This window comes from Lissotriton vulgaris, chromosome 7, assembly GCF_964263255.1.
Source record: "Lissotriton vulgaris chromosome 7, aLisVul1.2, whole genome shotgun sequence".
Classification (NCBI taxonomy): domain Eukaryota; kingdom Metazoa; phylum Chordata; class Amphibia; order Caudata; family Salamandridae; genus Lissotriton; species Lissotriton vulgaris.
Genome location: NC_141695.1, coordinates 364872698 through 364943925, shown reverse-complemented (window position 1 = coordinate 364943925; position 71228 = coordinate 364872698). Strand labels below are relative to the sequence as shown.

Sequence of the window (71228 nt, the reverse complement as noted above, 5' to 3'; positions counted from 1 at the left end):
TGATGGGAATATCTCAGCCAGCTGTAACTCTTTCACTATTTACATGAGTCCTGTTTTCTCAGTTACTAGTACAGCAACACATATAAGACCGGTCATTTTTATATTTTGTATAATATTCTCTAACGGCTCCAAAACCACAGGCCTATCCAGTTCAAAATTCGGTAATGGTGACTTGTTTGAATAAGTGTCTGGCATTTCCATAATTTCATTATTACGTACAGCACGCAAATTATTTGAAGTGTTCTTATTACTAAGGAGAAATCGCACACTAATAAAGATAAAATTGCCTTTCTCTGGGCTTATTGCAGAGCACCCAGCCATCCTTCACGCCAAGAGTGGTGCTGATGTCCAGCAGGTGGGGGCTGGGGTAGATGAGGGGAGCAGGAGTTTGATTTATCGTAGTGCTTCTTTCTGATCGCACTTTACTGGTACTCTTAGGTTGTATTTATCTGATCATGTTGATAGGCACCTACGGCTGAAATAGCAAACCAGTTATCATTCTTTTTCAAAACATGTTTTTCTAATCAGTGTGATGCTGCAATGGCAAGATTTCAACTTCATACAAAAACAATGGAGAGAGCAAGGGTTATGTTCACCAGAGTGAACAGGGAGTACTCCTGTACCCCTGGATACAATAGTAGAAAAAACAAAATGGAGGAGTACCACCAGTGAGAATTCACAAGTCGCTGTATCGGTGGACGGTTTTCACAAAGTAGAGGAAAACTCTTTTTCTTAAAAACCCCTCACTCATCACCTAGTGATGACATGCTTCATCATCGGGGTCCACCCTAATGACCTAGCGTCATCAGGGTGTGCTTCAACACCTGATTACAGTGGAGCAGGTTGTGAGTGGTGGTGCGTGAAAAATGAAAAAAATGAAAAAAATCAGTGTGTTAAAAATTGTCCTGGTTTGAACTTGTAAAATAAAGATTTTTTATTGGCAAGCAACTGGACAATATTAAAATCGTGGCGAGATAAAATAGGGCAACGATGAGCCCGTGTATCTCTGTAAATAATAGGGTCTATGTGTCAGGTCTACATGTTTCAACCTTAGCGGTTATGGTTAACCAGGTTTTCGTCAGGACCTCAAAACCAAGTAGGTGGACGGTCTGCGTCCCCTAAAAGACGCACCCAATCCTACCACATGGGACCACTGGAAGGCGAAAATGTGCCCGTGGTATTAGCTCGCTCCACACTGGGTGAGCTAAAAAATCAAAACACCTGTAAAAGAAAATACGGACATTTGTCACAATATTGAGCATATTTACAAGCCTGTAACGTAGTGCAGTGCTTCAACGTTGTGTCAGCATGCTGTCACACCCAGTTACATGGTGAATTCAGTGGTAGCATCATACGTCTAGCGTTACCGGTGTTGGGCTCTACTCCAGCATACTTCTAGAGGAGGGAAGTGTAGGTGCGCAATGTGGGACGGTGAAGATTACCCACAACTTGCACGCAGAGGGAATATCGTGATTTTCTCTATTCACAACTCTCACGCAGTTCATAAAATAGTCACCGCGAGTTATTTGCTCGCATACCAACTAGTTAGTGCGAGACTATATCCAATTGGATAGTGCATGCATTGTCAATGAAAAAACTGTACAACACAGAATAAGACAAACACAACACAGACACAAGACAGACAAAGAGTATATATAACCAAGGCTCACTCTCAGTGGAGTGTTCAAGGACTTCATGGGACAGGGGAGGTTACCCTCGTGAAAAACGTATTCTGAAAAAGAGTGATATTTTTACAAGAGGCTGTTAATGCGGGTAAGAGTGAGCATCCAAATCGTGTCCTGGGTGCGTTCGTTTTGGCGCTTGTTGAAAAAGACACGCCCGCAGGAAAAAGGCTTCTCTACTCACAGTTTGTTGCCGAGGAATTCAGGTTGTAACCTACTGCCTGCACCGCCCCGCTAGTACTGGGCTGGGTGAAGGCGCGAGTAAAATAGAGTGTAAGCGCTTCCGTGATGGGCGTGGTTAAGCCGCGATCATGTGCGCGAAAGCCCGGCAGGGATACTAGGACGGTGGCCGCATAGCCTCAATTAGTTACAGCTTTAGCGAGGGATCGAATCTCGGGCAGGGTAGTTAGAGTAAATCCCAGGCTAGGAGTTACAACATTACAAAATTATTTTATATGGAAAAGATGGACAGTAAAACCACCAGGTGTATTCCAGTGATTATAGCCACTGACTTGAATGACTGGTAAATTATTAGTAATTACATCGTAGACAGCCATATTTAAGGAGAGTTCTCAGATAGAACTGGGGTGTCTATTACCGGAAAACCCCAATAAAAAACCAATGTTATGATTTAAGCACAGCCAAAATAAGTGGTCATGCTATCCGGAACAAACCATGACTATTTATCAATACAAGAGTGCCTGGCCATGGTGCTTCGGTATTTCTATACTTTGCCAAAGATGCACAAAGGAAAAAAAACCCCGCCAGGAAGACCGATCGTGTCAGGGATTGGTTCACTCTTGGAACCGCTCTCTAGGTTCTGCGACTTCTTTCTGAAACCTATCGTACAAACTACACCAACGTACCTCAGAGATACAAAAAACCTGCTAACACTCCTGAACAATGTACAAGTAGACGATGAAACCATCCTACTCAGTTTTGACATTGAGAGCCTCTATACGAGCATTCCTCAAGATGCCACCCTGGATGTTCTTAAAAGCGTTCTGGAAAACAACAGTTGGGAACACCAGACACCAAAAGCATTTATCTTACAGTGTGCCATGCTCGCACTCAAAAGGAACTATTTTGAATACGAGGGCTCCCTGTACCTCCAAATCGGTGGTACATCTATGGGCAGTGTCTTTGCTCCTAGTATAGCCGGGCTATATGTCCATAACTTTGAAGAGAGGCACATCCTTACACAAGAGAACCCCTACAGAGATCATATCAAGTTTTGGCGTCGTTATATCGACGACGTCTTGGTAATCTGGCAAGGACCTGAAAAAACACTCAGAGACTTTACTATCTGGATCAATACTCGAGATCCACACCTCAAGTTTACTCACACGTTTGACAAACGACAGATGATCTTTCTGGACATAGAAATCAAGAAAGAGGGGCAGGAATTAACAACCAAAACACATTTTAAGCCCACTGCGAAGAACAATCTACTGAGGTACGAGAGTTTTCATCCCCGTCCGCTCAGAGAAAACCTGCCATATGGCCAATATCTGAGACTGCGGCGGAATTGCAGCAAACTATCAGATTACAAACTTCAAGCTAAAGACCTCACCTGCAAACTGAAACAACGAGGGTATCCAAACAGAGTAATTGAGAAGTGCCAAAAAAGAGCAAGGAATCAACCTCGTGATGCTCTACTTGAAGAAAACATGGCCCGGAATGATTCTATTCCCCTCACATGTGTTACAACGTACAATTCCATTTCAAACAATGTGAGTAAGAGCATCAACAAACATTGGAAAATCCTCAACACAGGCGCACTGAAATGGGACAAACCACTTTTTTCTTACAAGAAAGCACCAAGTTTAAAAGACAGCCTTGTCAACACAAGGCCAAAGAATGCAACGAATAACTCTAACCCTAGCATTACCGAAATGTGGAACTTGCCACCAATCATTGGGCACTTCAAATGTGGAGATTGCAGCGTATGCCATCTGACAGAGAACACAAAAACACTGAATCTCGAAGAAGGTAGAGTGTGGGAACAGCGCAAACACACGAATTGCAACAGCACCAACGTTGTGTACATGATCACATGCATCTGCGGAAAGAACTACATTGGTATGACGACCAGAAAGGTCAAACAACGTATTTGTGAGCATCGCAGCACAATACGCTGCAGAAAAAACGCCACCAAGTTGACAGACCATTTCCTGGGTGCGAACCACACTCCGAATGACATGAGATGGACTGTCATCGAGCAGATTCCAAACGGACCCAACTCCCAAAAGATCCTACACGAGAAAGAACAACGTTGGGTGTACCGACTTTCTACTCATATCACGGGCCTTAATGATAATATCCCTTGGGCCTCAGTACTTTAATCCTACCCACTATTCTTTAGGCAATATTCTGCCTACTTATAACCACCTAATGAGTTGTCTATTTTTTCAACAAACATGACCGAAGCACCATGGCCAGGCACTCTTGTATTGATAAATAGTCATGGTTTGTTCCGGATAGCATGACCACTTATTTTGGCTGTGCTTAAATCATAACATTGGTTTTTTATTGGGGTTTTCCGGTAATAGACACCCCAGTTCTATCTGAGAACTCTCCTTAAATATGGCTGTCTACGATGTAATTACTAATAATTTACCAGTCATTCAAGTCAGTGGCTATAATCACTGGAATACACCTGGTGGTTTTACTGTCCATCTTTTCCATATAAAATAATTTTGTAATGTTGTAACTCCTAGCCTGGGATTTACTCTAACTACCCTGCCGAGATTCGATCCCTCGCTAAAGCTGTAACTAATTGAGGCTATGCGGCCACCGTCCTAGTATCCCTGCCGGGCTTTCGCGCACGTGATCGCGGCTTAACCACGCCCATCACGGAAGCGCTTACACTCTATTTTACTCGCGCCTTCACCCAGCCCAGTACTAGCGGGGCGGTGCAGGCAGTAGGTTACAACCTGAATTCCTCGGCAACAAACTGTGAGTAGAGAAGCCTTTTTCCTGCGGGCGTGTCTTTTTCAACAAGCGCCAAAACGAACGCACCCAGGACACGATTTGGATGCTCACTCTTACCCGCATTAACAGCCTCTTGTAAAAATATCACTCTTTTTCAGAATACGTTTTTCACGAGGGTAACCTCCCCTGTCCCATGAAGTCCTTGAACACTCAACTGAGAGTGAGCCTTGGTTATATATACTCTTTGTCTGTCTTGTGTCTGTGTTGTGTTTGTCTTATTCTGTGTTGTACAGTTTTTTCATTGACAATGCATGCACTATCCAATTGGATATAGTCTCGCACTAACTAGTTGGTATGCGAGCAAATAACACGCGGTGACTATTTTATGAACTGCGTGAGAGTTGTGAATAGAGAAAATCACGATATTCCCTCTGCGTGCAAGTTGTGGGTAATCTTCACCGTCCCACATTGCGCACCTACACTTCCCTCCTCTAGAAGTATGCTGGAGTAGAGCCCAACACCGGTAACGCTAGACGTATGATGCTACCACTGAATTCACCATGTAACTGGGTGTGACAGCATGCTGACACAACGTTGAAGCACTGCACTACGTTACAGGCTTGTAAATATGCTCAATATTGTGACAAATGTCCGTATTTTCTTTTACAGGTGTTTTGATTTTTTAGCTCACCCAGTGTGGAGCGAGCTAATACCACGGGCACATTTTCGCCTTCCAGTGGTCCCATGTGGTAGGATTGGGTGTGTCTTTTAGGGGACGCAGACCGTCCACCTACTTGGTTTTGAGGTCCTGACGAAAACCTGGTTAACCATAACCGCTAAGGTTGAAACATGTAGACCTGACACATAGACCCTATTATTTACAGAGATACACGGGCTCATCGTTGCCCTATTTTATCTCGCCACGATTTTAATATTGTCCAGTTGCTTGCCAATAAAAAATCTTTATTTTACAAGTTCAAACCAGGACAATTTTTAACACACTGATTTTTTTCATTTTTTTCATTTTTCACGCACCACCACTCACAACCTGCTCCACTGTAATCAGGTGTTGAAGCACACCCTGATGACGCTAGGTCATTAGGGTGGACCCCGATGATGAAGCATGTCATCACTAGGTGATGAGTGAGGGGTTTTTAAGAAAAAGAGTTTTCCTCTACTTTGTGAAAACCGTCCACCGATACAGCGACTTGTGAATTCTCACTGGTGGTACTCCTCCATTTTGTTTTTTCTAAGATTTCAACTTCACAAACTCAAACACAAACTTAAACACTCAAAGCATAGACTCTTCCATAAACCTTGAAAATAACAGCAGCAGAGGATGTAGTCTAATGGTTAGGGCGGTGGACCTAAAATCTGGTGAACGGGGTTCGAGTCTCGGCAATGATGCTCAATATCCTGTGATTCTGGGCAAATCACGTAATCTACCCGTCCCTAACAAAAATGAATGTGCCCTTGTGTAACGCAACAGGTGCTCATGTGAAGTGCTTCAAAACCTTCAGGTCGAGTTAGCACTATATAAATCTGAGGGGGAAAAAAATGGCAGTGAAAACCAGCCTAGCTTTACTCATAGCCATGCCATCATGCTACGTGATTCGTGAGGAGTGCCCAAAACCATGAACATGTCACCCAGCTCTCACTTTCTTCAAATGACAACACATTGATTCTAAATGAACTATGAGAACTGCCTGCATTGCCTACAATGCCCAACCCCCCCAGAAATCTCTAATTTCCAAAAAGTTCTCTCTGTACCCAGTTCAAGAGGTGTGCCTTGCACAGAGCCTCCCTTTTCAGGCAAATTTCTGAAAGTGCTGACTTAACCTTCGACTTGTAAAAATGTATGTGGACCTCATATACACTGTACATAGACTGTCTATATACTATGCATCAATGAAGAAAGCAAGCAATAATAAAAGCAAAGCGTTCCATAAACACCGGTAAAACCCCGTTTCAGTTGTTTTTTATGGTGCAAAAATGAATAACCACTGAAAAGCACAGTTTTTTGAGGTATTGAAATCACTGGAAAACACTGAAAAAACACCACCAGAATTTACCAAAAATAGAAACTGAAAACAGGAAAGCCTAATGATGGGCCATTTGCTATAATTTGTATAGTGATGGTTTCTCTTAAATTTTCCGGGATGATTATAGCATCTGGGTCATCTTCATTAAAGCATGTAACGTCTAAGTCTGGTTGGGCTGCAGCTGCTGGAGCTCCATCAGTTGCGTTGTTGTCGCCGTCCAGAATTATTTAATGAAAGTTTGCAGAGCAAGTTTCAAGGAAACAAAGATAAGGTGCACAAAATTTGGGAACACTGTATCCTTCAACGTTGAACAAAACCAAAAACTAATACATAGGATTCTCGTCCTACTCAGTTAGGGCGGATATTTTATCCTTTTACCCACTCCAGACGTCTAATGGAGTATTTTACGGGAAAAAGGGATCTCTGAGAAAAGCATGACTGAGTTACTTTAGTATCTAGCGTTAAATTAGTGCCTTACCAAACGTTGGGCGCCATGTAGTGTAGTTCCTATATTCCCAATAGGTTATGCGCATTGGAATAATATATCCTATAGATTAGACGTAGAACTGAGGTCGACTAGGTCTCTATTGAATATACTAAACTTAATAGTGAGTGCCAGCTAGCTCAGAGGTCACTAGAAACTTTCTCAAATTCACAAGAAGGGATCAATTTTTGACAACCGCATAAACATGACAACTTTGTTTCCCAAAAATAAGAAATGTATCTCTAGAGTCGCGGCAACAATAGATAAGTATTTCACTCAGTCAATCGTGTATGCTTCGTTTCAACAGAGGTGCAGAGAAATAAAGAGACGGGCGTTTTCAATAAAAGGATTTATTGAACAGTCTTCTTTCTCATGCAAGTAAAGTGCACTGCTACCATCGTAATGCAGACTGTATATATAATGCGTACAGCGAGAACAATATTATAAAATAATACTGTAAGAGCATTTTATGGTTTCTAAACCATATATAAATACATACATAAATACCAATGGCTACAAGTACTTAACTGGTGCTTCTAAAATACGCCTACCCCAAGGTACCTAACCTAAGTCTAGTACGCAGGAGGAAGTAAGTGTGGTGTAGCAAAGGCTTAGTTTTCTTTGCCAAGAATCTATTCAAGATTTCTCTTAGGTTCTAATCAGCTCCATACCTTTAGTTTAGAATGAAGAAGGTCTGGTATCTTTGTCCCGGGACTCGTTTTTCCCAACACCCCGCAAGGGGAGCTTGGAAACACTGGAGCTGGATTCTCGCCGAGAGAAATGCAGCCTCTCGATCAGTGCGTCAGCTGGAGGGTCGGCTTCCTTCGGTACTTGCTGTAGCGAGCTGCGTCAGGCAAGTAGCTAGTCGAACTGCTCCGAACCGCCGTGTCTTGCTAGAGCAAGTGAGGGCATATTTATACCTTGAAGGTGCCTAGTTTGACGTAAAGTCGGGCATAATACCGTCAGTAAAGAACCCCAAGGGAATAGTAGTTCTTTGTAAAGTACATGAGTTCCTGGACAAATCAATATTCAAGCAAGGGGAGGTGCCTGACTGCTTAAGCCGATTTTCCAAGAAATCGTTGTGACGTTTTGGTATGGGTTGAAGTAGCCATGCCTGTATTTGGACTGCATGGGCTATGCCTAAATAAGGGAATGATTTCTATGCCTATATTAGTGCAAAGTGAATTGTACCCATATAAGGGCATGAATCGGGAAAATTCACTCGGATCCTAAAACACCATACAACAAAAGGAGGACACCAACGGTACCAGCAGTCCACCAATCTATAACTCCTACCTGCAACTATAGCTTGCACGTCTGTATAAGAGAAAATTAAATAAAGGAAGGGACAACCATATTTATGCACAGAAATGTGACTTGTTCAACATTTACTGACGACCCACACCTCTTGAGTAGTGGCTGTCTTATGACTCATGGGCCCTGCCACCACAACCTTAAAAAAGTTGAAATCATGTATCACATATGTATACAGTCCATGTGCTTGACAGGGTGCCCTTTGTTTGCTGTACAGCAACCGTAAAGAGGCCAGACCTGCTCCAACTCTCACATCAGAAATGTACGTCTGTTCACTCCATTAATACCGCGTATGTAAAGGAATGGAGGAGACAAACTCATTCTTTTGCTTGACTAAAAAATTAAATGAATTGTTATCAGTTCAGTGATTTTATACAAAAAACCTTGGAAAGAACATGCTATCCAAGCTAAGCTCATTTCTTAGAGGCAGTCAGGAGTTGTACCAATACACCCCCCTCACCCATATACATCTGTTTTTAATAGATCTGATGTCATTCCTCATTAATTTTAGAGTGCCTGTTTCCGAGATACACACATAATAAATATTTAACTGTCGCTATTGGATGAGGGGCTGCTTTTTATTAGAAAGTGATGCTACTGCAGTTGGCAGTGTGCCTGCGGTGGCAGCCATCCACCACAGGATTCCCAGCAGGTGTAGATGCATTTACTCCTGTGTAATCTTACGCCATTCCTGTATACAGTGACACATGAGTAAAACCAAATTTAAGTCGTAGGGATTAGATTAAACTGGAAATGGACAGGAAATGGTGTGTGTTTTGCTCCTTAAGAGAGCTGGGGGAAGGGGAAGAGGAGAACAGAACACTCCAAACACTACAAAGGCACATAGGCACTCTGGGCATATTTATGAAAGGCTTGCATCACGTTTGCACCACGCAACATGGTACATGCGTGATGCAAACCTCTAAATCAGAAGGAGAATTCATCTATCCAGGATTGTTTTGTGCAGGAAGGCATTCCTTCCTGTACAAAAGCAATCCAGGATGCAACAAAGGCACCTGGCACCAAAGTGCCTTCATTGGCAGTAGGCTGCCAAAAGGGTGCCATCGCAGGGGAAAGGACTGGAATTTGCCGTATTGCCTTAACCTCATCCGTGCGGTGCAGATTTACCCCCGGTGCTGGGCCCCAATGTAAATGGGTGTGGTCATGACGGAACGGTTCCGTCATGAGCACAGCTCGACCGATGCTCATGATGGAACCGTTCCGTCATTAGCATAGAAAGGGTTAAATACAGCACATTCCTGTCCTTTCCATGTCATGCAGTGCAGCACAGTAAGGTGACTTGTGGCGCTGCGTCACTGACTCATAAATGAGCCCCTTGGTTCCCCCAGAATGGACTTCTGTGTGTATAGTTATCCATTGTGTAAAACTCTCACGTGACCTTGCCAGTAACATTCGAGGAGCCTGTGACGCACTTTCCAGATGCACTAACATGAAATTCTGTGGATTGTGAGAAGTAGTAAATCTGCACCCATTTTTAGGAGCTTTTCTATGAGTGTAGACTTTGATCTCTATCAGGCCGTTAGAGCACTGAATAATTCCACTTTTCAGTATATCAGTTAGGACAAAAAATAGGGCATGAGAATGTTCAGGGCAGCAGACAGTGAGATCATTAAACTAGATGGGACAGTCACGCCTTAACTAACTTAACCTTACATTTTTGAGGAAGTTCACATTTTTGAGTTAGCTAACTACTTTTTGGAATTCACAAACTGTACTTTTGTAGTAACGTACACTTTTGTAGTACGTCCAGCATTACATAAGGCCAACCACTGGTACTGTGCCATCCTCCCATAGAAACAAATGAAAGCAGGGACTTACAATAAAACCCCATAGGAAACGTTTAACTAAATTATCTAAATGGTTTACATATAAATAAATATTAAGTAATATTAAAAAAGAGTACATATTTATTATTTGATCATTGAATATGTAATAACCAATTTGCACGTAAAAACAAGGGGACAATAAATGTTATGTTAACATTTATTGTTGCATTATTTTTTACATAATAAATAGGTTAGTAAATATGTTATCATTAATTCTTGACAACAGTAAATGTTACATAAAATAGTTAAAATGAATTTTTCAAACATTTCTGATGATAATGCTGGAGACTAGCAATAGTCTATTTTCTAATAATATATATTATTATTTAGGTTTATAAATCTTAAACACTTCGACACAGTTACAAATCAACATTCAGGAGCAGATTCTCCTTTTAATAACTTTCATGGAAGGTGTTAGCAGTTACAAAGTTTTAACCCCTTTATCAAAAACATAATTGATAGAGGAAGAAATAGGCCAAATTACATAAACGTTTTAAATAATTTTCTGACATTCTGCTCCGACACCTTCCTCGTCACCTGTGCTATCGCCTTTTTTTGTGCTGTTCGTCAGCTTTCAGGCTTGTCTAGGATTGAATATCGCTTTGTTGAGGGACTGATGCAAGGTCCCTTGCCACCTCTGTCTGTGACAGGAAGCAGGAAAGGGTGTTGTATCGGACTCTGATACTGGAGGAGGCATGAACACCCTATGCCACCATCCTTATCAATGACTCCCCCTGTTATGGCATAATTGGCACTGCTCCCCTTAAGTAATTACTTAGGATAGGCCATTTAGTTGGCACCAAATCCCCATCTATACAATTTTCTTTGGAAGGTTGCTTGTATATAGGACTCTTAATTTATTTTGATGGGTACGCACTATCTAAGCTGTCTACCCAACCACCAACATATGATCTATCAACAACTGAGTATATGTGTAATGGGAATTCACGTTTAATGCACTAATTCTTTGCCAACCATTACAGTTTTAAGACAGTGCTGCCTATCACATCCGATGATGTCACTTCATGTGATGTCGTTTCCAATTGGGGTCAAAGGTTACACCTTATGGCTAGGTTCTACCACCATCCCCTCCACCAAGGACATTTGAAAGTTGTCGTCTCTGCACATAAACATAGGGCCACTTATGCAGTAGATTAATTGCTGATAGCACTTTCTTCCGGAATCAAAGTGAACATATTGATATACCCACTGCACTCTATGCAGAAATAGCAGCCCACTTCCCAAAGAGAATCTAGGCCATCAAAACTCCCCTGCCAGACTCATCCTGGAACTCCCTCGACATACCCACATCACTCCCTACCTTAGGCAGCTTCACGGGCTCCCGGTCCAGTCCAGAAATGTTGCCAGTTCAAACTCCTCACACACACATTCAAGGCTCTGCACAACATCGGACCCTCCTACCTTAACCACCACCTCCACTTCCATCAACCTACCAGATACCTTTGCTCTGTCTCCTCTCTCTCTTGCCCAAGAACCCGGCACACGCAGAAGCAAAGTCGGAGGCCTATCCTTTTCCCACCTTGCGGCAAAGTCCGGGAATGGCCTTCCTTTCCACATCACAAAGTGCACATCATTGCTGGAATTTTGAAAGAAGCTGAAAGCCTGGCTAATTGACTAGCACTCTAGTCCCTCCACCGACCACTGCAAGACTCAGTTTTACCCTACCTAGTACCTGGATACCCTTGTGAATAGTAAGCCGTGCTCTACAAATCCACCAACATAACAAAACATAACATGTCAATTATGTTTAAACTGTATAGTGTCATAAAAGGAGATGGTCAGCATCAAATATGTGGTTGCCAAGAAGCTTAATCTGTGTAAATTGACTGCTTCTAAATCCCTTGTGCTTGTCCATGTGACAGGTGGCAGCCTCAGTCATGTATATGTAGGTTACTAAGTACTCATTTTTAGGTCTCGCCTGTCGATGCGCATGCGCATCGAGCAAGCGAGACTATTGCGACTTATCCACTCTTTATCTACACTGCAAGGAATCGTGGCGATTCCTTGCAGTGCCCGTGACTTTTAAGGTCAATGCGCATGCGCATTGAGCTTATGCGCATGCGCATTGACCTTAAAAGCGCGTGCACGTCCGTCTTTGTTTACCCGCTCCGCCCCCTCCCGCCGTGTCGCATTTCTCCTCCCCCTCCCCTCTCTTCCTTCCGTCTAACGCCGTCTAACTTCCTTCCGCATAACACCGCCGCAACGGTCACATCCTGCCGTGTCGCACCTCTCCCCTCTCCGCCCCCTCCCCTGCCCGCCCCCTCCCCTGCCCGCCGTGTTACGGTGAAAGGCTTGTTTTTAACCCCGTGGTTCTGTTGACCTCTTTCCTTTTACATGTGTCTGACCCTTTAACTTCTTCTCTTTATGCCTTAATCGGACTCTGTCACGCAGTCTGTCTCTTTCCTTCTGTCTTGATTTTGCGGCCTCCCTCCCTACGACTGTCTCTGTCTCCCAGTTTACTCTTGTTTCTTTCCCCGTCTTGATTTCCGTCCCACGTTTGTCCCGCTTATGCCTCTTTTATGTCTATCCTCCGGCCTGTCTCTGTTCCCCTGGCATATCTGTGTGTCCCTCTGTATGCACCCACTCTATATACCCTAACACGTTTTTGCCCCCCCCCCCCACCACCATCACCAGCCTACCTTGAAGGAACTACAGATCCCAGAATTCTCACCCCTTGAAGCAGCAGTGCACCCTGGAGCACCTTTTCACTCTGGAGTATGAGCTACATCGAAGCAGCCCCAGCAGCCGGCGAAACTGGAGCTCCCTCGGCCTCTGGTGCACTTACCACCCTGGAGCTCCCACAGCATCTGGTGCACTTACCACCCTGGAGCTCCCACGGCCTCGTAAGTACACTTTATTAATATTTACCAGCATACTTTCAGCCAGCGAGAGTTCAGGCTGTTTGTAGAATCACAGATCAGAGCAAACTGCACTCCCTTCGAGAGCCAGGATTCCGGAGCAGGCCACGTCAGAACAGACGAAGGCTTTCGTACTGTGGCCAGGCTGTGCCACTAGCACTTTATGGGGAAAATAGATGGGTGAAGTGCTCGAGTTCATCTGAGCGTTGTTCTTCGAGTGCATTCTAGTCCATCTTTTGTGTTTTTGCCCACCCACAGGCCGGTCGCAGCTCCCTCGGTGCCGCCCGTCCTCCAGCTGCAGAGCACAGCGTCACAGGCGCTGACCGGCTCCACAGAGTGCCCGCCTGCACAGGAGCAGCTCACAGCCAGCAGCCTCCCACATCCTCTGCAGGGCGGTCCTTGCCGCTTCCATCTAGGCCGCGGGACAACACCTGCTTCACATGTACGGTGGCAAGCCTATTTTGTGTGCTCAATCCCCTACGAAGCACAGGTCAGCTTCTCTAAATTCTAATTATTTTGTTTACCGCAGCATATTGCTGTTCATTAGGTGGCAGCCAAAGGAGCTTGCCTAGAGCGCAGCCATCTTCGCGCAAGGCTAGCTCCATCCCTCTGTGTCCGCATATTTACAATAAAATACAAAATAGCCCTTCCCTGCCCTCCGTTTTGTTTCAGCCCTTCCCTGCCCTCAGTGTTGCTTCAGCGCTTCCCTGCCCTCCCTGTTGCTTCCGCCCTTCCCTGCCCTCCCTGTTTCCGCTCTTCCCTGCCCTCCCTGTTGCTTCCGCCCTTCCCTGCCCTCCCTGTTGCTTCTGCCCTTCCCTACCCTCCCTGTTGCTTCCGCCCTTCCCTGCCCTCCCTGTTGCTTCCGCCCTTCCCTGCCCTCTGTGCTGCTTCCGCCCCTCCGTGCTGCTTCCGCCCTTCCCTGCCCTCCGTGCTGCTTCCGCACTCCCCCTCACCCTCACTCACCCTCAACCCCTCACCCTCACTCACCCTCAACCCCTCACCCTCACTCACCCTCACTCACCCTCAACCCCTCACCCTCAACCCCTCACTCACCCTCACCCTCACTCACCCTCAACCCCTCACCCTCACTCACCCTCACTCTCACTCATCCTCACTCACCCTCAACCCCTCATCCTCACTCACCCTCAACCCCTCACCCTCACTCACCCTCAACCCCTCACCCTAACTCACCCTCACCCTCACTCACCCTCAACCCCTCAACCCCTCACTCACCCTCACTCACCCTCAACCCCTCAACATCAACCCCTCACTCACCCTCACTCACCCTCACCCACCCTCACCCTCCCTCACTCACCCTCACTCACTCACCCTCACTCACTCTCACTCACCCTCACTCACCCTCACTCACCCTCACTCACCCTCACTCACCCTCACTCACCCTCACTCACCCTCACTCTCACTCACCCTCACTCTCACTCACCCTCACTCTCACTCACCCTCACTCACCCTCACCCACCCTCACCCTCCCTCACTCACCCTCACCCTCACTCACTCTCACTCACCCTCACTCACCCTCACTCTCACTCACCCTCACTCTCACTCACCCTCACTCTCACTCACTCTCACTCACCCTCACTCACACTCACCCACCCTCACTCACCCTCACCCTCACTCACCTTCACCCTCACTCACCCTCAACCCCTCACCCTCACTCACCCCCACTCACCCTCAACCCCTCACCCTCAACCCCTCACCCTCACTCACCCTCAACCCCTCACCCTCACTCACCCTCAACCCCTCACCCTCAATCCCTCACCCACAATCCCTCACCCACACTCACCCTCACTCACCCCCACTCACCCTCACTCACACACCCTCACTCACCCTCACCCTCACTCACCCTCACTCACCCTCACCCTCACTCACCCTCACCCTCACTCACCCTCACTCACCCTCACCCTCACTCACCCTCAACCCCTCACCCTCACTCACCCTCAACCCCTCACCCACCCTCAACCCCTCACCCTCACTCACCCTCAACCCCTCACCCTCAACCCCTCACTCACCCTCACTCACCCTCACCCTCAACCCCTCAGCCTCACCCTCACTCACCCTCAACCCCTCACCCTCACTCACCCTCACTCACCCTCAACCTCATGCTAAAGATTTACAAAAAAACCCATAAACAATTCTAAAAGCACTAACTCTAATGCTGCGAGACCTATTGCATTTCTAATGCTTGTTTTCATAGAGGAAGATTCCTATTCACCACTATGATGATCTAATTCATTAATAAATTGGACTCTGTCAACCTTCTAGGGTACATTTAGCATATCCGTCAGTGCTTACGGATCGCTTTAACTAACAGTAAACCAAAGGCCTGTATTCTGTACTCCAGAAGGGTAGTTTAAGTTGACAAACATCATTCTCAAGAACACGTCTTCCTAACTCGGGATGATACTACCATGTCCAGTGCGATATGGGAGGAATATTTTCAGTATTTTTATACTCTGCATTAGCTCCCACAATATAAGGCCAAGACTAGTTGTCTCTAGCGGAAGGCCTAACACAATGAAAAGCCTTTCCTGCATTACTGATTTTTATAAAAGCTTAATCTAGGTCATGTCACAATTATTAATTGTTACATAAACATTGGAAATGCTTATAGGCATTGCTTTAATCTTGTAATCCTAGATAAAAATGGCAATAAAAAGGCAACTGTTATGAAAAAATAGAAATAATGATCTCTTTTTGTATACATTGTAGGATAATTAACTACCTAATTAACAAGTTTGAGTTTAGATGTAAAATGCTCCCTCGTGTATTGCATGTCAAATAACATGAGGTGCTAGAGTAATATTGTAGTGGGGATGTGCCAAAGCCCACCAAATGTATATATTTTGCGAAGAATAGGTCAAACAGACAGTTGTAATATCAAGCCAGATCTAACAAGCATTGGAAATGCAATAGGTCTCGCAGCATTAGAGTTAGTGCTTTTAGAATTGTTTATGGGTTTTTCGTTGTAAATCTTTTGCATTTTTATTTTTTGTAGCCAATGCTAAAGAATTACAAATCAAAAAAGCAATAAACAATTGTAAAAGCTTTAACTAAAAATCCTCTGAGACCTATTGCACTGTGTGAGGGTGAGGTGTTGAGGGTGAGTGAGGGTGAGGGTGAGTGAGGGGGAGGGGGAGGCGTTGAGGATGAGTGAGGTGTTTAGGGTGAAGTGTTGAGGGTGTGGGTGAGGAATTGAGGGTGAGGGAGGGTGAGTGTGGGTGAATGGTTGAGGGTGAGGGGTTGAGGGTGAGGTGTTGAGGGTGAGGTGTTGAGGGTGAGGTGTTGAGGGTGAGGTGTTGAGGGTGAGGTGTTGAGGGTGATTGAGTGTGAGTGAGTGAGGGTGAGGTGTTGAGGGTGAGTGAGTGAGGGTGAGGTGTTGAGAGTGAGTGAGGTTGAGGTGTTGAGGGTGAGGAGTTGAGGGTGAGGGTGTGAGGTGTTGAGGGTGAGGGTTTGAGGGTGAGGGCGAGTGAGGGTGAGGGGGTGAGGTGTTGAGGGGGTGAGGGTGAGGTGTTGAGGGTGAGTGAGTGAGCGTGAGGTTGAGGTGTAGAGTGTGAGTGAGAGTAAGAGTGAGGGTGATTGAGTGTTTCAGTGTTAGTGAGGGTGAGGTATTGAGGGTGAGTGAGGGGAAGGGTGATTGAGGGATTGAGAGTTAGTGAGGGTGAGGTGTTGAGTGTTAGTGATGGTGAGGTGTTGAGGGTGAGTGAGGGTGAGGGTGAGTGAGGGGGAGGGGGAGGCGTTGAGGATGAGTGAGGTGTTTAGGGTGAAGTGTTGAGGGTGTGGGTGAGGAATTGAGGGTGAGGGAGGGTGAGTGTGGGTGAATGGTTGAGGGTGAGTGATTGAGGGTGAGGTGTTGAGGCTGATTTTTTGTGGGTGAGTGAGGGTGAGATGTTGATGGTGAGTGAAGGTGAGGTGTTGGGTGAGGCGTTGAGGGTGAGTGAAGTTGAGGGTCGTTGAGTGAGGATGAGTGAGAGTGAGGGTGAGTGAGGAGTTGAGGGTGAGGTGTTGAGGGTGAGTGAGTGAGGGTGAGGTGTTGAGGGTGAGTGAGGGTGAGTGAGTGTGTGGTGTTGAGGGTGAGTGAGGATGAGTGAGAGTGAGGGTGAGTGAGGATTTGAGGGTGAGGCGTTGAGGGTGAGGCGTTGCGGGTGAGTGAGGGTGAGAGTGATTGAGTGTGAGTGAGTGTCAGTGAGGGTGAGGTGTTGAGTGTGAGTGAGGATGAGTGTGAGTGATGGTGAGTCAGGTGTTGAGGGTGAGTGAGGTGTTGAGGGTGAGTGAGAAGTTGAGGGTGAGTGATGTTCAGGGTGACTGAGGGTGAGGGTGGGTGAGGTGTTGAGGGTGAGGTGTTGAGTGTGAGTGAGGGGTTGAAGGTGAGTGAGGGTGAGTGAGGGTGTGCAGTTGAAGGGGAGGCGTTGAAGGTGAGTGAGGGTGAGGTGTTGAGGGTGAGTGAGTGATGGTGAGGCGTTGAGGGTGGGTGAGTGAGGTTGAGTGTTTGAGTGTGAGGCATTGAGCGTGAGTGAGTGAGGGTGAGGTGTTGAGGGTGAGCTGTTGAGGGTGAGCTGTTGAGGGTGAGTGTTGTTGATAGTTGTTGAGTGAGGATGATTGAGAGTGAGTGTGAGTGAGGTGTTGAGGGTGAGGTGTTGAAGGTGAGGGGTTGAGGGCGAGGCGTTGAGGGTGAGTGAGGGTGAGGGTGAGTGAGGGTGATGTGTCGAGGGTGAGTGAGGGTGAGGGTGAGTGAGGGTGAGTAAGTGTGAGGATGAGTGAGGGTGAGGGTGAGAGTTTGAGGGTGAGTGAGGGTGAGTGAGGGTGAGTGTTTGAGTCTGAGTGAGGGTGAGATGTTGAGGGTGGGTGAGGGGGGTGAGGGAGAGTGTGTGGGTGAGTGGTGTGAGTGTTAAGGGTGTTGTGTATGAGGGGTGTTAGTATGAGGGATTTGAGGGTGAGGGGGTGAGGGTGAGTGTGATGGGAGGGGAGGCATAGTGAGTGATGTTGAGGGGGTAAGGGAGTGTAAGGGAGAGTGAGGGTGAGACTGAGCGGGTGTGAGCGGGTGAGTGAGGGAGTGTGTGAGAGTGTGAGTGAGGGAGTGTGTGAGGTGTTGTGTGAGTGCGTGAGTGATGGGGTGTGTGAGGGGTGTGTGAGAGGGTGTGTGAGAGTGTGAGGGTGTGTTAGGGTGAATGAGGGTGAATGAGGGGGTGTGAGGGGGCTGAGGGTGGGGTGTTGAGGGAGTGAGTGTGAGTGTGTGAGGGGTGATGTTGAGTGGATGAGTGTGAGGGGGTGAGTGTTAGGGGGTGTGAGGGGGTGAGGATGAGTGAAGTTGTTTGCGTCAGAGAGTGTGTGAAGTGTCGTGAGTGTGAGAGTGTTGTGATGATTTTTAGGGGAGCGTGTTTGTGTGAGGGTACGTTGTTTGAGGCTGAGGGTGTGTGTGTGTGTGAGGGTGATTGAGGGTGTGTGAGGAGTTGTTTTTTAGAGTGTGTCTCAAGGTGTTTGACGGTGTGTGAGGGTGAGGTTGTGTGAGTGTGAATTTGAGTCATTGGGAGTGAGTGGGGGTGTGAGGGTGATGGGGTGTGAGGGTGAGGGGGTGGCAGTGTGTGAGTGTGTGAGTGTGAGGGTGAGTAAGTGTGTGTGAGGCTGAAGGTGTGTGATGGTGTATGAGGGAGATGTTGTGTTAGCGTTATTGAGCGGGTGTGAAAGAGTGTGATAGTTTTGTTGTGTGAGGGTGATGTTATGAGTGTGTATGTTAATATTAATTAAGTAATGTGTTGTTTTTAACAAAAGGTGTCACATGTCCCCTTTGTATTACTTATTTTTTATGTGTATATTAGTATGTAATTTACGTGTGTATGTTTTGTACTAACTGTGTTAATTTTTTTTAACGTGTTTGTGGAGTCCCTTTTTAATTTTTTTTTCAAAATGGCCGACGTATTGCGTCACGTCGACGTCGGCTATGTTTAGCGTTCTAGTTTATTTTTGAGTTGTGTGTGTTTTTTGTTTACGTTTTTTTTAAGCCAATCTGAGCGCGACGTTTTTGACCTAGCGTTCCGATTTGCATACGTCAACGGTGGAATTCCCCATAGATCGAGAATGTTGGTGCGCGGAAGGCGTGTTCTTGTTCCTGTGGTGTTGCTGCGTCATTTGACAGGTAAGAATGTAATCCTAAGTTTCTTTTAATGTAATGTAAAGTAGTATATATACTATGTTAAAGTTAAATACTTGCGAAATGTATTTATTTCGCTCGTAATATTTGTAAATGTTTGTAATGTAACGTAATGTTTTGTTTTTTATTGGCGATATGTAATGCATATGTTTTGTTAAACTGTAATGTAATGTATTATTTTGTTTTTTTTGGTAATTCGACGTACAAAAGGTGTTTGTTTAATTTTGAAGTGCTAAATGTGTTTTAATATATTGATGTAAGTTGTGTTTGCATTATCTTTTTGTGTGATGCTGAAGTAGTCGGATAATTTGTTATTGACGTACTTGAAGTATGAAATGAAACTTTGTGTCTTTGCTGACTGTAGTATTCTTAGCAATGTATGAACGACATGTACAGTGAAGTAATGTATTTTTCGTTTGCTTTTTGTGACTGAATAGTTCTATGTTCGTAATATGTTTCTTATATTCGAACTAATTCCGTCTGAATAACTGCTATTGTGTTATGCGTATCTCTTTTTGTGTAACTGTCGACTATTGTATTCAATGCGTCCCATTTTCCGGATGAATCGTTCATGTTTATTGCCCTCCGAAAAATTAGACTGTTTCCGAATAGTTGTTTTTTCGTCATATTTTCTTTATATTAGATGGAATTCCGTGTGAAGAAGTGCTATTGTTGTATGCGTCGGGTTTTTTGTGTAACTGTTGACTATTGTCTTTAATCCGTCCCATTCTCCGGATGAATAGTGCTTGTTTATTGCCCCACGAAAAAGTTGCCTGTTTCACTTGTGTCTTTGTACATCCTCGTCCTCGCTTCCTGCCACATATTTGTATTTGTTTCCTTTGTGTAATATTGTTGTAATATCGTACGAATTAGATTTACTTTTTGGTCCGAAGCCTGATTAACATCCTTGCATCCTTTTAGGTCAATTATGTTAAGTTTTTTTTGTGTCTAACGTATCTGATGCAGTACTCCGTCGACCCCCTTGTTTTCCGTTCAGAAATTTCTTTATGTGTATGAAAATGGCCTAACATTCCTAAAATTGCAGAGTGGGTGAATGCTGCAGAGTGGGTGAATGCTGCTGAGTGGGTGAATGATGCAGATTGGGTGAATGATGGAGATTGGGTGAATAATGGAGATTGGGTGAATGATGGAGATTGGGTGAATGATGGAGATTGGGTGAATGATGGAGATTGGGTGAATGATGGAGATTGGGTGAATGATGGTTATTGGGTGAATGATGGTGAGTGGGTGAATGATGGTGAGTGGGTGAATGATGCAGAGTTTGTGAAAGATGGATAGTGTGTGAATGATGGATAGTGTGTGAATGATGGAGAGGCAGAGTGCTGTTGCGTTTTTGAGGGTCAGTGTGTGTAACTGAGGGTGAGTCGTTGAGGGTGAGTGAGGGTGATGTTGAGTGAAGGTGAGGGTGAGGTGTTGAATGTTATTGAGGGTGAGGGTGAGGTGTTGAGGGTGAGTGAGTGTGAGTGATAGTGAGGGTGAGTGAGGGAGTGTCATTGAGGGTGATGTTTTGAGGGTGAGGGGGGGGAGGTGTTGAGAGTGACTGAGGGTGAGGTGTTAAGGGTGAGTGAGTGTGAGGTGTTGAGGGTGAGTGAGGATGAGTGAGGGTGAGTGAGGTGTTAAGGATGAGATGTTGAGGGTGAGTGATGGTGATGTTGAGTGTAGATGAGGGTGATGTGTTGAGTGTGAGTGAGGGTGAGGGTAAGGTGTTGTGGGTGAGTGAGGGTAAGGTGTTGAGGGTGAGTGAAAGTAATGTGTTGAGTGTGAGTGAGGGTGAGATGTTGATGGTGGGTGTGGGTGAGGAGTTGAGGGTGAGTGAGGATGAGGGGTGAATGAGTAGTTGAGGATGAGGTGTTGAGGGTGAGTGATGTTGAGGGTGAGTTAGTGTTACGGGATGATGGTGTGATGGTGAGGGTGAATGATGGTGGGCAAGTGTGAGTCTGTGAGACTTTTTGAGAATGTGTGTGGGTGTGTGCGGATGTGTGATTGTTTGTGAGGGCGTGTGTGTGTGAGGGTGGGGGTGTGTGAGTGTTGGAGCATGTGCAGGTGTTTTTTAGTGGTCATGAAGGTGAGTGTGGGTGAGGGTGGGTGAGTGTGAAAGAGGGTGAGGTGTTGAGGGTGAGTGAGCGTGAGTGAATTTGAGGGTGATAGTGAGTGTAGATGAGTGTGAAGTGTTGAGGGTGAGTGAGGGTGAGGCTAAGGTGTTGTGGGTGAGTGGGGGTGAGGTGTTGAGGGTTATTGAGGGTGAGTTGTTGAGGGTGATTGAAGTTGAGCGTGATTGCGGGTGAGATGTTGAGTGTGTGTGACTGAGGGTGAGGGCTTGATGTTGAGTGAGGGTGAGTGATGGTGAGGGTGAGTGAGGGTGTGGAATTGTGGGTGAGGTGTTGAGGGTGAAGTTAGTGAGGGTGAGGTGGTGAGGGTCTGAGGGTGAATGAGGGTGAGGTGTTGAGGGTGAGTGAGGGTGATGTAGTGAGGTCGCACTCTGATGTTTATTTTTAGTCTGACTTGGCTTAGTCTTGTGTTTTTTGGACCCGTATGTGACTTTTATCGCCGCGATGCATTTTTTTTTGTTTGTTTCTTGTTGTAGGGAAAATTATTATGTATGCACTGTTTATGTTCTCTTTGTGTGTTTTCTTTTTTATATTTTCTTCATTTCAGGGAATGAGCTGCTACGATCGACAGGTAATGACAATTTAATTTCCATATTATTAAAGAGTGTCTTTGTGACTTTTATCCTTTTGTTTATGCATTTGCTTATTGTAAAGCTAATGTAATTATAGTTTTACGTCTCTCTGCTCGCATTTACTTTCTGCCTGGCTTCTTGCATTAGAGTGTTTTTTTTATTTTATCAATGGCTGCTATTTCGGTGTATTTGTTGCCATGGATTGAGTTCCGTTTTGCCGTACGTGTTTTTTGGTCGCACTTGGCTTGTATTTAGTATTTTTCTCTTCCAAGGGATCCCTGAAGTCCATTTCTGCAGCACGCAGCAATCGCACATTATTAACATTCGGCACCCCCACAGTACCATTGAGCAACATCACATTATCACTCGTGCCCACTAGAGCCGTATTTAGTACACCCCCAGTGTCATTTAGATATAGTACTGCAGTACTGTACAGCAGCAAAGCATGCTTCTTTTGCTGTAATTGTGTGTGGAAGGTAAAAAAAGTTGTCCTAAAGCGTGCACTTCTGGCTGGTGGTGTGTGTGACTGTTGAAAGCGTGGACTGATGCCTGTTTGTGTGCGTGTATGCATTGTGAAAGGATGCACTGCTGACTGATGTGTGTGTACGCCTGGTGAAAGTGCCCATTGCTATCTATTGGTGTATGTGCCTGTTAAAAGAGCACATGTTTTGATTGTATGACATTTGCCTGCTGAGTAATGCTGTAGTGGTAATGAGTGGTGCTGTGGTGGTAAATGTTTGTGTGTGGTTGTAGTGTGATAGTGTGTTCTTGTTGAATGATACTGTTTTGTTGGTGTAGAGTGATGTTGGTGTGTTGCTGAGTGATGTTAGTGTGGTGCTTAGTAATGCTGTTGTTGTGATGTGTTGTGAAGTTGAGCGTGATTGCGGGTGAGATGTTGAGGGTGAGTGTGTGTGACTGAGGGTGAGGGCTTGATGTTGAGTGAGGGTGAGTGATGGTGAGGGTGAGTGAGGGTGTGGAATTGTGGGTGAGGTGTTGAGGGTGAAGTTAGTGAGGGTGAGGTGTTGAGGGTGAGGGTCTGAGGGTGAATGAGGGTGAGGTGTTGAGGGTGAGTGAGGGTGATGTAGTGAGGTCGCACTCTGATGTTTATTTTTTGTCTGACTTGGCTTAGTCTTGTGTTTTTTGGACCCGTATGTGTCTTTTTTTCGCCGCGATGCATTTTTTTTTGTTTGTTTATTGTTGTAGGGAAAAGTATTATGTATGCACTGTTTATGTTCTCTTTGTGTGTTTTCTTTTTTTTATTTTGTTCATTTCAGGGAATGAGCTGCTACGATCGACAGGTAATGACAATTTAATTTTCATAATATTAAAGAGTGTCTTTGTGACTTTTATACTTTTGTTTATGCATTTGCTTATTGTAAAGCTAATGTAATTATTGTTTTAGGTCTCTCTGCTCGCATTTACTTTCTGGCTGGCTTCTTGCATTAGATTTTTTTTTTTATTTTATCAATGGCTGCTATTTTGGTGTATTTGTTGCCATGGATTGAGTTCCGTTTTGCCGTACGTTTTTTTTGGTCGCACTTGGCTTGTATTTAGTATTTTTCTCTTCCAAGGGATCCCTGAAGTCCATTTCTGCAGCACGCAGCAATCGCACATTATTAACATTCGGCGCCCCCACAGTACCATTGAGCAACATCACATTATCACTCTTGCCCACTAGAGCCGTATTTAGTACACCCCCAGTGTCATTTAGATATAGTACTGCAGTACTGTACAGCAGCAAAGCATGCTTCTTTTGCTGTAATTGTGTGTGGAACGTAAAAAAAGTTGTCCTAAAGCGTGCACTTCTGGCTGATGGTGTGTGTGACTGTTGAAAGCGTGGACTGATGCCTGTTTGTGTGCGTGTATGCATGGTGAAAGGATGCGCTGCTGACTGACGTGTGTGTACGCCTGTTGAAAGTGCCCATTGCTATCTATTGGTGTATGTGCCTGTTAAAAGAGCACATGTTTTGATTGTATGACATTTGCCTGCTGAGTAATGCTGTAGTGGTAATGAGTGGTGCTGTGGTGGTAAATGTTTGTGTGTGGTTGTAGTGTGATAGTGTGTTTTTGTTGAATGATACTGTTTTGTTGGTGTAGAGTGATGTTGGTGTGTTGCTGAGTGATGTTAGTGTGGTGCTTAGTAATGCTGTTGTTGTGATGTGTTGTTCTGTGCTAGTGATGAGTGGTGCTGTGTTGGTGTTTAATAATTACCAGCACAGCATATCTCAGCACCACAACAGTTGCACTTCTCCCAACAAGGGCATCACTGATGTCCACGAATGCAACACGCAGCAATTCCACTTTATCATTCTGCACCCCCACAGTACCATTGAGCAACAATACAGCATCACTCTGCACCACCACAGCCCCATTTAGCTCCCGAACAGTCTCATTCATACATACTACAGCAGTACTGATGACTGTTGTGTATATACACCTGGTGATAGAGTCCATTGATAGGTGTGTGTGTGCTTCTTAAAAGAATCCATTTTTTTATTGTATGAAGTTTGTCTGCTGAGTAATGCTGTAGTGGTGATGAGTGGTGCTGTTGTGGTAAGTGTTTTTGTGTGTAGTTGTAGTGTGATAGTGTGTTGTTGTTGAATGATGCTGTTGTGGTGGGGCAGAGTGATGTTGGTGTGTTGCTGAGTGATGTTAGTGTGGTGCTTAGTAATGCTGTTGTTGTGATGTGTTTTTCTGTGCTAGTGATGAGTGGTGCTGTGTTGGTGTTTAATAATTACCACTACAGCATAACTCATCACCCCAACAGTTGCACTTCTCCCAACAACGCCATCACTGATGTCCACGAATGCAACACGCAGCAATACCACTTTTTCTTTCTGCACCCCCACAGTACCATTGAGCAACAACTCAGCATCACCATGCACTACCACATCCGTCTTTCGCACAACAACAGTCTCATTTATACCTACTACAGCAGTACTGATGACTGTTATGTGTGTATGCCTGGTGAAAGTGCCCATTGATAGCTGTTGTTGTGTGTGTGACTGTTAAAAGCGTACAAGTTTTTATTGTATGACCTTTGTCTGCTGAGTCATGCTGTGGTGGTGATGAGTGGTGCTGTGGTGGTAAGTGTTTGTGTGGTTGTAGTGTGATAGTGTGTTGATGGTGAGTGTGGGTGAGGTGTTGAGGGTGAGGGGATGATGGTGTGAGGGTGACGGTGTGAGGGTGAGGGTGAGTGATTGTTGGCGAGGGTGAGGCTCTGAGGCTTATTGAGAATGTGAGTGGGTGTGCGAGGATGTGTGAGACTGTGTGAGTGTGTGAGTGTGGATGTGTGTGAGGGTGGGGGTGTGTGAGCGTGTGGGCATGTGAGTGTGTGGTAGAGGTCATGAGGTTGAGTGAGGGTGTGTGAGGGTGTGAGGGTGAGTGAGGATGTGTGATGTTGAGGGTGTGAAGGTGTGTGAAGGTGGGGGTGGGTGAGGGTGCCTGAGTGTGATTGAGGGTGAAGCGTTGAGGGTGAGTGAGGGTGAGGTGTTGAGGCTCAGTGAGGGTGAGGGTGGGTGAGCGTTAGTGAGTGAGGGTGATTGAGTTGATGAGGGTGAGGTGTTGAGGTTGAGTGAGGGTGATGTGTTGTGGGTGAGTCAGGGTGAGTAGTTGAGGGTGAGTGAGGGTGAGGGTGAGGTGATGAGGGTGAGGGCCTGAGGGTGAGTGAGGGAGGCTGATTGTGGGTGAGGTTTTGAGGTTGCGGGTGAGTAAGGGTGAGGTGTTGAGGGTGAGGGGCTGAGGGTGAATGAGGGTGAGGTGTTGAGGGTGAATGAGTGTGAGGGTGAGTGAAGTTGAGGGTGATGTTTTGTGGGTGAGTGCGGGTGAGTGATGGTGAATGACGTTGAGGGTGATTGAGGGTGAGTGGATGATATTGTGAGGGTAACGGTGTGAGGGTGAGGGTGAGTGATTGTGGGTGAGGGTGAGGGTGTGAGTCTTATTGAGAATGTGTGTGGGTGTGTGAGGATGTGTGAGTGTGGGTGTGTGTAAGGGTGGGGGGTGTGTGAGGGTGGGGGCATGTGAGGGTGTGGTTGAAGTCATGATGTTGAGTGAGGGTGTGTGAGGGTGAGTGAGGATTTGTTATGTTGAGGGTGTGAATGTGTGTGAGGGTGGGGGTGGGTAAGGGTGCGTGAGTCTGATTGAGGGAGAAGCGTAGAGGGTCAGTGAGGGTGAGGTGTTGAGGCTGAGTGAGGGTGAGACTTGTTGAGCGTTAGTGAGTGAGGGTGATTGAGTTGTTGAGGGTGATGTGTTGAAGTTGAGTGAGGGTGATGTGTTGTGGGTGAGTGAGGGTGATTGGGTGAGTGAGGGTGAGTTGTTGAGGGTGAGGGGCTGAGTGTGAGTGAGGGATAGTTATTGTGTTGAGGTTTTGAGGGTGAGGGTGAGTGAGGGTGAGTTGTTGAGGGTGAGGGGCTGAGTGTGAGTGAGGGATAGTTATTTTTTTGAGGTGTTGAGGGTGAGGGTGAGTAAGGGTGAGGTGTTGAGGGTGAGGGGCTGAGGGTGAATGAGGGTGAGGTGTTGAGGGTCAGTGAGTGTGAGGTCTTGAGGGTGAGTGAGGATGAGTGAGAGTGAGTGAGTGCGGTGTTGAGGGTGAGGTGTTGAGGGTGAATGAGGGTGAAGGTGAGTGAAGGTGAGGGTGAGGTGTTGAGTGTGAGTGTGAGTGCGGGTGAGTGAGAGTGAGGGTAAGGTGTTGTGGGTGAGTGAGGGTAAGGTGTTGTGGTGAGTGAGGTTGAGGTGTTGAGGGTGAGTGAGTTGTTGAGGGTGAGGTGTTGATGTTGGGTGAGGTGTTGAGGGTGAGTGATTGTGAGTTGTTGAGGGTGAGTGAGGGTGAGGGTGAGTGAGCATGAGGTGTTGAGGAAGAGGGGCTGAGGGCGAGTGAGTTGGTGAGGGTGAGTGAGGGTGAGGTATTGAGGGTGAGTGAGGGTGAGGTATTGAGGGTGAGTGAGGGTGTTTTTTTGAGGGTGAGTGAGGGTGAGTTGTTAAGGGTGAGTGAGGGTGAGGTGCTGAGGGTGAGTGAGGTTGAGTGAATGGGAGTGAGGGTGACTGAGGGTGTGATTGGCATATGTGAGTCTCGATCATGTGTTAATGTTGATTATATTGTAAAATTTGTTTTTTTTAGTATGTGTATACGTTTGTAAAAGTATTTAGTGTATGTACTTAAAATGTGTTTGATTTCTGTTCTAGTAAAGGGTATTACGTAATGTATTCCCTTTACGTTTGTTACGTAAGGGATGTTAGCGTTCTATTTTTTTGTTGATGGTGATGTAATGTTGAGCGTTACGTAATTTTTAGCCAATCGCAGCTCTACGTTGTGTGACGTAGCGTTGCATTTGACGTGCGTCAACGGGGCGTTTTCTACATTGGTGTGAATGTTCGTGCGGTAAAGGTGTGTTATTCCTCCGTGGTTGTTGCTGCGTCGTCTGACTGGTAAGATGTACATTTTTTAACATTGAGTACATGAATTTGAATGTATTAATACTTGTGTGTATATACGTATTATTAATAATGTTTTATTAGCATGTATGAGTGTTTTATTTGTATTGCGCCTTGTGTATTATTGATTTTTGAGTTACAATATCCTTTAGTACTGTTCTAAAAGATATATGTTTGAAAAATGGGTTTCTTTCGAAATGTTACATAAAGCAATGTTTATTTTTGTATGTGTTATGTCTTTGAAATTGCGTCCGTTGTTATTTCGCGCTCACTTTCTTTGTGTTTTGAATTTTTTTTGATCTTTATGCGAATGTTGGCTCGTGTTTAAGTTGATTGTTCGGGATGCATTGACTAATCTTTGCTAGTGTCTTCCTGGTATGTAGTTTCAGTAGTTTCGTTTCGCCTGAGGTGGCACTGTGATGTTTATTTTTCCTCTGACTTAGCTTTTTCTTGTGTCATTTGTACCCGTATGTGACTTGTTTCGCCGCTATTCATTTATTTTGTTTGTTGCTTGTTGTAGTTAAAAGTATTATGTATGCACTGTGTATGTTCTCTTTTTTGTGTGTTTTTTTTATATTTTCTACATTTCAGGGAATGAGCTGCTACGATCGACAGGTAATGACAATTTTATTTTCATATTATGAAAGAGTGCCTTTGTGAGTTCTTATACTTTTGTTTATGCATTTCCTTTTATTGCTGTTAATGTAATTATTGTTTTCGGTCTTGCTTTGCTCGCACGTATTTTCTGTCTGGCTCCTCTCATTAGAGTGTGTTTAGTATTTTATCAATGGCTGCTATTTAGTTTTATTCTTTGGCATGGATTGAGTTCCGTTTTGCCGTACGTGTTTTTCGGTCGCACTTGCCTTGTGTGTAGTAATTTTCTCTTGCACGGCATCCCTTATGTCCATTTCGGCAGCAATAGCACATTATTAACATTCGGCACCCCCACACTACAATTGAGCAACATGAGATCATCACTCTTTGCCACTAGAGCCGTATTTAGAACCCCCCCAGTCTCATTTAGACATAGAACTGCAGTACTGTACAGCACCAAAGCATGCTTGTATAGCTGTAATTGTGTGTGCAACGTACAAAAAGTTGTTCTAAAGCGTGCACTTCGGGCTGGTGGTGTGTGTGACTGTTGAAAGCGTGGATTGATGGCTGTTTGTGTGGGTGTATGCATGGTGAAAGGATGCACTGATGACTGTTGTGTGTGTACGCCTTGTGAAAGTGTCCATTGCTAGCTATTAGTGTGTGTGCCTGTTAAAAGCGCACATGTTTGGATTGTATGTCGTTTGTCTGCTGAGTAATGCTGTAGTGGTAATGAGTGGTGCTGTGGTGGTAAGTGTTTGTGTGTGGTTGTAGTGTGATAGTGTGTTGATGGTGAGTGAGGGTGAGGTGTTGAGGGTGAGGGGATGATGGTGTGAGGGTGACGGTGTGAGGGTCAGGGTGAGTGATTGTTGGCGAGCGTGAGGCTATGAGGCTTATTGAGAATGTGAGTGGGTGTGCGAGGATGTGTGAGAGTGTGGGAGTGTGGATGTGTGTGAGGGTGGGGGTGTGTGAGCGTGTGGGCATGTGAGTGTGTGGTGCTTAGTAATGCTGTAGTTGTGATGTGGTGTTCTGTGCTAGTGATGAGTGGTGCTGTGTTGGTGTTTAATAATTACCACCACAGCATAACTCAGCACCACAACAGTTGCACTTCTCCCAACAATGGCATCACTGATGTCCACGAATGCAACATGCAGCAATACCACTTTATCTTTCTGCAGCCCCACAGTACCATTGAGCAACAACACTGCATCACTCTGCACTTCCACATCCGTATTTTGCACACCAACAGTCTCATTTAGACATAGTACTGCAGTACTGATGACTGTTGTGTGTGTATGCCTGGTGAAAGTGGCCATTGATAGCTGTTGTTGTGTGTGTGACTGTTAAAAGCGTACATGTTTTTATTGTATGACCTTTGTTTGCTGCAGTGGTGATGAGTGGTGCTGTGGTGGTAATTGTTTTTTTGTGTGGTTGTAGTGTGATAGTGTGTTGAGGGTGAGTGAGGGTGAGGTGTTGAGGGTGAGTGAGGGTGAGGCGTTGAGGGTGAGTGAGATTGAGGGTGAGTCAGTGTGAGGCGTTGAGGGTGGGTGAGGCTATGAGGGTGAGTGAGGCGTTGAGGGTGAGTGAGGGTGAGGTGTTGAGGGTGATTGAGGATGAGTGAGAGTGAGGGTAAGTAAGGGGTTGAGGGGGAGGTGTTGAGCGTGTTCGAAGTGGTGTTGTGGTGGTAAGTGTTTGTGTGTGGTTGTAGTGTGATAGTGTGTTGAGGGTGAGTGAGTATGAGGGTGAGTGAGGGTGAGAGTGAGTGAGAATGAGGGGGAGGTGTTGAGGGTGAGTGAGGATGAGTGAGGGTGAGGAGTTGAGGGTGAGTGAGGGTGAGGGGCTGAGGGTGAGTGAGGTGTTGAGGGTGAGGTGTTGAGTGTGATTGAGGATGAGTGAGAGTGAGGGTGAGTGATGTGTTGAGGTTGACTGAGGGTGAGGCGTTGAGGGTGAGTGAGGGTGAGGTGTTGAGGCTGAGGGTGAGGAGCTGAGGGTGAGTGTGGGTGAGGCGTTGAGGGTGAGGCGTTGAGGGTGAGTGAGAGTGAGGTGCTGAGGGTGAGGGTGTGAGGGTGAGTGTGGGTGAGGCGTTGAGGGTGAGTGAGGGTGAGGTGTTGAGGGTGATTGAGGATGAGTGAGAGTGAGTGTGAGTGAGGAGTTAAGGGTGAGGTGTTTAGGGTGAGTGAAGTGTTGCTGTGGTGGTAAGTGTTTGTTTGTAGTTGTAGTGTGATAGTGTGTTGACGGTGAGTGAGGGTGAATGAGGGTGATGTTTTGAGGGTGAGTGAGGGTGAGTGAGTATGAGAGTGAGGTGTTGAGGGTGAGGTGTTGAGGGTGATTGATGATGAGTGAGATTGAGGGTGAGTGAGGAGTTAAGGTTGAGGTGTTGAGGGTGAGTGAAGTGTTGCTGTGGTGGTAAGTATTTGTTTGTTGTTGTAGTGTGATAGTGTGTTGACGGTGAGTGAGGGTGAATGAGGGTGAGGTGTTGAGGGTGAGTGAGTATGAGGGTGAGGTGTTGATGGTGAGTTGTTGAGGGTGAGTGAGGATGAGTGTGGGTGAGGTGTTGAGGGTGAGGAGTTGAGGGTGAGTGAGGGTGAGGGACTGAGGGTGAGTGAGGTATTGAGGGTGAGGTGTTGAGAGTATTGAGGATGAGTGAGAGTGAGGGTGAGTGATGTGTTGATGATGAGTTGTTGAGTGTGAGTGAGGGTGAGGTGTTGAGGGTGAGTGAGGGTGACGTGTTGAAGCTGAGGGTGAGGGGCTGAGGGTGAGTGTTGGTGAGGCGTTGAGGGTGATGTGTTGAGGGTGATTGAGGATGGTTAAGAGTAAGGGTGAGTGAGGGGTTATGGGTGAGGTGTTGAGTGTGAGTGAAGTGTTACTGTGGTTGTAAGTGTTTGTGTGTTGTTTTAGTGTGATAGTATGTTGAGGATGAGTGAGGGTGAGTGAGGATGAGTGAGGGTGAGTGAGGGTGAGGTGTTGAGTGTGATTGAGGGTGAGGTGTTGAGGGTGAGTGAGGGTGAGGGGCTGAGTGTTATTGAGGAGTTGAGGCTGAGTGTGGTTGAGGTGTTGTGTGTTATTGAGGATGAGTGAGAGTGAGTGTGAGTGAGAGTTTAAGGGTGAGGTGTTGAGGTTGAGTGAAGTGGTGCAGTGGTGGTAAGTGTTTGTGTGTTGTTTTAGTGTGATAGTGTGTTGAGGGTAAGTGTGGTTGAGGGTAATTGAGGCAGATGTGTTGAGGGTGAGTGAGGATGAAGTGTTGAGTGTGAGTGAGGATGACGGTGATTGAGGGTGAGGTGGTGAGGGTGAGGGGCTGAAGGTGAGTGAGGGGCTGAGGGTGAGTGAGGGTGAGGCGTTGAGGGTGAGTGAGGGAGAGGTGTTGAGAGTGAGGGTGATTGAGGGTTTGAGGGTGCGGTGTTGAGGGTGAGTGAGGGTGAGTGAGGGTGAGGTGTTGATGGTGAGTGAAGGTGGGTGAGGGTGATGGTGATGTGTTGAGTGTGATTGAGGGTGAGGTGTTGAGGGTGAGTGAGGGTGAGGGGCTGAGTGTTATTGAGGAGTTGAGGCTGAGTGTGGTTGAGGTGTTGTGTGTTATTGAGGATGAGTGAGAGTGAGTGTGAGTGAGAGTTTAAGGGTGAGGTGTTGAGGTTGAGTGAAGTGGTGCAGTGGTGGTAAGTGTTTGTGTGTTGTTTTAGTGTGATAGTATGTTGAGGGTAAGTGTGGTTGAGGGTAATTGAGGCAGATGTGTTGAGGGTGAGTGAGGATGAAGTGTTGAGTGTGAGTGAGGATGACGGTGATTGAGGGTGAGGTGGTGAGGGTGAGGGGCTGAAGGTGAGTGAGGGGCTGAGGGTGAGTGAGGGTGAGGCGTTGAGGGTGAGTGAGGGAGAGGTGTTGAGAGTGAGGGTGATTGAGGGTTTGAGGGTGCGGTGTTGAGGGTGAGTGAGGGTGAGTGAGGGTGAGGTGTTGATGGTGAGTGAAGGTGGGTGAGGGTGATGGTGATGTGTTGAGGGTGAGTGAGGGTGAGGTGTTGAGGGAGAGTGAGGGTGAGGTGTTGAGGGTGAGTGAGTGTAATTGAGGGTGGGTGATGAGTTGAGGGTGAGTGAGTGTGAGTGAGGGTGTGATTGGCAAAAGTGAGTGTTTTGCATGTGTGACTTGTTATTTTAATGTAAAGTGTGTTTGTGTTTTTGTATGTTGTTGTTGTAGAATGATGCTGTTGTGGTGGTGTAGAGTGATGTTGGTGTGTTGATGAGTGATGTTAGTGTGGTGCTTCCTAATGCTGTTGTTGTGATGTGTTGATGATGAGTTGTGCTGTGTTAGTGTTCAACTATTACCACCACAGCATAACTCATCCCAACAACAGTTGCACTTCTCCCAACAACCTAATTTGTGATGTCCACCAATGCAACACGCAGCAATACCACCTTATCATTCGGCCCCCCACAGTAACATTGAGCAACAACACAGCATAACTCTGCACCAGCACAGGCGTATTTAGCACAACAACAGTCTCATTCATACATACTACTGTAGTGCGTGCAAGCTACAAAGTATGTGTATTTTGTATATGTTTTTGTAATGTCAAATGGATTGGCTGAATGTTGTATGTGGGTGTGACTATGTTGTATAAATTGAGTGTATTAGTTATAATTTGCCTTTTGTATTGAAAAAATTACCATAGAAGTTGTAAAATTTGTATTCCACACTTTTTTATTTTTGAAAAAAAAACACAAATATTTATTGTTTAACTTTGTACAAAAATAAGATATCCTGGCAACATGCAAAATTTAGTCAGAACATATTTCATCGTCTTTTTCTTTCAGAATCTTTATGATTTGGCCATTACAAAAGACAACTTCAAAAGTTTGTGGCAAAAAATGGACAAGGGCATCTCCGATGTTGTCAACTTCCTCATCTAACATAAACCATTTAATTAAGATCTCGTTTTCGATGGGCATAGATTGATATTCGTCTGTGTTTGTCACTTTTATTGTGATAATGCTATTTTGCTCTGTAGAGCTTTCAACACCATAAATTTGAATGTCCATCTTTTCCTCTGGTGGGGCTGTTACCTGTTGAGAGAAAACAAAAGCAACAATTAGTTTTTAAATTTGTATACTTTATGTTTTGTGTAAGGCCTATAGTGGGTGAAAGGGACAGAGTGGTTGAAAGGGACACATTGGGTGAAATGGACTGAGTAGGTGAAAGGGTCCCAGTTGTTGATAGGGTTTGAGTGGGTGATAGGTCGAGAGTGGGTGATAGGTCTAGAGTGGGTGATAAGTCTAGAGTGGGTGATAAGTCTAGAGTGGGTGATAAGTCTAGAGTGGGTGATAAGTCTAGAGTGGGTGATAGGCCTAGAGTGTGTGAAAGGGCCAGAGTTGTTGAAAGGTCCCGAGTGGGTGAAAGGTCCCGAGTGGGTGAAAGCTCCCGAGTGGGTGAAATCTCCCGAGTGGGTAAAAGGTCCAGAGTGGGTGCAAGGGGCAGAGTGGGTGAAAGGGCAAGACTGGGTGAAAGTCCAAGAGTGGCTGAAAGAGATAATTGCAAAAGGTTTTGTTTGTTGTGCTTACCTCCATTTTGCTATGGCGCGTTGTATTCAATATTTTTTGGCAATTGAATTCATGTACAGTGACGTGAGTCAGGGTAACATATTTGCCAAGATGTATTTTAAATAGTGACGCTTCTCTCCACAGTGTCACTTTTATATCATCAGTTGCATCTTTTATTGTAATCGATTTGAGTGGGGTATCTTGCCCATTGATAAACACAGTCTTTGCGTCCTCTTCCTACACAAAAAGAAAGCATTCTATTAAATAGTGACTGTAAAAACACATATTACTAGTGCATTGTATGAAAGGCAATATAATGTATCATATTTAACGACCCAAATGAACATCCTTTCTAAAAGATTGAATTGTTTATTGCAAAAAATGGCTTTGTAGAGAGTACTTGTGTTTGTAGTATACACCAAAGCACTGCCATCTTATAGTTTTCAAAACTCGTACTTGCTACTATGTGTGAAGAGTGTCTAATTCTAATTTTTTTGAGTTAGTTATTGAAGTTACTAAAGGTGTAATGTGTGTGTAAGTCAACTATGCATTTTTTAAGTAGACATGATGACATGAGTGAGGGTGAGGGTGAGTTATTGAGTGTGAGGTGTTGATTGTGAGTGAGTGAGAGTGAGGAGTTGATGGGGAGTGAGGATGAGTGAGGATGAGGTGTTACGTGAGGGTGAGGGTGAATGTAAGTGAGGGTGAGTGAGGGTGAGGGTGAGTGAGGGTGAGAGGGTGAGGGTGAGAGATTGAAGGTGAGTGAGGGTGAGAAGTTGAGGGTGAGTAAGGATGAGGGTGAGTGTGAGTGAGGCTGAGTGAGGGTCATTTAGGGTGAGGAGTTGAGGGTGAGAGTGAGTGAGTGTTGAGGGTGAGAGATTGAGGGTGATTGATGTTGAGAAGTTGAGGGTGAGTAAGGATGAGGGTGAGTGTGGGTGAGTGAGGGTGAGTGATTGAGTGAGGGTGAGGTGTTGAGGGTGAGTGAGGGTGAGGGTGAGGGTGAGGCTGAGGTGTTGAGTGAGAGTGAGGTTGACTGAGGAGTTGAGGGAGAAGTGTTAAGTTTTTGAGGGGGAGGTGTTGATGGCTAGTGAGGGTGAGTGAGGGTGAGGAGTTTAGTGTGATTGAGGGTGAGTGAGATTGAGGGTGAGTGAGGCGTTGAGGGTGAAGTGTTGAGGGTGAGGTGTTGAGGGTGAGTCAGGGTGACGTTTTGAGGATGAGTGAGGGTGACTAAGGGTGAGGCATTGAGGTAAACACAGTGTTTGCGTTCTCTTCCTAAACAAAAAGTAAGCATTGTATAAAATACTGACTGTAAAAACACATATTACTAGTGCATTGTATGAATGGCCATATAATGTATTATATTTAGCGACCGAAATGAACATCCTTCCTAAATGATAGCAATATTTATTGCAAAAAATGGCTTTGTAGAGAGTACTTGTATTTGTAGTATAGAGCAAATCGCTGGCATATTATAGTTTTCAAAACGCGTACTTTCTACATAGAGTGAAAGAGTGTATAATGCGTTTTTTTTTAAAATTGTTAATGAAGTTACTAAAGGTGTACTGTGTGTGTAAGCCAACTATGCATTTTTTTAGTAGACATGATGACATGAGTGAGGGTGAGGGTGAGGGTGAGTGATTGAGGGTGAGGTGTTGAGGGTGAGTGAGGGTTAGGGTGAGTGAGGGTGGGGTTGAGGGTGAGTGAGGGTGAGTGAGGATGAGGTGTTACGTGAGGGTGAGTGTGAGTGAGGCTGAGTTAGGGTGAGGGGTTGAGGGTGAGTGAGAGTGATGGAGTGTTGAGGGTGAGAGATTGAGGGTGAGAAGTTGAGGGTGAGTAAGGATGAGTGTGAGTGTGGGTGAGTGAGGGTGATTGATTGAGTGAGGGTGAGGTGTTGAGGGTGAGGCTGAGGTGTTGAGGTGTTGAGTGAGAGTGAGGGTGACTGAGGAGTTGAGGGAGAAGTGTTGACTTTTTGAGGGGGAGGTGTTGAGGGCTAGTGAGGGAGAGTGAGGGTGAGTGAGTGGGAGGTGTTGAGGGTGATTGAGGGTGAGTGAGATTGAGGCTGAGTGAGGCATTAAGGGTGAATTGTTGAGGGTGAGGTGTTGAGGGTGAGTGAGGGTGAGGTGTTGAGGGTGAGTGAGGGTGAGAAGTTGAGGGTGAGTAAGGATGAGGGTGAGTGAGGGTGAGTGATTGATGTTGAGGGTGAGGCTGAGGTGTTGAGGTGTTGAGTGAGAGTGAGGGTGAGTGAGGAGTTGAGGGAGAAGGGTAGAGTTTTTGAGTGGGAGGTGTTGAGGGCTAGTGAGGGTGATTGAGGGTGAGTGAGGGGGAGGTGTTGAGGGTGATTGAGGGTGAGTGAGATTGAGGGTGAGTGAGGCATTAAGGGTGAATTGTTGAGGGTGAGGTGTTGAGGGAGAGTGAGGGTGGGGTGTTGAGGGTGAGTGAGGGTGACTGAGGGTGAGGCATTGATGTAAAGACAGTCTTTGCGTCCTTTTGGTAAACCCAAAAAGAACCATTCTATAAAATAGTGACAGTAAAAACACATAGTACTAGTGCGTTGTATGAATGGCAATATAATGTATTATATTTCACGACCCAAATGAACATCCTTTCTACCATATTGCATTATTTTTTGTAAAAAATGGCTTTGTGGAGAGTACTTGAATTTGTAGTATACCCCAAAGCACTGGCCTATTATATTTCCCAAAACTCTTACTTTCTACATAGTGTGAAAGAGTGTATAATGCAACCTTTTTTGAGCTTGTTAGTGAAGTTACTAAGGGCCCGATGTAGGTAAATCCCATTTACCAATTTTGAAATACCGAATCCTACCGATTCGGTATTTTAAAATCGGTAAATGGTATGTAGGTCCCAACATCTGGATTCGTTACCGAATCCTTAACAATTCTTTAATTACCGAATCGGTAAATACCGAATCGGTAATGCCCATTCATTCCTATGGGCTTTGAAGCCCATAGGAATGATTAGGCATTACCGATTCGGTATTTACCGAATCGGTAATTAAAGAATTCAGAAGGGTGCAGGGGGTGTCACTTTGACACCCTCTGGCACCCCCAAAAAAGGCACAGGTGCCATGTGGCAAGCATACCTGCCCTAAGGGCAGGTCTGCCTGTCACATGACATAGGTGTGCATGCACACATGTGCATGCACACCGAAATCGGTATTTTACCATGGATTTGTATTCCATGGTAAAATACCGATTCTGTAAGCCATGTGCAGAAGGTACATTGCCTACCAACATTGCATTTTCGGTAATTTTATCGAATCGGTAAATATTACCGAATCGGTAATGATTTTACCGATTCGGTACATATTACCGAATCTGTAAATTTACCGATTCGGTAATGATACAGATTCGCTAAAGTTACCGAAAATGTGCCCCTACATCTCAATAGCCCTTTACCGATCGGAAACGGCCGAAAATCGGTATTTTCGGCCGATTGGGATCGGTAAAGGGCTACCTACATCGGGCCCCTAAATGTGTAATTTGTGTGTAAGCCAACTATGCATTTTTTTAGTAGACATGATGACATGTTTGCGTTCATACTTCTGGCACATATTGTCCCTGAAACAGTCATAAGACTATTTAGACTTGCAATTTTAAAAAGTAAAAAATACATAAGATATGTCATTTACAATACTAATAAGTCCAACTTTTCAAATGCGAGACAATGTTTTTTTTAGTTGACATGATGACATGTTTGTGTTCATACTTACGGCAATTATTGTCCCTGACACGGTCATCAGACTTTTTAGACTTGCCCGTTTTATTTCCTTGATGGGAGAAGCCGATGGTGCAGGCGGATGCAAAATGTTGTTTGCTTGTTGGATCAGGCCCTCCTCGATTGTCATTGCGGGAAATTTGGTTACTTTAGTTTGCTTTGTAATTAAAATTGTTTTGTTTTTGGTAATAAAGTTTCGTATCAGTAGTCCACAGTTATTTTTTGTTTGCTCATATAAATTTTCTTGGTAACAAGTACATTTTATTGTTCCAGTTTTATCTGCTAAAGCCAAATGGAATAAAATTTTCTGCTCTTGTTTAGCATTTTTGTACGTAGTTTTCCCTGAGCAGTTGATGACATTAACTCTTATTGGTTTCTGGTATGGTTTGTTGTCATCGGTATTAATGTTCATTATTTCTTCAATAGACATCATCTGAAATAGAAAATGTGATATAACATGTTAAATACAAACCCATATTGCTTTATGATCACTGTAATAGCATTCTAAAGTACCATAGTTGTGTAGTTGGTCATTTGTATATATATGATCTAAAATGGATTGGTAGTTAGTTGTGTAACTGTTAATGAGTTGTTGACATTGTAATTTTGTTTCAAAGAATCCAAGTAATTGCTTGCTGTTTGCATTTTGTTGAGATACATCCACATTGAAATCCCCTATAATAATCAATTTGTGTGTGGGGTAAAAATCCGTAATATTTGTGATGAAATCAAAAAGAGAAGTTATACTTTTTAGGGGTGGTTTGTATAAAATAATAATAAGGTAATCTGTGTTATCAATCTGTAGAGTAAAATGTAAAATGTCTATCCCTTCAAGTGTCTCATAAATAGGCAATATAAATAAATCTTTTTTGTAGTACATAATCATTCCATGGTTTGTGTTGTATGTATGAAATTTATCAAATATAATGTGATGGTATTGTTCTATCGTGAAATCATTAGCTGTAGCATTTCTTGTAGTGTTGATCTCAGTTAAGCAAATAATGTCTGCTTGTAATATATTCCTATCCGCTACCATAGATGAAAAATTTTTCTGTAGTGATCTTATATTGTGTGCAATGATATTGAAATGTGCACTGTATGTATGTAACTGTGGGATATGTATTTCAAGTGGCATTTCTGTCCTTAATCTGTGCATTTCCTCATTAACTTGTGGATGTACTAAAATTTTACGTTCATCAAAATTGTGTACATATACATTTTGTATTGATTTTGCCCTGCTAATAGCAACATAATGCAAATGATGAATCTTGCTGTTATTAAAGTGTATATAAAGTGGTTCGAGAGTTGCACCTTGTGTGCGATGTATAGTGCGTGCTGATGCTTGGCGTAAAGGAAATTGCTTCCGTATAATGGTAATAAATTTTTTAGTGTATTGGAAATGTCTAGCTATAGCATGTATTGGTGTCCATGTATTTTGTATTTGTGAATGAAATAAGTGTTTATATTGTTGTCTGGTTGTTTGTCCTATAGTGGGATTGTCAAATAACAACCAAACAATAATAGGTGTATTGTTAATCAATTCAACTAATTGTACAACACCAGTTGCGCCATTTGTTAAACCATCATTGACATCCACATTGCAACTTAAATCATAACGAAGTTGTAAGGCAATGTGTAATGTATGTGAAAGGCCCATTGTTTTCTGTGGATCTTTGGGCAGTTGCTTAAGAATCGTTTTTTTCACATTTTCAGACAAATCAGAACTGACGGTATCGCTTGCTACTGTTATGTAGACTGGATAATCTTTGCAATGTTGTTCTAAAACCTTTTGGTTAATTTCATTAACTTCTAGATTAGTTGACATGATATATGGAATTGTTTCTAATAAACTCTCATCAGGTTGTATTTCCCTTTGCTTAATTTGTGAAATATCTTCTTCAGTATGCTTGCCTTCTCTCAATCGGTTTAGTAATTGAGCAAATTGTAGATCTTCTTTTTGGCGCATAATTTTTGTTAATTCAAAAATTTTAAAATGTTCTTTCCATAAGTTAGCACTTAAAGGACCATACATTTGTGTAGAATCCTGAAAAATGTATCTGTCAAATACAGGTTTTAATTGGTAAAAGTCACCAATGGCTAAAATAGAAATTCCTCCAAATGGTTCATTAGATGATTTAATTTCTTGAAGCCTGTTATGTATAAAATTCAACATATTGTGTCCTACCATTGAAATTTCATCAATAATAACAACTCTAACATGCATCATTTCCATTTGTAGAGCAGTTCTATGTTCATGACTCAGTTGTTTATAAGTCAAACTTTGCGACACAGGTATTTTGAAAGTGCTATGCAGTGTTTTGCCATTAATATTATGGGCAGCCTTTCCTGTTGGAGCAGTAAGTAAGATATAAACATTATCAGGATTTTCACCGGCCTTAGTGTTATAGTAGCGTAGTAAAGTTTGATATAGTGCAGATATTACAAAACTTTTCCCAACACCAGCCCCTCCAGTGCAAAAAGTATAGCATGGAGTGCTTGTAGTTTTAAACCAATGCAAGTGATGGTAAACAAATTTAAGTTGTTCTTCCGTTAAGTTTTGCATAAGTTGTTGGTATTTTTCATTGGGTAAAATAACGTTAGTTGAGCTTTGTTCTTCAGTTGTAGTTCTAATTCCTAAATCTAGAGCCAAATCATATCTATTATTATGTTCTGGATTTTGGTCTTCTGTCTGTATATTAACAGTTGGTGATAGAGGAGGTGAAATTACATTTTCATGACACTGTTCATGAATAATGTTTGTAACTTCGCCATGCTGTTTGTTATAGATTTTTAGTTGTGTGTCAACAAATGTTTTAACTTCCAGATACCTATCATAGTAAGTTTCCTTGTTGATTAGTATTTTTTCTTCTTCCCTCCATGGATAGTGCAACATTAATATTTCTCTATAATACTCTTCTGGTTCATTATTTTTGTTAAATCTGCAAAAGCGTATTATTTTCCCTTGTCTGCGCTTATTTAAAGCATAATCATAATTCTGTTTCTGTTGTTGTTTATTTCCGTCACTACATTCTATTTCTAATTCTTCCTCATCTGAGCTGTAAAAGTTTTGTTCTGCAAGTAAATCTTCGCAATCATTTATTTCTTTCCCATGTGTTTTTTTCTTCACATAGTTGAAATTAGCCGCATAGTCTGCTAACGTGCACATCTCTAATGATTGTGGCCGTTTGCAGTACTTAATAATAATATTTTCACATTGAATGTCAGTTGAATTTTCGGGCAAGTTATTAATAGTTTCGATATCACGCATTAAATAAGTTCTTTTCTCTGGACGGCTAGTATTAATAAATACAAATGATCGTGAGCTTTTCCGTAATGGTATTTGAAGAATTAGATATGCTGCTTCTTGAGCACTAATTTCTGTGCAGTTGAGGAATTTGTTTCCTATGTGTTTAAGTTGATCTTTGATATTACTATTGCTTGTTACCTCTTTAGCAGCTTGCGCTAGAAGTTTGCTAATTCCTCTTTGCGATTTACTGATATATGAGATAATATAGACTGCACAAGCATAAGGGTCTAGTATAAACTGCAAGTCTATGTTTGCTCGCCAAGCTTCTAAAAGAGTACTATTGTAGTTATTGATGAAGCATTCGCCTGGTGTTCTTTTTAAAAAAATAGTTGTTTTTTGTAAGCTAGTTTGTATAGAAGTAATATATTCTTTATCATCCATTTTAATGAAGTCTAAAAATTCCTCAAAAGAAAGTGTATTAAAAGTAGTATTATTCATAGCTTCATGTATTATTTTCATATTATCTTGCCATTGCTTATTTGTCTCCTCAAGTGTTAATGGCTCTAATATGAGCGTTCTTGACATTGGATATTTTGGATATTGATATTTGCATGTCCGTTGCTGTTTACGTCTGCAATTTTTGGTGTGACCATGCCTTTGTAGATTTATTAACGGTTGTAAAACAGGGTTCTCAGACTTATGACAAGTGATATATTTGTCAATAAAGCTATTGACTTCTTCCACTGGTGAAACACCATACAATGGTGCTTTGTTTACCCAGAGTAATGCATGTATATGTGGAGAACCTCTTTGTTGGAATTCGACTCTGTAAAAGTAGTCTACTATTTCCCCAATTGGATTAGTGCCATTCAGCAAAACACAATTAAAGAATTTCCTAACTTGATAGTCAAACTGTCTTGCACATGTTATTGGATCTTCTTGTATTAATTTACTTTTAGTTTCCCAAGACATGTTTAAGAATTCTTCCTCTGTACATTCCTTTAAGTTTCTAACTCTCAATAGTATATTTATTAAATGGTGCCATTTTGTTTCAGCAGCAGATAAAGTCAAAAAGAAAGTGGGTATGCCAAGTTGCCTTATCATTGCAAAAATATCTTTTTTGCAACCTTCCCAATATGGAGGTGAACTGCGTATAGTTTTTAATACTTTGTACCCCTCATTAAACTGTAAAACATTGGCAATATTACATTTAATGTCTTTAGCAGTTATTTTATTTCCATCTGTAAAATGTTTTCTGATGGAAATGTTGATTTTACCATGGATCTGCTTAATATGTAATTTCTTCAGTTTAAAAAACACATTAGTAATAGATTTAGCGACTCTTCTATCATAACTCCTTAACTCTGCTTGGCAAATAGTACTATAATGTACCGGTATGTGTCTTTCCTTATTGTTAGGCCTTCGTTCACCACAAAAAATAGTAGGGAAAGCCAAAAACTCTGAATCTTTATCCTCATATAAACCTCTTGGCGTGTTATGTTCAGCTGGAGCGAAACTTAACACATTCAGCGAATTACTAGTAATAGTTTCATTTGTTAACATAGTATCCAAATTCCCAGCTTCTATGTTGTCAGAACTATCAGATGAATTGTTTGTCTCAGAAGTCTCATTGTGAGATTCTATTTCTGGAGGTATATACTCCCAGTCAGGGTTAATCGTAACACCATATTCATTAAACATTGTACTATTTTTAGCTAGCCATGTAGCTGCCTTTTTTACTGTATTTGGTCTAATATTCTCATAATGTGTATATGATTTATAGATTAATTTCCTTTTTAATTTCACTGGGATTGTCATGGCGTCATTAATTTGCCTTGGTAAAATTGTAACAGTTGTCATAACATCTGCAGGTACATTAACTACTGCACCTGATAATGATTTTTGAAAACCGCGTGGCAGACTCCGAATTTGTAAGAATGGTATCCTAGGTGAAACTAATCTTTCTTCTAAATCATATAATTCTAATTCAACTGGTACATTTGGGAAGCCCATGCCATTTACAATAGAACATGGTGGTATTTTGTTTTTGCGAATGTAATAATAGCAAGTCTTACAAATAAAATTGGTTTTCTTGTTACTAATGTTACACTTGTTGAAAATTTCGGATTGGCTAACACTGCGTATATTTAGCAACGTTTGTTTATGCCACAGTTGATTGCAAAGAGTACAAATGTACTCTGGCCCATGCAATATTTCCCGGTGGAATTTGCGAATGATTGTATGGATTTGTTTACCTCGTTTCTGTCTTTGGCCCTGCGTGAATATGGGTATGTTATTATCAGTAGCACTTAGTTGACTGTTGGTAATGTCTTCTTCAGCTGTATTAACTTTTTTTCTTTGTACAACTTTATTTGGACATGTACTTGAATCCCTTTTTCTTTTCCGAGACTGTTTATTTGTTCCCTGTATAGTTTTACTATTACCTGGTAATTGTGCTAAATGATTACTATTGCTATTCCCTCCCTTACTTTTATTCAGTAAATCATCAGAAGACATTGATGTTGATGTTATCGTCTGATTAGGAGTACATTCAGTAGTATGTACCCAAATTTTTCTTTCTTGCGGTAGGTGACTATTTTTTTTGTGCACAGTAAGTGCTTTTGTAAAGGATTTCCTTTTAATGACTTTTATATCTATTGGTGTTAATTCAAATTGGACACATTGCTCAGCCTGATGTGTAAAGTTATATGCTAGTTTCATAGCATATTGAATTAGCCCTTCAAACGAATTAAATGCAATTGTAACACATGTTCCGTTTGAATGAGGCATGCCTTCATGGTCCCTACTATGTGAATCAAATACAAAGTATGATTGCATATGTTTGAAAATAGCTATTACATAAACATTCATACAAAGTAGAACACCACAGTGCTTATTAATAGTAACATTTAATGCTGTGCTAATATCTGGGTAGGCTTTATCAAAACGTTTAAGGACATCACCGTAGTAAGCATTCCGTAGCAAAAGTGAATATATCTCTTGATTGTGGTCTATATACCTTGGCAGGTCATCTGGATGCATAAGTGTTTCTTTGTTAATAGAATGCATTTGGAGATATAAAGCGTCCCCACGGTCCATTATATAATGCAGATCATTAGAGTTCCAAGTAGTTACTGGCTTGCATAAATTGTGCAAGACAGCAAAAGCACTATTTGGTAAGCATTGCTTACCTTGTGATTTGCTATTAAATTTGCTATTCCCTTGATGGTAACTTGCTTTCAAGCATCTCTGCATCTTATAAGTTATACTGAAATGTTGTTATCAACAAATGTAAATTAAGAAGGTTTGTGAACTAACAAATATTTTTGGGGACTGTAAGGTATGAACTTTTAACAAATTTTAAACTAAGTGGCAAAGTAGTATTTACCTTAACTTCTGTTTCTTTTGTTGTTGTTTTAATAATCTGAAAGGAGAAAAAAAACATAATGGTTAGAATATATTTTTTCGAATTTTTCCCATAAAGGCCACATTAGCATGTAAATAGTCTTTTAAAGACCTGTTAAGAGCTCTAGTGCTGCTGTGAGTGTATGCGCCACGGCTGGCACACAGGCAGGGTGAGATGATAGAGGGAGAGAGAGGGAGTGGAGTGCAGTAGTGTGGCTCACTGGTTAGAGGCGGCAGACCCGAGAGCAGAGGACGGCCCGGGACCAGGGTTCGATTCCCGACGCGGCAGGTTTCTGGACCAGGGTCAGCGGACTCGATAATTCTCTCGCCTCGGTGCCCACTCTGATCAGCGATCACACTCGGCAACTCTGGGCATAAGCTTGCCTCATCTGTACTAACGGCCCCACCAGACCGCCGGGGATGCCTGGTCTCACCCTGGAGATACCCATTAAGGGACCATCTCTCAGGGAAGCCAGGAAGGGTTTCGCAGCGGTCGAAGCGCGGAGATACTCCTCCGGGAGTCTATCCTAGCGCTATATAAACCCACAATTAATTAAAGTGGGAGGAAAAGGGGGACAGAGAGAGAGTGAGTGAGTGCGTGAAAAGTTAATACTGAGAGACGTAAAAAAATGTGTGTGTGTGTTATCTTGTAACTTGGACTGGTTAATGTGTTGCATTGAATCTGAGAATGAATGCGGTGTGCGTGTAATATTGAAAGTGTACCCAGTTAGTGTGCAAGTAATGTACAAAGACAGAAAGGGAGTGAAGGGGAGGGAAATGCCGAGGGAGTAAAAGGGAGGGAGAGTGAGGGAGATGGAGAGTGAGGGAGAGGGAGGGAAAGTGAGGGAAAGGAAGGAAAATGGAGTGAGAGGAAGGGAAAGGGAGTGAGAGGGAGAGTGATAGGAAGGGAGACGGGGATGGAGGAAGAGAGAGGGGGAGGGAGACAGAGGGATTAACAAAGTTAGAGTGAGAAAGAGGAAGGAGAGAGGGAGGGGGAGCTATAGAGGGTGAGTGTGGGTGAGGGGTTGAGGGTGAGTGAGGGTGAAATGTTGAAGGTGTGAGTGTGAGGGTGAGGTGTTGAGTGTTAGTGAGGTGAGGTGAGGTGAGGTGTTGAGGGTGAGGGTGAGTGAGGGGGAGGGGTTGAGGGTGAGTAAGGGTGAGTGGTATTGAGGGTGAGTGAGGGTGAGGGTGAGGGTGAGTGAGGGTGACGGTTTGAGGGTGAGTGATGGTGAGGGTGAGTGAGGATGATGTGTTGAGGGTGAGTGAGCATGAGGGTGAGTGAGCATGAGGTTGAGTGAGGGTGAGTGTGAGTGAGGGTGAGGGGTTGAGGGTGAGTGAAGGTAGGTTAGGCTTAGAGATTGAGGGTGAGTGAGGGTGAGAAGTTGAGGGTGAGTAAGGATGAGGGTGAGCGTGGGTGAGTGAGAATGAGGTGTTGAGGGTGAGTGAGGTGTTGAGGGTGAGTGAGGGTGAGGATGAGGCTGAGGCTGAGGTGTTGAAGTGTTGAGTGAGAGTGAGGGTGAGTGAGGAGTTGAGGGAGAAGTGTTGAGGGTGTGTGTGTGAGGTGTTGAGGGCTAGTGAGGGTGGGGGAAGTGTTGAGGATGAGTGAGGGTGAGTGAAATTGAGGGTGAGTGAAATTGAGTGTGAGTGAGGTGTTGAGGGTGAGTGAGAGTGAGGTGTTGAGTGAGAGGTTGAGTGAGTGTGAGTGAGGGTGAGGGGTTGAGTGAGGGTGACTGAGGGTGACTGAGGGTGAGTGAGGGTAAGTGAGGGTGAGTGAGGATGAGCATGAGGGTGGGTGAGGGTGAGTAAGGGTGAGTGAGGCTGAGGGTGAGGGAGGGTGAGGGAGGGCGAGGCGTTGAGGGTGAGTGAGGGTGAGGTGTTGAGGGTGAGTGAAGGTGAGTGAGAATGAGGGTGAGTGCGGGTGAGGGTGAGGCATTGAGGGTGAGTGAGGGTGAGGGTGAGGAAGGGAGAGGCGTTGAGGGTGAGTGAGAGTGAGGGTGAGCTGTTAAGGGTGACTGAGGGTGATGCGTTGAGGGTAAGTGAGGGTGAGGGTGAGGTGGTGAGTGTGAGTGAGGGTGAGGGTGAGTGAGGGTGAGGCATTGCGGGTAAGTGAGGGTGAGTGTGTGTGAGGCTTCCAAAAATAACGACCCCCTTAAAGTAGTGTCGTTATTTGTATTAGGAAAATAGTTGAGAATTGCTGAGGATGTGGGACTTGAATGTGTCTGTGGGTAGTTTTAAAAGCTGGAATTGTTGTTGGGGATGGAGAGGGAGTGAGTGTGTGCGTGAAGAGTTAATAGTGCGAGACGTACCGAAAAATGTGTGTGTGTGTCATCGTGTAACTTAGATTACTTACTATATTGCATTGAATATGAAAATGAATGCGGTGTGCGTGTAATATTGAAAGTGTACCCAGTTAGTGTGCAAGTAATGTAGAAAGATAGAGAGGGAGTAAAGGGGAGACAAATGGAGAGTTATGTACAAAGACAGAGAGGAAGGGAAAGTTAGGGAAAGGAAGGGAAATGGAGGGAGAGGAAGAGAAAGGGAGTGAGATGCAGGGTGATAGGGAGGGAGACGGAGAGGGAGGGAGAGAGGAGGAAGAAGAGAGGGGGAGTGAGACAGAGGGAGGAACACAGTTAGAGTGAGACAGAGGAAGACAGGAGAGAGGGAGGGGGAGCTATAGAGAGGGAGAGAGAGCTATAGAGATGTAGGGAGACCGCGAGAGAAAGAGAGCGAGAAAATTATGTGTATGCCGGGAGGGCTCAGTGCACGAAGCCTTCGGCTGCAGGGTCCTGTGATTAACCTCATGGTCAGTTTTATGTTGTTGCTGTCGCCCCGACCCTTAACCACTAACCCTGCCCCCACCGATGCGGTCCTTGGACACAAAGTAAACAGTAAATTTTTCACCTGCGAGAAAGATTGTGAGTAGCCATGTAATAGAGGGTGTGGGCGAAAGTCCCCTTGATCGTGGATTGTGTGTATGAAAAGTTTGTTGTGGTGTGGCGAAGTGTTGCGAACGGATTATGACTGTACTATTCCCCCTAATGTTCCAATGTGCCTGTGAATAGTGTAGTAAGTGTAAGGTCAAGTTTTTTTTTGGGTAGGCAGCTAATCCTGGCTAATGTGTTATATGATGTGTGCTTGTGAAAATGTAATACTAGTAGTTGTACGAGCGGCTGTTTTCGTGTGTCAGCTTGTAACTTGGATTACTAACTGTGCAAGTAAAGCTGCGAATGAATGCATTCTGCGTAAATGTTGTAAAGTGTTGCCTGTTTACGTGCAAATTAATGTGCAATTAGAAGTTCTGACTGAAAGTTTGGTGCTGTAGTGGCGAACTGCTATGATGTTACATTGCGTAGGAGTTGCACGTGCTGTATAAGGGTGGCAGTCAGTGTTTTGCCTAATGTGACAGGCTGTGTGTGATTAGTGTAAGATGCAGCTCTGTTCACTCTTGAGTCCGATCATCCAGTTTACTGTCTTGCTATGAAGCTGTCAATGAAAGCGTAATGAGTGTTCTAATGTGGTCGCACTCAATTCGGCGTGCGTGTGATATAGTATGTGTTCCTAACAGTGTGTGCGTGAAAAGTTAATACTAATAGATGTAAAAAAAAGGGTGCGTATGTGTCATCTTGTAACTTGCACTGGTTACTGTGTTACATTTAATCTGAGAATGCAAGCGGTATGCGTGTAATATTGAAAGATAATCTGACAAGGTGTGTGTGAGTAGTGTAAGCTGCAGCTCTGTTCACTGTTCAGTCCGATCATCCTGTTTACTGTATTGCTGTGAAGCTGTGACAAAAATCGTAAGGAGTGTTCTGTTGTGGTTGCACTCAATTCGCCGTGCGTGTTATATAGTATGTGTTCTTAACCGTGTGTGCGTGAAAAGGTAATAGTAACAGACGTAAAAAGAAGGTGTGTGTGTCATGTTGTAATTAGGAGTAGTTACTGTGTTGCATTAAATATAAGAATGAATGGGTGTGTGCCAAACTTATGTTGTGCCTTGAATTATTGGAAGGAATGTTCTGTGTGGCGAGTCGGAGTGTTAGGAACGGAAGTAAAAATTGTGTAGAAGAGTGAACAGTTGGCTGTACTTACATGATATATGTTGGTGCGCAGTTTCTTTCCCCCTATCAAGCAAATGTTGAAAGCGTACCAATAACCTACAAGAGATAACGATAAAAAAAAACAATATGTATCGGTTGGTTTAAACAAAGGTATGACCTGTTTGAGAAATTACGTAGTCCTTTGCTAAGTATTACCATAGAAAATGTAGATTTGCAAACAAACATGTCGCAGAATAATTTAACACAGGTGCAATGTTGATATAGTAACCGTTCTAATAAACGCAAGTAAATGTATCAATACTGTCCCTTAGATGTATAGAAATAAAACTTGCATGCACTTACGTTCTAAGATTGAATGCCGTAATTTTTCAGTGGCTGTTGGTCGATAGCAGCAAGTACAGCGCCGTTCTGTAAGTCGAAGTTCTGTCCTCGCAGGTAAAAAGAGAGTATGACTTAAAGTGACCCGTCCCTCTGCTTAAATAGGGGGTAACGATGCAAGAATCTTTTTTTTTTTTTTGGTTTAAGAAAGGATCAAAGCTTTTAGTCCTTCCCTTGCCCCAAGGAAAAGTCACACTAGCTGATGTGCGCGACTTGGAAGTGTGAATGTTTGAATGTGTATGCAGATGGAGTTTCGACATTGGCGCGCCAGTAGACTTCCCTGGGCAACTCCCTTAAGCCCACATAAGATTTTGCTCGGAACTGACAAAGCAAAGGGCCTTTTTTTTTACGTTAGTGTAATTGGACTTCAACTGTCTGCTCGAAGTTACACTTAAAAATGGCATATATAAAGCATCCAAAGTATACAAAGTTTCACTTTTAAACATACAACTCTTATAATATACTGGCTCAAAGTTGTGGCGTTTATGTTTAGTATGAAAATACTGAAAATTGCTGCGGATGCGTCCATTAATGTGTGTGTGGCAACGTGAAAATACAGTGGGTGAATGAGAAAGATGGTCGATGATTTTGTTTGGCAAAAAAGAAATGTAAAGACAGGTGTGGTGCTGAACGGGTCAGAGGCCGGATGCAATATTTGCCATAAAAGTTGTGTTCTTCGTTTTATTATGAAAATCGTGAACATTGCTGCGTAAGTGGCCCTTAAATGTGTCTGTGGGTAGTTTTAAATGCTAGGATAATTTTGGCTGTGTGTGTACGTGTTGTAAATACAGAATTTCGCTGCGGGTGCGTCCCTTAATGTAAGTCTTGTAATATAGAGGCTCAAAGTTGTAGCGTTTATGTTTAGTATGAAAATACAGAACATTGCTGCAGATGCCTCCATTAATGTGTGAGTGTCACCGTAGAAATACAGTGGGAGAATGAGAAAGATGGTCGATGATTTTGTTTGCCAATACATAAATGTAGAGACAGGTGTGGCGAAATGTTATGAGCTGATGTATGATGCTGAATGGGTCAGAGGCTGGATACAATATTTGCCATCAAAGTTGTGTTGTTAATTTTAATATGAAATTCGTGAGCATTGCTGAGGATGCGGCCCTTGAATGTGTCTGTGGGTAATTTTAAATGCTAGGAATGATGTTGGTGTGTGTGTACGGCATGGTATGTAGACTATAGGAGTTTTGGTTAAAAAACATAACGTTTACAGACGCCATTTTCGACCTTACTGTAATTTGACTGTAACTGTCTGATCCAAGTTACGCGTAAAAATGGCATGAGGAGTTGAGGGTGAGGGTGAGTGAGGGTGAGGTTGAAGTGTTGAGTGTGAGTGAGGGTAAGAGTGAGGGTGAGTGAGGGGTTCAGTGTTAGTGTGGGTGAGATATTGAGTGTGAGTGAGGGTAAGGGTGATTGAGGGATTGAGAGTTAGTGAGGGTGAGGGGTTGAGGGTTAGTGATGGTGAGGTGTTGAGGGTGAGTGAGGGTGAGGGTGAGTGAGGGTGAGGGGGAGGGGTTGAGGGTGAGTGAGGTGTTTAGGGTGAAGTGTTGAGGATGTAGGTGAGGGGTTAAGGGTGAGGGAGGGTGAGTGAGGGTGAGGGGTTGAAGGTGAGGGGTTGGGGGTGAGGGTTGGGGGTGAGGGGTTGAGGGTGAGGTGTTGAGGGTGAGTGAGGGTGAGATGTTGATGGTGAGTGAAGGTGAGGTGTTGTGTGAGGCGTTGAGGGTGAGTGACTATAGGAGTTTTGTTAAAAAAAATCACGTGCCCAGAAGCCATTTTCTCCCTTACTGTAATTCGACTTGCACTGTCAGCTCCAAGTTACCCTTAAAAATGGCATGAGGGATTGAAGGTGAGTGAGGGTAAGGGTGAGGCTGAGGTGTTGAGTGTGAGTGAGGGTGAGAGTGAGGGTGAGTGACAGGTGTGGCGAAATGTTATGAGCTGATGTATTTGACATCAAAGTTGTATTATTTTTACTATAAAAATAATGAGCATTGCTCAGGATGCGGCCCTTGAATGTGGCTGTGGGTAATTTTAAATGGTGGAATTGTTGTCGGTGTCTGTGTACGGCATGGTATGTAGACTATAGGATTTTTTTTAAAAAAACATAAAGTTTACAGACGCCATTTTCGACCTTACTGTAATTCAAATAGAACTGTCTGCTCCAAGATACCCTTAAAAATGGCATGAGTCGTTGAGGGTGAGGGTGAGTGAAGGTGAGGCTGAGGTGTTGAGTGTGAGTGAGGGTAAGAGTGAGGGTGAGTGAGGTGTTCAGTGTTAGTGAGGGTGAGATATTGAGGGTGAGTGAGGGTAAGGGTGATTGAGGGATTGAGAGTTAGTGAGGGTGAGGGATTGAGGGTTAGTGATGGTGGGGTGTTGAGGGTGGGTGAGGGGGAGTGAGGGGGAGGGGGAGGGGTTGAGGGTGAGTGAAGTGTTTAGGGTGAAGTGTTGAGGGTGTGGGTGAGGGGTTGAGGGTGAGGGAGGGTGAGTGAGGATGAGTAGTTGAGGGTGAATGGTTGAGGGTGAGTGGTTGAGGGTGAGTGGTTGAGGGTGAGGTGTTGAGGGTGAGGGATGGTGAGATGTTGATGTTGAGTGAAGGTGAGGTGTTGGGTGAGGCGTTGAGGGTGAGTGACTATAGGACTTTTGTTAAAAAACCATCACGTTTCCAGACGCCATTTTCTCCATTACTGTAATTGGACTTGAACTGTCAGCTCCAAGTTACCCTTAAAAATGGCATGAGGGATTGAAGGTGAGTGAGGGTGAGGGTGAGGCTGATGTGTTGAGTGTGAGTGAGGGTGAGAGTGAGGGCGAGTGAGGGGTTGAGTGTTAGTGAAGGTGAAGTATTAAGGGTGAGTGAGGGTAAGGGTGATTGAGGGTTTGAGAGTTAGTGAGGGTGAGGGGTTGAGGGTGAGTGAGGTAGGTGTTGAGGGTGAGTAAGGGTGAGGGGGAGTGAGGGGGAGGGGTTGAGGGTGAGTGAGGTGTTTAGGGTGAAGTGTTGAGGGTGTGGGTGAGGGGTTGAGGGTGAGGGAGGGTGAGTGAGGATGAGTAGTTGAGGGTGAATGGTTGAGGGTGAGTGGTTGAGGGTGAGGGGTTGAGGGTGAGGTGTTAAGGGTGAGGGATGGTGAGATGTTGATGTTGAGTGAAGGTGAGGTGTTGGGTGAGGCGTTGAGGGTGAGTGACTATAGGACTTTTGTTAAAAAACCATCACGTTTCCAGACGCCATTTTCTCCATTACTGTAATTGGAGTTGAACTGTCAGCTCCAAGTTACCCTTAAAAATGGCATGAGGGATTGAAGGTGAGTGAGGGTGAGGGTGAGGCTGATGTGTTGAGTGTGAGTGAGGGTGAGAGTGAGGGTGAGTGAGGGGTTGAGTGTTAGTGAAGGTGAAGTATTGAGGGTGAGTGAGGGTAAGGGTGATTGAGGGTTTGAGAGTTAGTGAGGGTGAGGGGTTGAGGGTGAGTGAGGGTGAGGGTAGGTGAGAGGTTGAAGGTGAGGGTGATTGAGGGTGAGCATGCCTCCATTAATGTGTGTGTGGCAACGTTAAAATACATTGGGCGAATTAGAAAGATGGTAGATAATTTTGTTTGCCAATACATAAATGTAGCGATAGGTGTGGCGAAATGTTCTGAGCTGATTTATTTGCCATCAAAGTTGTGTTGTTATTTTTACTATAAAAATCGTGAGCATTGCTGAGGATGCGGACCTTGAATGTGTCTGTGGGTAATTTTAAATGCTGGGATTGTTGTTGTTGTGTGTACGGCATGGTATGTAAAGTATAGGAGTTTTGTTCTAAAAACATAACGTTTCCAGACGACATTTTCTCCCTTACTGTAATTCGTCTTGAACTGTCTGCACCAAATTACCCTTAAATATAGCATGAGGGGTTGAGGGTGAGTGAGGGTGAGGGTGAGTGAAGGTGAGGCTGCTGCGGATGCGTCCCTTAATGTGTGTGTATAAGAAATATGGTGGTTATCCAAAAGAAGGCAACATCGGAAATTTTTCACTGAAGGCAACATCGAAAATCTTTAGTCTGTACAAGCGTCGAAGTAGAATAGGCCGATGTTACATACTACGCTGTACCGCAAAATTGTGAAATACTAGGCCTGGTTATGTAAAGTAAATAAGTTTTGTTAAAAAAAAATAACGTTTCTAATGTTCGTATTTACGTTCAGTGGGATTGTTTAAGTTTAGCGAAAAAACATCACGTTTCTACTGTTAGTCTTTTTTTTTTTGGGGGGGGGGGGTTTGTTGTTGTTCTCGAGCTAACACCCGGCTCGCAGTCCTTCCCTTGCCCCAAGGAAAAGTCACACTAGCTGATGTGCGCGAATTGGAAGTGTGAATGTTTGAATGTGTATGCAAATGGAGTTTCGACATTGGCGCGCCAGTAGACTTCCCTGGCCAACTCCCTTAAGCGCACATAAGAGTTAGCTCGGAACTGACAAAGCAAAGTTTTTTTTTTTTTTTTTTTTTTATTTAACGTTAGTGTAATTGAAGTTCAACTGTTTGCTCGAAGTTAGCCTTAAAAATGGAATATATAAAGCTTGTAAAGTATACAAAGTTTCACTTTTAAACATAGAACTCTTGTAATATACAGGCTGAAAGTTGTGGCGAAGTTGTGGCGTTTATGTTTAGTATGCAAATACTGAACATTGCTGTGGAGCCGTCCATGAATGGGTGTGTGGCAACGTTAAAATCCAGTGGGCGAATGAGAAAGATGGTCGATGATTTTGTTTGGCGATACATAAATGTAAATACAGGTGTGGGGAAATGTTATGAGCTGATGCATGGTGCTGAATGGGTCAGAGGCCGGATGCAATATTTGACATAAAAGTTGTGTTATTGTTTTTATTATGAAAATCGTGAGCCTTGCTGCGTACGCGGGCCTACAAATTGTCTGTGGGTAGTTTTAAATGCTAGGATAGTTTTTGCTGTGTGTGTACGTGTTGTAAATACAGAACTTATCTGCGGATGCGTTCCTTAATGTAAGTCTTGTAATATCCAGGCTCAAAGTTGTGGCGTTTATGTTTAGTATGAAAAGAATGAACATTGCTGCAGATGCCTCCATTAATGTGTGTGTGGCAACGTTAAAATACAGTGGGCGAATGAGAAAGATGGTGTATGATTTTGTTTGCCAATACATAAATGTAGAAAAAGGTGTGGAGAACTTTTATGAGCTGATGTATGTTGCTGAATGGGTCAGAGGCTGGATACAATATTTGCCATCTAAGTTGTGTTGTTATTTTTACTATGAAAACAGTGAGCATTGCTGAGGATGCGCCCCTTGAATGTGTCTGTGGGTAATTTTAAATGCTGGGATTCATGTTGGTGTGTATGTACGGGATGGTATGTAAAGTAAAGGAGTTTTGTTTAAAAAAAAAAACATTTCCAGACGCCATTTTCTCCCTTACTGTAATTCGACTTGAACTGTCTGCTCCAAGGTACCCTTAAAAATGGCATGAGGGGTTGAGGGTGAGGGTGAGTGAGGGTGAGGCTGAGGTGTTGAGTGTGAGTGAGGGTAAGAGTGAGGGTGAGTGAGGGGTTGAGTGTTAGTGAGGGTGAGGTATTGAGGGTGACTGAGGGTAAGGGTGATTGAGGGGTTGAGAATTAGTGAGGGTGAGGGGTTGAGGATTAGTGAGAGTGAGGTATTGAGGGTGAGTGAGGGTAAGGGGGATTGAGGAGTTGAGAATTAGTGAGGGTGAGGGGTTGAGGGTGAGGGAGGGGGAGTGAAGGTGAGGGTGAGGGGTTGAGGGTTAGTGATGGTGGGGTGTTGAGGGTAAGTGAGGGTGAGGGTGAGTGAGGGGGAGGTATTGAGTGAGTGAGGTGTTGAGGGTGAAGAGTTGAGGGGTTGGGTGAGGGGTTGAGGGTGAGGTGAGGGTGAGGTGAGGGTGAGTGGTTGAGGGTGAGTGGTTGAGGGTGAGTGGTTGAGGGTGAGGTGTTGAGGGTGAGGTGTTGAGGGTGAGGTGTTGAGGGTGAGGTGTTTAGGGTGAGTGAGGGTGAGATGTTGATGGTGAATGAGGGTGAGGATGAGTGAGGGTGAGGGGCAGGGGTTGAGGGTTAGTGAGAGTGAGGAGTTGAGGGTTACTGATGGTGAAGTGTTGATGGTGAATGAGGGTGAGGGTGAGTGTGGGTGAGGGGGAGGGGTTGAGGGTTAGTGATGGTGGGGTGTTATGGGTAAGTGAGGGTGAGGGTGAGTGAGGGGGAGGTATTGAGTGAGTGAGGTGTTGAGGGTGAAGAGTTGTGGGGTTGGGTGAGGGGTTGAGGGTGAGGTGAGGGTGAGGTGAGGGTGAGTGGTTGAGGGTGAGGTGTTGAGGGTGAGGTGTTGAGGGTGAGGTTTTTAGGGTGAGTGAGGGTGAGATGTTGATGGTGAGTGAAGGTGAGATGTTGAGTGAGGGTGAGGTGTTGACGGTGAATGAGGGTGAGGATGAGTGAGGGTGAGGGGCAGGGGTTGAGGGTTAGTGAGAGTGAGGAGTTGAGGGTTACTGATGTTGAAGTGTTGATGGTGAATGAGGGTGAGGGTGAGTGAGGGGGAGGGGTTGAGGGTTAGTGAGAGTGAGGAGTTGAGGGTTAGTGATGGTGAGGTGTTGATGGGGAGTGAGGATGAGGGTGAGTGAGGGTGAGATGTTGATGGTGAGTGAGGGTGAGGTGTTGGGTGAGTGAGGGTAAGGGTAGGTGAGGTGTTGAAGGTGAGGGTCATTGAGGGTGAGCATGCCTCCCTTAATGTGTGTGTGACAAGGTTCAAATACAAATGTGTGTGTGACAACGTTCAAATACAGTGGGCGATTTCGAAAGATGGTAGATAATTTTGTTTGGCAATACAAAAATGTAGAGACAGGTGTGGCGAAATGTTATGAGCTGATGTATTTGCCACCATTTTTTTTTTTTTTAGTTGTACAATAAAAATCGTGATCATTGCTCAAGATGAGGGCCTTGAATGTGTCTGTAGGAGGGTGAGGGTGAGGCTGAGGTGTTGAGTGTGAGTGAGGGTGAGAGTGAGGGTGAGTGAGGGGTTGAGTGTTAGTGAGGGTGAGGTATTGAGGGTGAGTGAGGGTAAGGGTGATAGAGGTGTTGAGAGTTACTGAGGATGAGGGGTTGAGGGTTAGTGATGGTGAGGTATTGAAGATGAGTGAGGGTGAGGATGAGTGAGGGTGAGGGGGAGGGGTTGAGGGTGAGTGGTTGAGGGTGAGTGGTTGAGGGTGAGTGATTGAGGGTGAGTGGTTGAGGGTGAGTGGTTGAGGGTGAGTGGTTGAGGGTGAGTGGTTGAGGGTGAGTGGTTGAGGGTGAGTGGTTGAGGGTGAGTGGTTGAGGGTGAGTGGTTGAGGGTGAGTGGTTGAGGGTGAGATGTTGATGGTGAGTGAGAGTGATGTGTTGGGTGAGTGGTTGAGGGTGAGTGAGGGTGAGGGTAGGTGAGGTGTTGAGGGTGAGGGTCATTGAGTGTGAGCATGCCTCCATTAATGTGTGTGTGGGAACGTTAAAATACAGTGGGCGATTTAGAAGATGGTAGATAATTTTGTTTGGCAATAAATAAATCTAGAGACAGGTGTGGCGAAATGTTTTGAGCTGATGTATTTGCCATCAAAGTTGTGTTGTTATTTTTATAGCATGCCTACATTAATGTGTGTGTGGGAACGTTAAAATACAGTGGTAGATGGTATGTAAAGTATAGGAGTTTTGATCTAAAAAAACATAACGTTTCCAGACGCCATTTTCAGCCTTACTGTAATTCGTCTTGAAATGTGTGCTGCAAGTTACCCTTAACAAAATAGCAAGAGAGGTTGGCTGCAAGTTACCCTTAACAAAATAGAAAGAGAGGTTGAGGGTGAGTGAGGGTGAGGCTGCTGCGGATGGCTCCCTTAATGTGTGTGTATAAGAAATATGGTGGTTACCAAAAAGAAGGCAACATCGGAAATGTTTCACTGAGGCAACATAGAAAATCTTTAGTCTGTAAAAGCGTAGACGTAGAATAAGACGATTTTACATACCACGCTGTAGAGGAAAGTTGTAAAATAATAAGCATGGTTATGTAAAGTAAATAAGTATTGTTAAAAAAACTACAGGTTTCTAGTGTTAATATTTGCGTTCAGTGACATTGTTTAAGTTTTGCGAAAAAGTATCACGTTTCTAGTGTAAGTATTTCTTTTTTTTTGGGGGGGGGGCTTTGTTGTTGTTATCGAGCTAACACCCGGCTCGCATCCTGCTGGTCTAAATTAGCACATCCCCAAAGGAACTTCACAAGTGATGACAATCTTGACAACGGCGCTTAAAGTAGTCTAGCATCCTGTAGTTTTCTTGACGAAAGCCTTGGAGTCTGTGGCCTGACTTTGTGTTCATGTAAATGGTACTAAAGAATGGTCCCAGCAGGTCCGGCGTATTGTTGGGGGTTATGGCGGGTTGCGAGGACTGTTTAGTCACGTGGATGTGCTAGAGGCTCTGTGAGGTCACGCTGTGTCGGAGGAGGGAAATAGTAGGCCCGTTGAATTGAACTGACTCTGTGTGATTCATTTCGTTTATAAAGATGTCTAAATATCTCTTTTTTTTTTAGGTGCAATGCTAGAGATACAAGCGGTATTTTGGGCGTAGCACGCTCTAAAGGGAAGGAATGGGAATAGTAGGCCTGCAGATTAGGGAATGTATAAGCCGATGTAGCTTGTAATGCGTATCTCATTATTTCGTGGTGTAGACGATTTCAGTTTAAAGTCTTTTTGTATTCGGAGAGCCTGGATGGATGCAGGGACAGAGAGGGGAGGTCCTGGCGTCTGGAGAGGGGGAGTTGAATTGCGAGCCTGGCTGTGTACGGGAACAGAGGGGGGATGTTCTGGCGTTTGTGAGTTGTAATCTGAACTTTTTTAGGTGCAATGCTACGATGTAGCTTGTAATGCGTCTGTCATGATTTCTTTTTGTCGACCATTTCAGTTTAAAGTCTTTTTGTGTTCGGAGACCCTGGATGGGTGCAGGAACACAGAGGGGAGGTCCTGGCGTCTGGAGAGGGGGAGTTGAATTGCGAGCATGGCTGTGTACGGGAACAGAGGGGAGAGGTTCGGCCGTTACTGGGTTGTGGAAGAGAAGTGGAAGGCTGTAGAAATGTTTGGTAACAAATAAGTATGTGGTCCTGGCGTCTAGAGAGGGGGAGTTGAATTGCGAGCCTGGCTGTGTACGGGAACAGAGGGGGGAGGTTCGGGCGTTAGTGGGTTGTGGAAGAGATGTGGAAGGCTGTACAAATGTTTGGGAACAAATAAGTATGTTTCATTGTCCCGTAAAATAGATTTGGCGAAGTTAGAGTTGAAGACGAAAATCATTTCTGAAAGGAAATAGGTCGTGGTAATGGTAAGACTTTCGTGTGCCAAACAGTTTCACGGTGGTAGACAAAATGGGGAGGGATGGGTGCAGGAACACAGAGGGGAGGTCCTGGCGTCTGGAGAGGGGGAGTTGAATTGCGAGCATGGCTGTGTACGGGAACAGAGGGGGGAGGTTCGGCCGTTACTGGGTTGTGGAAGAGAAGTGGAAGGCTGTAGAAATGTTTGGTAACAAATAAGTATGTGGTCCTGGCGTCTGGAGAGGGGGAGTTGAATTGCGAGCCTGGCTGTGTACGGGAACAGAGGGGGGAGGTTCGGGCGTTAGTGGGTTGTGGAAGAGATGTGGAAGGCTGTACAAATGTTTGGGAACAAATAAGTATGTTTCATTGTCCCGTAAAATAGATTTGGCGAAGTTAGAGTTGAAGACGAAAATGATTTCTGAAAGGAAATAGGTCGTGGTAATGGTAAGACTTTCGTGTGCCAAACAGTTTCACGGTGGTAGACAAAATGGGGAGGGGGCGGATCCGGAGGTGCGTCGTGAGGGGGAGTGGAGAAGGAGGGGGGAGTAGAGTAGGGGAGGCACGGCCTAACGGCCGTGCAATCAAAAAGTGAGGAGGCGGAGCTGGGGGAGGCTTTGAGAGAGAGAGCAGGCAATGCAGGCGGATTGGGGCTTGTGCACGCGCTTTGAAGCTCATTGCGCATGCGCATTGAGCTTAAATGTCTCGTGCACTGCAAGGAATCGCCACGATTCCTTGCAAGTTGGATAGAGAGTGGATAAGCCCCCATAGTCTCGCAAGCTCGATGCGCATGCGCATCGACAGGCGAGACCTAAAAATGACACACCGAGCTGACTGGCAGATACAGGACTCGAAAGTAATCTAGATGCAAGAGTGTCAAAAGGCCCTCCAGAACTTGGCATATGACTTTTGTGAAAGTAGCAAACTACAATAAGGGTCCACTGTCCAAACGGAAGTATTCCCCACTTGAATGAGGGGTGGGGGGAGGGGCGCGGTGCTTTCTTAGTTGAATGAGAAAAGAGAAGAACACCAGGAACTTGCAATTTCTTCCCAGAAATAAATTGTGTAATATTTGAGCAATAATGTTTTGCTAACATTTAAGATCTGAAAATGCTTAGGCCATATATTTATGGCAGCAATTTATGTTTACATCTTGTATTCCGGTTAATACCATGCATGACACTGAAAACACCCAGGTTCCGTAAACACAGACCCCCTCCATAACCTTGTTTCAACAATTGAGACACAACTCAAGAAGTTCCATCAAAACCTTAGGGGAACAGGGAGAAGGGAGGGGGAGGGGAGAGTGGGGATTCTAAGGCAAGAGGGCAATAGAATGTGGAGTAAAGGGCAGTCAGGTCGTGCCTCCTTAATATGATCTACTGGTTGACTTCATTCAATCCAAAATGACTGCTGCTTCCACTGCTAAGAACATAAATGTTCCATTGGAACTGCATGAAACCAAACCCAAAGGTGGATCTGTACATGATATCTGTCTGCAAATTTGGTATAGGTAGGGGACAGAAATCCCCAGTCGGTGTGGCAGGCTTTGTCCTTGACTTATACTAGGGTCTTGAACCCGTGGACCCCAGAAAAGACATCTGTGCTCTGGGGATGAGGGCACTGACAACCATCTTCGGGGAACAGCCATGACAACGCGGGGTAACCCCGCACTGCCATTACAACGCGGGGATTACAACAAATGTTGTTACAACGACTTTTGCTGGAGGGCGCTGTTGGATAGGGAATAGTTTAATTTTCTATCCAACACCTTCCCTACTGTCAACGTGGGCTGGAGTTGGAATAGAAAATTAAACTATTCCACTATCCAGCGCCCTCCAGCGAAAGTTGTTGTAACGACTTTTGTTGTAATCCCCGCGTTATAATGGCATGCGGAGTAAAAGCCCGCGTTGTAATGCCATACAACCACCAACTTCCCTTTGCCAGGTTTGGAAACAGGAACCGGGCCATTCTACATCTTACCAGGGCAAGCTGCCTTGTGGATACTTTGAGTGTAGGAGCTGACTGACTGCTTGGGATTGGTGCTAGAGGAAACCTTGCATGAATGAAAATCTGACTAGAAAAGAAAGGCTGTGAGGAGCTTTCTAGGGAGGAGAAGCCAGACCTCTATAGCCAAAAAAGGTTCGGCACAGTCAAGCCCTCTATTGAGGGCTTTTGACCCTTCTTGCCCCGCAACGTACACCATCTTGCTCCCCAAATTGGTTTACATCTGCGACTGGTGAAATCCAATACCAAGTTCAAGGAGCCAAGCAGAAAGGGACTGGAGTGGGGGAAGCAACCCCTAAAGACAGAGTTGCCTAAAAAGAGCTGTGATGACTTACCACTATAAAACATCACTACTGTGATTTACGGTTTATGGTCGACCAGAAGAAGTGCCTGTGGTGGCTGTGTGCTACAATGATTGGCATCCACAATCAGTAGTTCATCACATCATCAAGAATATAAGCGTGACTCGGTTGGGATCTTTCCTTGTTTGGGAGGTGGGCTTCAGCTTTAAGCGCGAGAAAGCTCCTAAGGAGATTACCTCCCTCCTGCCAGTATCAAAGCACGCAATGTTATGTTATATGATTTTATAAAGCGCTCGAACACCAATGAGATGTCTTGCTGCTAGCTGAGTGTAGAACCAAGGCAATGACTGCTGCAACTGGAAGATTAGTTTAGGGTGAGGTGAAAAGCCATGTTTAAGAGCCTTCCTGAAGGCTAGAAAATGGGGTAGAGATTTAATGGAAAGAGCAACCATTTTTTGCCCTTGACTGAGGGGCCTGCCCTCATCTGAATCATAGGTGTACACCCGAGCACAACCACACTGCCAGCGGGAAACACATGAGACCATGGTACCAGGGCAGAGGTAAGCCAAGTGGTTCCAATGAAGAATGTGTACAAGATGAAACTCAGCCAAGAGCAGTGGCTCAGTTTCAGCCCCATTGCATTGTGGGAAGTAAAGCAAGCTAACAGAGGTACTGTGTGCAAATCAAAAGTGAGGAGACTATGCAAACTCTTGCAAACACTGCAATACATCTAATCTAAATTAGAAATGACAGTGCTGTGATAATTGTCTGGCAAATAGCCACTGCCTAGGAAGGGAGAGGATTATGTAGCCTAGAGCCTGGGGGCCTTCTGAATGTGTCTTTTCCGCTCTGGTCTTGTTGAAGTGCCTGGGAGAAGTAACAGATCATTACAAAGTTCCCAGGATCCATTGTGTACCTTGTTTTTACCCTCTCTGTCTTATGTGTAGTATCTAATTGTGTGTCCTGATCGAAGTAACTTTCCTTCCCAAGGATATCCACTGGTTGGACAGTTGATTCTTGTTAACTGCGCCTAGTCTCTGATCCACATCATACCCCTGAGTAAGCTGTGAACACCTCAACTTTGAATCCCAAAGGAACAAGTGCCAATGTGGTGTACTTGGTGCTTGGTTTCGGGTATAACACCAGTAGCAAAAGGCTGCTATTGTTACAATTAGATTTCAGTAACGCCTGATTGCCTTTTGAGTCCCACAAAGGTTCCCTTACATGCATACTACTCTTGTTGCTGCTGATCAGGAGTTATTGGTAATGTCATTCAGGTAGTATGATTGGAACATGTCAGGGGGAATGAATGACCCACTGTCCTTTCTCTGCAGCCTGTAAAAGATGGTAGCTCCATTGTGTGTTGATTTGGACATGACTGTGCTTATGAGTGTCCACTTAACTTATGATTTTCATTGTATAAGTTAAATGTATTACTGTATGGCCCATTGCTTTCTTGTGCTATTATAGTATGACTAAAGCAGTGCTTAATTTGAGCTGGTGGTTTCCGGTGATGGGCACCAGCACTTGTCAGCACCGTACTTATGAGAGTCTGCCACATGGTGGTACTATTTGCCTTATTTAGTGATAAGCACCCTAAGAGTTGTGTATTCTCTCAATATATATTAATAATGACCAATACCTGCAACCCAAGCCATTCTTATAGCGTTAAGGGCCTGGAATAGTCTGAATGATCACACTTGTAGGAGAGTGAAGACAGTAGTTATTTTGGTACTATAATTAGTGGCGCTGCCAGGGACAGTGAGTAGTTCAAGCTACAGTGGCCTTCTGACAAGGGCCCTGGCACCTATATTTTTTACATTACAGTGCCAAAAGGGGTTTGGAGCACAATGCCCAATGTGCAGCCAGCCACTAACATAGGTGACATTAGACAAACCATTGTGGTTTTACCCTAGGCTATTCATCTTCAGCTGGAGATGTTTTAAAGTAGGGGCAAAGTGGGCATTTTCCTAGGGTCTCCACCTGCCAAGACCCCACTTGATGAAGTGATTGGGACATTAAAAAGACTCTCTTCTTTCTCTATCTCAAAAATATTTCCCCTCTCTGACTACCTTTGACTGTTCTCTCTACCGGTCCCTTCCTCATCACTCTCTTCTATTTTATCTGACTCTCTTTCTCTAGTTAATGTATCTCTTGTTCTTTCATTTCCCTCTCTCCCTACCCTGCTCATTCCTCTTTATCTCCTTCTAACTTACTCTTACCTCCATATATCTACCTTAACTCTCTTTCTAACTTTCCCTGCTAAACCCAGAGACTTTCGCTTGTTATTGTATGATTAATTAAAATCGTTACATATATCCAAAACAATTAAATATCTTTGCATCCAAGGTTAAAAGCAAATTACATTAAATACTATATCATAATGGTTACAGTGTGGGGACTACCAACCATAAAATACCTAAAATACAATTGTTAAAATGTAGTCCAGTGTCTATGACATCTAACCAATTAAATTTGAAATTAATCTAAATTTTCAGTCCGTTTATTGCACAACTTATGCCAGTTAAGACAGTGTTCTGTTGGTCAGACGTCTCTAATCTCCTCCTGGTCAGCTTCAAGTAATAATTTCTTAACTTCTGCCAGGTATTTTACTCTTCAACAAGCCAGGATTATAGAGGAACCGTCCATCCAGCGTATAACGGCTTGCCTACACCTACGGATTTTAAGTTAATTGAAAATGGCTCTTAAGTAGTATCTCCTCCAAGCCGTAACTGCTGGACAAACTCAAAAGAGATGGATTAGAGATTTCCTATGATAGCCACACAGGCGACACTGAGGTACTTGTTTGGGTTGCTTCCAGGATGGCTGTAGATCTTTCGAGTCATGCAAGCCCAGCCTGTAGATTACGTAAGACTTTTTTAGATGCCAGCTAAAGTGAGATGTTAGATATGTCTGTGGTTTCAATAATTTGTAAGAAGAGATTATTGTCCACCTGGCCTACGTTTAGAAGTTATATTTGTGTCCTCCAAAAAGGATTTCTTTTTTGCTGCATCATTAATTACTTTACTAAAGGTTGCTTTGTCTAGGCTTTTTTCCCAGGCTGTTTGTATTTCCAGGTCAGCCCAAAGAGTTCTCAAATAGCTTCCTCATAAGCTTGGTATTTCTTGGCCCATTTGGAGCTTGATTTCTTCCCAGCATAGGCTATCCATTGAATCTGGTTCTGCGGAACGGAATTTGTGGCAAAGCTTTAAAAACTCGCTCATGCTCCGAAATTTTTGATTTTGAAGGCCAAATTCAAGCCGGACTTGGCATGGAGAGGCTGACTTTGGCAAATTAAAAACGGCTTTATAGATCCTTGTCTGGAGTTCATTGAGTAACTCTGCCTCCTTGCCACACCAAGTGACTAAGCCATATGACAAGGTAGGCATACTTTGTGCTGACATCACTTTTAGAAGGTGGTTATAATTTGGGCAGTCCAATTTATTTTTTAGTTGTCGGTAAGCAAAGATTAATGATTGGGCTTTTGCTTTTGTGACCAGTTTGTGCTTCTTATGGATTATGTCCTGCCCTAATATAATACCGAGGTATTTATAAGACCCTTGCTCTTCAATCTTCGTCCCATTTACTGTCCATTCGAACTTAATTTTATGTGAGTCCAACAGGCGGACAACCTTTGTTTTTCCTTTGTAAAGTTCCAGGTTTTCCTGGTCCAGGTAAGTTGCTAAATTATTAATCGCTCTTTGCAGGCCGATAAGAGTTTGGCTTAACAGTACAATATCATCCACATACTGTAAAATGGAGATCAGCTTATTGGCCATTTTTGGCAGATGGCAATCGGCTGCTTCCATGTGTTTATTAAGATCTGAGAGGAACAAATTAAATAGGATTGGAGCTAACACGCAACCTTGTTTTAATCCTTGCTGCGTGTCGATGCTCGCTGTCGTACTGCATCCTTCGCCCAATTTCACTCTTGCCCAGGTATCACAATGTAGGGCAGTTATTGCATTTAATAAATGATTTGGTAGGCCCCATGCCTTTAGCTTTTCCCAGAGTCTCCTTCTGTTTACTCGGTCGAAGGCAGATTTGATATCAATAAAACATGCATACAGTCTTGTTCTCCTTTTTTGTGCCTTTTCAGTTAGGATTGCCAGGGTTGCCAAGTTAGTTATTGTGCCTTGTACTGTCTCACTTAACCCCTTCGACGCTGATGACGAGCTCAGCTCGTCATCAGCCACGGGTGGCGTGTGCTGATGACGAGCTGAGCTCGTCATGTAACGCGGAAAAGGGAAAACAGCCGCACAGCGCAAAAATCACTGCAGCAGCGATGCGGTTAAACAGGATCAGGGCAGCCTGGTGAGCACAGACTCCTTGTTCCTGCTTGACCGGTACATTCAGTGTACTTCCCATTTGATGCTGGTGATGCAGAGATGAATATGCATGACACACTGAGTGATCTACACTATAATTAATGGCATGGCCACCAAATAGTACATAGGAAGAAGACACCTAAGGACACTCTCGGGGAGCTATATGATGTGCAATGCTTTAGCACTTTTATCTGTTGTCTGGCTCTGTTTTTGAATATTTAAGCTATAATTCAAGATTGTGTGGCTTAATGATGGCTTGAATTATTTGAAAATGGGTATGTAAAGCAGTTCTTAACCCCTTCGATGCTGATGACGAGCTCAGCTCGTCATCACCCACGGGTGTCGTGTGCTGATGACGAGCTGAGCTCGTCATGGTGCCACTAAAATGGCAATTTCCAGCACAGGGGGGGGGAAACGCCTAGCAGCCAAGTGGTTAAAAGGCGCCCCCAAAATAGGTCTTGCCCAGGGCACCAAAAATCCTTAAAATGGCTCTTATACCAGCTGTTATTTCAATGATCATACTAGACTGGTTGTGCCATTCTTTTATCCAAGCCCTCAAGCAAACTGTTTATTAACCATAAACTAAGTTATGTATATCCCCAGTGTATTGTGAGTGCTGATTGTATGGCTGTATCATGCTATATCAATAAAATGGGGCAGTTCAGGAAAATGCTTGCCCTTCTTATTCCACAATACTCTGTGGGAAGGGCATGTGAAAGAAAGTGGGTAAGTTGAAGGTGATGCTAGTCCTTTTTTTTTTTTTTTTAAATCTTTATTGTCAGGATTGCAAACATCATATGCACAAGTCATTCTGGCACTATTCCTTACTACTCCCAGTTAGGTCTCACTAGGGGCTTTAGGCAGGAAATGCCAACTTTTAAAAGTTGCTTTCTCAAAATAGTAAGTTACAATCTGATGACCATTAGATTGGGTTTTCATTTCCTATTAATCAGAGTCCTTGAATCATGATTCTAGCCTTTCCCAACCTAAGGTTATGCATTATATGGAGTTAGAATGTAAAACCATGCTTTTCTACAGACGAGCTAGCCTTTCCACAGTAAAAATCAACTTTGGGGATTTTCCATTGCCAGCGTTTTTGGAACCAACCTTAGGGGTGATTTATAGGTATCAACAAGTATGTTCTAGGCCTGGCAATAGGGTTACTTTGTCAGCCCGAATTTGCAGTTTTAAAACTGCACACTCAGGCTGCAGGGACAGACCTGAACACATGCTTTGTACTGTCATTTAGTGATGACACAATAATTGCTGCAGTCCACTAGTGGCATGTACCTTACAGTACCTGGGTACACTTGGCACCATGTAGTAGGAATGTATAGGTAAATTAAATATGCCAATCAGGGATTAGCCAATTCTACATGTTTTATGAGTCAAAGCACATTCACTGCGTGCTTGACGGCAGCACGCCAGTGTTCAGAGTCCATATTCCGGCAATAAAATTCCAGCAAAAAGTTGGGGGTGACCATGCAAAAAGTGCATTTAGTTAATGCACGAATGTCGGGGAAGCCTTTATGGTGAAGGATGTCAACAATCTTGAAGGGCTTGCCCCGTTGCTATCCTGCAAGCCATGCCACACTGTGGCACATGCAGCTTTCAGGATGTCTTCATCATCACACAGGTCTGCAGCGTGTGGGGAAAGTGCGACATGCAACGCGCACCAGTCAAGAGAGAGGTGAGCAACCATTGCACCAGAGCTGCTTTCTCTTTAAATTCTTTGTGTGTTTGAGGAAGGCCTACACTGCTCCTATACAGGTTGTGTATCTACTCTGTAACAGGAAGGCTTTCTGCTGCTGCCTGTTCTGTTTCTTTCTGTATGTTCAGAGAGTGGTCTTGCATTGCTATGGTCTACATTACACCTCTGTGTGCAATTAAATCTTGCATGTTTCTTTCCATTACGTGTCTGCTCTGTGTATATGAATCCTACACTGATGCTGTTTGCAGTACTTGGTACTTAGCTGTGTGCTTGTTTGCATCACGTGGAGCCCAAATGGGTGCTTACATTTTCCCTGATATGTGTGTGTATGTGACTTTTGAAGTGCTGCTGCCCATGACCTGTACAGTGCTAGTGAAGCTTACACTGCTGTTACCTGCATTATACCTGTTGTACATGAGGGTGTGAGTGGAGGGCCTTGAAGTGGATGTACCTGCTTCATAGGGAGTGTGTGTGCAGGGCTTTAAATGGGCTAGGTCCCTCCAGGTCTCAAGCCCGGTAGTAATTTGAGACTGACATTGAAACGGGTCCATTTCGGACCCTGTATTCACTACCTTAGCTTTTCATGCAAAAACGATTTCTAAAGGGGTGTACAAATTTTGAAGTAGTACGTCACTCCTGCTTATGTTTTGCATGCTTTATTTAATCTTGCATTCCCTACGAGTGTCTGCTTTTTCCAGGAGGTTGTGTTACGTTTTATTTCAGGCAACATATTAGACTTGTCTAGTGCATAATATGAATTGAGTCGTATTCAGGTGTTTATAATGGGGCACAATTGAGTTGTGTCTGATAGTGCAAGTTTCTCTCGGTGTCCGTCAGTGGGCAAAAAGGTGTCAGAATATGTGAATATCCAATCTTTGGCCTCTCTGTTAAGAGCAATTGTCACCAAGGCCAGACCAGCCATACCAGGTATTGGTCATTTCCCGGGAGGCTGCTTTTGTTATTGGGACCACACTTGTAGAAGTGTAGCAATTTTAAAAAGCACTGCAGAGTTCCTTGTATATCCAGTAGTTTTCAGGCAGAAATAAAAGTGTCAAGATAACAGTAATATACATGCTGGAGAGGGATTGGGATTTTGTCTAATGGCAGTTTTGACTCATGTAAGGTAGAACAGAGGTTTAATATGCATGCGGTGCAGATTACAGAACAGTATTTTATGTGCAAGTTCAATGGGTTACTGCTTTTATCACAGAGATCATTTTGTTACTGTGTAGTTCAAAAGTTACAGTCGTAATCTAGCAGAGCGAGCTATGAACTGCCATCAAAGAGCTGGATGGAAACTGCATGGTACAGGTTAGAAAGGTATGATTTTTTCCCCGTCTTTCATTATCCTAAACTTGCTAAAAACGGTTTGTTTGGGCAGAAATAAATTCTTATTAGTAAAATATACCGTACCCACTGTGTTACGTTTTGAATCCTGAGTTTGAGCTTCTACTGACCAAGCCCTCTTAAAAAATGCCTACCAGTATGAATGACATGTGAGCCCTACACCTTGTAGTACCTTTGTCTTATGTAATATTTTCTATACATTGATTTACACTCGTGTGAATCATTTTCTCCGTATGTGTGTGTGATGTAAAGTGATCCAACACCCTACACTGGTATGAGAGGTGCTATAAAACAACTGAAACACATATGAGAGGGACTGAGGAGAGAGGAGAGGCACTGCTGGAAGGTGGGAGTGAGGGAATCATTAAAGAGCCCCAAAAAAGATTGTCAGCTCATGGTGCCCCAGAAGGTCATCATTTACTGCGCTTTAATAGCTAATACAATAGAATATATGAAAAATGTGTTTTGGAATAGACCATTTTTTCCCAATTTTACTTTGGAGAACTCCCCACCCCCCCAACCACTCTTGTAGTAGTCAGGCCCGCTTGATGCACTTGTTCGCTATACATCGTACAGGGCCCAACAACATTTGCCAGGGCTGCTTTGGGTTCCCAGTCCAGCCCTGATGGTCACGTATGCCAGGTGTAATTGTGGTTCTATGCAAATGTGTGGGTAGGGTTGTGCTTCAAGCAAATCTTATTACACATGTTTAAGCGTGCTCTTAACTATATATATAGGCCACCCCTTTCAGGGACCCCCCCACTTTTGTCATCCCACTTAAAGCTCTGCGTGTATATATGTCTGTGTGGGGGAGCTTGCTTCTTTGCAGAGAACTCCTTAGGCCTACTGTGAGTGGAAATATTGCACACTACAACCAGTGTAGCACCTTTTCTGCCCTAGGCCACGCCGTGCAGTACCTTTTCCCTGCATCATATCCCCTGCTTGTGAAACTGTTTCACTATACACACGCGAGGGGGCATTGTTGGTGCTTTGTTCGTGCTGCTTTCGCTAGCTACTGCACCTCGTCTTTTATCCTTCATGTTGCCGATCCGTCCTTCTGTCTTCCTCTGACACGTATCCTCTCGGTCTCTTTCTGTCCGCTCCTTTCCCTCATGCCGTCAGCCACACCATCGCACTCCATCTCTTTCTCTTCCTTCCAGTCCCTCCATTCAAACTCAGACCATGTCTCCCTTCTAGTTTTATTCGCGGTTTCACCGTCACTCGCAGCTTCGTGCTCGGACTCTTTATCATACTGTTTGCTTTCCCTCCCTCTTGTTCGTCTGACTCTTTCTCCCTCAGCTGTACTCTTTCCCCAGAGAACGGCGCCTTAGTTCCCACCCCTCAGTTCTGCCTCCTTTCCACCTGGCTTCTCTCTCCTGCTCTGCTGCCTCCACTCTCCCTCCTTTAGTCTCTCCCTCCCAGCTCCCCTCAGCCCACCTCCCGCTCCTTCGGCCTACCTCCCGCCTCTCCCCGCACCCCCGCCCCCCGCTTCCTTTGTGTCTCTCTGATTTACATGGGATATGCTCAGTGTTTCCGAGAAGTCGCAGGCCCCGCCCCCTGCTGTAAATGACAGATAAATGTTTAACAAGGGCCCGTGCGGGATCTCGACAAACAAATAAATCAAAAGGGCAGATCCAGGAAAGTGTGATAGAAGGCCGCAACCACCTCCCCTAGCACACACAACACAAAAGCGGGAGGAGGAGGAAGTGCAGCGAAGTCAGGCCAACCAAAGGTCATTGCACCAGGGCGTTTGTGAAGGTGAAAGGTCAGACGTCTAATAATACCTTCTTTTTGCATAACGCTATGCCTTACTGTACACCGGGACCTGGGGACATCCCCAACCCTGATAATTGCTGTATTTCACTACCCCCTCAAACAGGAGGGGGGGGGGGGGGGACATTTAGTTCTTGCTTGTGCGGAACCTACGACCCCCACCCTCCCCCACATCCCCCCTAACCCCCATTTGCCCAAGGAAGCATGAAAGGACACTTTGCATTTGCCAGGAGCTGGGGGAAGCAAAACCCAGATCAAGGCAAACTATTGAACAGGGAAGGATAGGCCAGACACTTGAACACAGGAGCATTTAGCATGCTGCGTAGGAAGAATGGGGAATCACAGAGCCTCACAGAGGCTGTGGGTGAGGGGACGGAGTGTTTTAAAATGGAACTTGCTCTTGCTGAAGGAGATGTGACTGCCCGAGGCCAACCAGTGGCCATCAGGAGGGTGGGCCCTTAGTCTCAGAGGGCTGCCCCCGCCCCTTGCTGTGGTCAGCCACTCCTCCCCAGGGCAGGCGTTGCCAGGCTGGAGGTGGGCGGGACGGTGAGGCGCGTCCGGGGCGGCAGGCAGGGAGTGGGGGTATATCTCTCCCCCTCGCCATTGTTTAGGCCTGTTTGCCGCTCCGGACGACGCGCGTACTACTTCGGGACACTCCTTTGGGGAGTGACGCCTTCGGGCTGAGGCCTACGGGCTGTACCCCCCTCTGCCTACTCCCTCCCTTTGGAGGTTTGAGCGGGGCTAAGCGGCCCGCTTAGCGACGGGCCGCTGTGGAGGTGGGGGTAGATGGCAAAACAGGTTTATATCAGCCGTAAGCACCGGCCGGGGCGGGCTGATGTGGGGTCAGGCCTGTGGGTCTGCTTTCCTAGCCGCGCTCACTGCTAAAGGGATGCAGCGAAGGGCGCAGCCTGCGGCTGCCTTGGGCCGCGTACCCGCCAGTCGGTGCCCAGGGCGTCCCTGCCGTTTTGGTGGTGGGGGGTGCCGACGCGGTTCCTCCCTCCTGCCCCACGTCCGTTTATGCCCTGCATGCTCCGCTTATCAAGTGTGCGGACCGGTGGGCTGTGTCGGCGGCCGCGGGCCTCCGCGTGGCTGGTGCCGGGTAAGTCCTAGCCCCGGTCCTGTGTACAGATGCCTGAATTGTGGTGATTTGTCTGCTCACAGGCCGGGCTAGGCACTGGCCGATCGTTGGTGCCATTGTTCTCCTGCACGGCCGTGTAGTGCCTGCATCGCCCCGGGGCGGCGCCTGGGGGTAGAACGCGGTGCCGGGTGTGCTGGCTTCCCTGGTGCTCCCTCACCCAGGCCTAACGTTTTCTTGCACCCGTTCCTCCGTGCTGCGCCTGCGTGGCCCCCTGGTGGCGCTTGGGGGTGGAATGCGGGACCGCTAGAGCGGGCTTGGCGGGACTTCCCTCACTTGCCCCGGTCGCGAGCGGCCCACGGCGGGGGCCCCCATGAGGTCTCACCATGCTGTGGCTTCCGCCTTCCCCCCCCCCCCCCAGGCTATTGGCTGTCTCGGCTACCGTGGTGAGCCGGCAAGGGAACGTAATTGTGTACGCTGATGGGGCGGCAGCCAGGGTCCGGTCTCAGGGCGTGAACGGTGCTCTTGTCTCTCGGAGGGCCGGGCTGCCGCACCTCCGCCCAGAGCCATTAATAGGAGCAAGCTATGCTACAACATCGGGCATGTGGCGCCCAAGTCTCGTATTCATGTACAATGTGGCACTAGACACTCGGTTGAGTGCGATTAAGATAGTCCTCATGTGAGTTCAAGACTGCATTGGGCAGGCTAAATTCAGCATGCTCAGTGTGGCGAATGTTTTGGGCGCATGTGCCGGCACCCATGCCGCGGCAGCCACGTCGAGTGGCACCCCCCCGTTACCCTGTGCAGTATCGGTGTGGTACGATGGGGTTAAGATGATTTAGGTTCTGTTTAACAATGTTTTTCCTACAGCGGTGTATGTTTTATTTCCCTAATTTCCTTGCTTGCCAGGCCCCTCTCGCACGTCGGCCGTGTGCCTTGTCGTTGCGGCGGTTTCAGG

The 71228-nt window shown here is 44.8% G+C and overlaps 1 protein-coding gene across 1 annotated transcript; it reads right to left on the bottom strand.

Annotated features, from left to right (window-relative positions):
* Positions 1-32752: 32752 nt before the first annotated feature.
* Positions 32753-48155, bottom strand: LOC147701651 (uncharacterized). Its single transcript, XM_086928677.1, has 5 exons — positions 48069-48155; positions 43963-43998; positions 37323-37760; positions 33611-33826; positions 32753-33115 (listed from the first exon to the last, which is right to left on the bottom strand). The coding sequence occupies exons 3-5, from the start codon at positions 37758-37760 to the stop codon at positions 32831-32833; spliced, it is 939 nt and encodes a 312-aa protein (XP_086784803.1). The 5' UTR covers positions 43963-43998; positions 48069-48155; the 3' UTR covers positions 32753-32830.
* Between the last annotated feature and the right edge of the window lie 23073 nt (positions 48156-71228).

Bases quoted from the DNA above. Each gene is read 5' to 3' on its own strand.
- LOC147701651 (XM_086928677.1), bottom strand. From the start codon at position 37,760: ATGATGTCTATTGAAGAAATAATGAACATTAATACCGATGACAACAAA. The intron at 33,827-37,322 runs GTAAGTATGAAC...CTTTTTGTGTAG, and splicing joins TGTCAGGGACAATAATTGCC to GAAGAGGACGCAAAGACTGT. The intron at 33,116-33,610 runs GTAAGCACAACA...TTCTCTCAACAG, and splicing joins CGCGCCATAGCAAAATGGAG to GTAACAGCCCCACCAGAGGA.